The sequence below is a fragment of the Acartia tonsa genome, chromosome 2 (assembly GCF_053477335.1).
Source record: "Acartia tonsa isolate MP-2025a chromosome 2, ASM5347733v1, whole genome shotgun sequence".
NCBI classification, from domain to species: domain Eukaryota; kingdom Metazoa; phylum Arthropoda; class Copepoda; order Calanoida; family Acartiidae; genus Acartia; species Acartia tonsa.
Genome location: NC_137261.1, coordinates 17,164,459 through 17,236,547, shown reverse-complemented (window position 1 = coordinate 17,236,547; position 72,089 = coordinate 17,164,459). Strand labels below are relative to the sequence as shown.

The window sequence follows — 72,089 nt, the reverse complement described above, 5'->3', positions numbered from 1 at the left end:
GGCTTTTATCATTGCTTTCATCAATTAAATTGAAGATAAGAATGGTTAATTAGCCTAAATGTAGATTATATAACTTTAAAAGTATCTACTATAAAACTTTATAATTAGTAAAAGAATATGATTTTTTTTCATTATTTTTCATTGATGGATTGGATTATATGATTGAAATATCCAGTTAACAGTTAGATTTGCTCTTTAAACTTTGTAAACTAGCTCACTGAAACAAACAATTCATTTCATAATTCGTGTAGAAAGAAAAATTGAAACCCAGCAGCCAAGAAAATGTATTTTGAAAAAAATCATAGTAGGGAAGCTACAGCTACGATTTAAGTAAGAGTAGTTATGAACTCACAATACCTTCCTAGAACACCCCTGCTAGTTAGTTTCTTTGGCGTGCTCAGGTAAACCTGTACCTGGCTTAAGCTAGCTGTGGGTTAATGGCAGTCCGAACGCTATGGATGTTTTATACTTAATTATGATTTATATTGATGGGAATGTTATAAGAAGTTTCAGCCTTCTATCTTCTTTAAACGTTTCATTTATACATACATTCAGACGGACATATCAAATTATAGAGTAGCTTCGCTACTAAAAATAATTTGCTACAAATTTAATATTACTTATAATATATGATTATTATTCCAAATTATTTCCAATTGGAAACTTAACCCTTCTCCAGCCATCTATAATACAAAGTACAACGAAGTTTGTCTATCCAAAGCTTAAGATCTAATCTTAACCTCTGAACCGATTGGGCTCTTCTCTTCAGGGAAAAACCCAGAAAATTAAATGGTTCTATTAGAATTCAGCCCACACATGATTCAACCCATGGAATTCAGCCCAGCGGGATTCAACCCATTGGAATTCAGTCCACACCGGATTCAGCCCACACACAATTCAACCAATGGTATTCAGCTCTTACGGGATTCAACTTATGGTATTCAGTTCAAATAGGACTCAACCCACAGAGTTACAAAAAAATTCAATTTGGTTGAATCCCAGTGGGCTGAATTCCGTGGGTTGAGCCCCTTGTGTGCTTAATTCCGTGGGTTTTATAGCGTATGGGCTGAATACCATGGGTTGAATCCCGGATGGTCTTAATTCCGTTGGGTTGAATCCCGCTGGGGCTGAATTCCGTGGGTTGAATCCCATGTGGGCTGAATTCCAATGGAACCCTCTATATCTTATAAAACGATTTTATCTAGGAGAGGGGACATTCCATTACATCTTCTTACAGTTGGGGTGATAAATACCAATCCATCCTGGCGGGCACAGGATTCCAGCAAACATGGCTGGATCATCCAGGTAAAGTCAAAAATATTTTTTGTCTATACCTGGATGAAATCTTCAAGCAGGACAACTTAATATGAAATATAAATGTTTAAGTCAATATAATAAAGGATTGGACTTTCAATGATCCCCACACCCCTCGACCAATTAAAGTGCAATAAGGGTCCAACTTTTATGGGTTAACAAGAAAATAAATATAGTTGCCATTTCTGGAAAAATATTATAACACAACAAAAATTAAAGAACTTCAGCCCTAACTTTAACAAACTACAAAGTACGAAATCAAGTATATTTATTTAATGTTCTTTGTCCCTCTGTCAGGTCTAGTCATCAATCACCCACATCTAACCTTTTAATGCCTCTAGATCAAATTTTATGTAAGGACTTTAAGGAAACAAAATAATTTTTGATATGCATTTTATATACCAAATCTACTATAAACATTGATGAAATATAAAGGACTTAATCCCTATACACGAGAATTCTTTGCAAGTTTTTAAAAAATATTCTGGCAACCTTATTATGTGCTTTAGCTCTTAAAGAATAATGAGGCCTCAATTATTGAATAGTTCATTTTGAATTAGAGTAAAGGTAGGATCTACACCATGGTTTGCAAAATGAAGAAACTAGAAATATTCAGAGTAATTTTTCAAATAGTTTTGCTTTTTCTTTTTATATTTCAAATGAAGAATTCACTGTGGAAATACCTGAGCAAACCAATAGTACAACAAACTTCTAAAACATCTTTGCATGATATTGAGAGACCTATTATCTATGTTTGTCAAGAAAATCAGTTTAATTACTCAGAATCTCCAAAATATGGATACCAGTATATGACAGATTTTACCTCAGGAAACATCGGAAATGGTAATTTTTCATGGAAGAGTAAACATGGAAACTCGTCTTACAGAGAATTGCAAAAGCGCCTTTACCAATACAACTACACCAATCCAAATCTATATGTCTGGGAACATGTGAATGAAACTTGGATTGAACCAAGGAGTGAGCCAGAATTATTTTACATTCCTGCCTATGGCTTTTGCATGAAATTAACGCATGATTATGTACCTTCTGTAGCCATCGGTGGTGAAAAAGATTTCACATTTTTGATTGCAGATCCATCTACAGCAAACAGACTTAAAATATCTTATGTAGGCAATGGAATAGCGAGCTTAGTACAAAATCCTGATAAGACATATGACTATTTTACCTACCGCATGGATATAACTTTATACAATGCTTATGTTTTTGAGGGAATGGAATGCCGAGACTACAGTAAGATAGGAAGTAGTTATGGAGAATGCATTGAAAACATAATGGAAAAAAAGTTAATTGAATGGTATGGATGTATTGCACCATGGTTCCCTAAGAACACAAGTCTTGTTTGTGAAGAAGATATAGAAATGAAAATAAATGATAAAATGACTATGGTCAATGCAGTTGATCAGCTTCATATGTTGATATCAGGGCAAGATTTGAGTATTTTCTCCACATGTTTGAAACCCTGCCTGACTATGGATCTGAAATTAAGATTAGTACATAAAGTATCAAATATGGTAGATAATGGAGGGGCTGAGATATCCTTGAATGATGAGGTTGTTGTTAACACTGCTGTCATAGCTTATGATATGTTTAATCTTGTTGTGGATCTTGGGAGTGCTCTAGGCTTGTGGTTGGGTTTAAGTGCTCTTAGTATCTTTGATACTATCCTTCAAGTTCTTTGTGCTCATAGACAACGTATATTTTATTATCCTTGTCAAAGGGACTGCTAATGAAGACAAAATATGTAAAATGACACAGATCATGATTGTGTGACTATTTAGCATTAAGAGTTGCTATGTAGATAGTCAATATTAATAAAGCTAACTATTCTTTTTCAAACAAATTATGCCAAGTTGTTTTTTTGCCATTCGTGGACTGATAAGGCTTTATTTGTGTGTTTCTGTCTATAATCATATCTATTTGCATGCCTTTTTATCTTTAAACCTAAATTTTTGGGAATCTTTTGCATAAAATGTAAATAAAGTTTGTGTGAAAAATTCACTCCTTGTTTTTATCTGCGTGTCAAATTTATATTACTAACCCTTCAATGAAAAATTTTAGAACAAGGATGATAACATCTATATGTAGAAAAGCACAAAAACAGATAAAATTCGTACGAGAAGATTTAAAGAGCATTTCTTAAATAAAGATTAGATTTATTGGAGAAAAAGTCACAAAACCCCTGTCACAAATTTTACATTTTAAAATATTTTTTTGTATTATGACTGAGAGTAAAAGTAAATTACAAATTGGATGCTTAATACAGGAAATTTAATTTTGATATTGTTATCTGCCAAAACTTTCAAAAACAGACTAAAAACACCAAAGATATTGAGAAATATTTTTAAAAAAATTTAAAAGCTGTCCTTTTGTCTTTGAACAAAAAAACGGCAAATTTAATTTTGATATGTTATCAAAAAAGGGGGTGGGGGCGTAATGACATTTAAACTTAAACTGTGAGCAAAATGGTCTAAATATTGAGCTAGAAACTTGAAACTTGTACATAAGCCTAGTCCTATAGGTATTACATCTAAATGGCAAAATAATTCATTTTTTTTATTTTTAAGTTAGGTTAGGTAAGAAAAACCCTGCGAAAATAGGGTTTTTAGGCCTTTTTTGATCTATTTTGATGTAGAAACTTACCTTTAGTTGTTTTTTATTAGGTTTTTTCTCTTGAATACACTGTGTCTATACACAATTACATTATTAAAGATGATTCAGCAAGTCGGGTTACCAACCCCAGCATGCTAGGTCGGTTGCTCGCAGGAGTAAAGTACATTTTTCTGAAGTTTGTGTGTCATATATCAAATATAGGTTGTTTTGAGTTTTGGTATTAAACTTGCTGAATCATCTTTAATGATGTCCTTATAAATAGACATACAGTATTTTAGGAAAAAAACAATTAAAAGTGAGTTTTTACATCAAATTACACCAAAACAGGCCAAAAAAGGCCTATAAGTTTCCTTTCCAGAGGGTTTTCTTACCTAACATTAACCCTTACAGATCGGGCCCCAATTCCCACCTTAATAGATCGGGGGGGGGGGGGGGGGTCATATTGACCCCCCCCTCTATCTCAAACAAACTTAAAATATCTTATGTAGGCAATGGAATAGGTAGCTCAATACTAAACTCTGATAGCACATATGACTATTTTACCTACCGTATGGATATAACTTTATACAATTCCTATATTTTTGAGGGAATGGAATGCCGAGACTACAGTAAGATAGGAAGTAGTTATGGAGAATGCATTGAAAACATAATGGAAAAAAAGTTAATTGAATGGTATGGATGTATTGCACCATGGTTCCCTAAGAACACCAGTCTTGTTTGTGAAGAAGATATAGAAATGAAAATAAATGATAAGATGACTATGGTCAATGCAGTTGATCAGCTTGACAAGTTAGCAAGAGACCAAGATGTGAGTATATTTTCCACATGTTTGAAACCCTGCCTGACTATGGATCTAAGATTAAGATTAGTTCATAAAATATCAAATCTGGTAAATGTTGGAGGGGCTGAAATATCCTTAAATGATGAGGTTGTTGTTTACTCTGCTGTCATAGCTTATGATATGTTTAATCTTGTTGTGGATCTTGGGAGTGCTCTGGGCTTGTGGTTGGGTTTAAGTGCTCTTAGTATCTTCGATACATCGTTCAAGTTCTTTGTACTCATAGACAACGTATATTTTATTATCCTTGTCAAAGGGACTGCTAATGAAGAAAATATATAAGATAACACTGATCATAATTGTGTAATTATTTTTAAAAATTGCTGTGTAGATAATCCATATTATAACAGCTAACTATTCTTTTTCGAACAAATTACTGTTGTTTTTGTGCCAATATATCTCTATTTGTTTCTGTCCATAATCATGTTTATTTGCATGCCTATTTATCTTTAAAACTAACTTTTTGTGAATCTACTTTTCAACATATGCGTAAAATGTAAATAAAGTTTATGTCAAAATTCACTCCTTGTTTTTTGTCTGCTTTATGATTTTTATTAATAACCCTTCAATGAAAAATTTTAGAACAAAGATGATTACATCCATATGTAGAAAAACACAAAAAAAACATGGATCAGAATACACTGGAGAGAAACTGACTTAAAGTCAAAAGTCGAACAATACGAAATTTAATTTTAATACTATTTTCCACAAAAACTTTAAAAAGCAGACCAAGAACACCAAAGGTATGGAAAAATATAAAATGCAAAGAATTGCTAAATAGTAGTTAGACCGCCATGCAAGTGTGTTCTGAGTAAAACACTGGCTCACTTATTTGTAGAAATACTCTATGCTTTTCATAAAGCCTTTTCTTACTTACATTAGATCATACCTCCATGAGGGACACAGAATAAGTAGCACCAAACCACACAAAACAAAAACGCGCTCACTTTGGCAACTCAAAACAATCTTTTTAGGTCGTCTTTGCTTGATCAATCAATCAATCACTTGCAGTGGGATCAGGAAGAAAGGGAATAATGGCTGAGGGCCAACATAAAGCTCACTGTCTTGACAAGTATGAAACAGATTAACATCTGCGAGATTATAACCGGTTCTACGGCATACTGAAAAATTATTATGGTGTTGTATAATTTATTTTAATATCCGCAGAATAGCAAACATTGATAATATATGTGTGCAATTATTTTGCAATAGGTTCTAAAGTTAGGGTTGCTTTCAAATTATTTTTGCACATTTATTTAATCGCAAATTTCATTTGTGTGTATTACCATCTCAGAAACTATAAGAGATATCAAGACACTCTCAAAAGCATAGTTTTCATTTACAAAATTTGAATTAAAGAATTAAGTTATTTTTTTGCCGTGGAACTGTTATATATGGTTAAACTCGGCGATAACGAAAAAGTAAGAAAGTAGCATAATTTTACTACACCTCAAACAGGAATATAATGGATATATTATTACTTGGATGTTACACAAGATTTTCATGTATACCCTGATAAAGTTATACATGCAGCTAGCAAAAATAACGATACCCCCCCCCCCCACCCCACCCCAACAATCAACCCCTTTATCCCATTCTCTCTGGATGAATGAACTGACCAGTAAATGAGGTCCATGTTGGCAACCTAAATTGACGACAATTTATTCCACTGCACTGTCATAATATCCACGTATATTCTATATCCATTAACAAGATATTATGTTTAGGGAGTTTCTTGCATATTAAAAAGTTTTTTGAGGGTAGTCTAATGTAAAAAATTTGAAAATATATGGGTGGAGGGGGGTAAAAACTCCTTAAAGGGAGTGTGAACGTAAAAATTTCTCATCTGATTATCAAATCTTAACATTTACTAAGCACATTTCACTACACTGATCAACCAAAAATGTCCTATTCACAAAAATATCCAGAAATAATGCCTTGATTTTATGGTATTTTGAGAGGGAAAAAGGAAAAAACAGGGAAAATCTGAACGTTTTTGTTTCTTATAATGTTTGTAGGGATATTTAACTTGTCATATATAGTTGAAACAATTTACTTACTGTTAAGGATTTATTTTATGCTATAAAATTGCCAATTCGTTTTTTTATAACGTAGTAATTAGGTAATAAAGACATATTTTAAATTCGTATTATTGACAAAAAAATACCTCACTGTCTACAAAGGGTTGAATCTCATAGGTTATATAAAATAATAATATCCTTTTTTATTGTGTTGAACAATAAATAACCCACTTTGGAGAATTAGTTCATAGTTTACACTTTTATCAGACTGTTTATAAAGAAATATTGCGTCTTTATTATTTACAAATTTGTAATTAAAGGTGGGCGAGAGATGGGCCATTTAAAATAATTGGATACTAATAAAAAACCTGTTTCTGGCTTTGTTATTGTATTTGGTTTTCAATAAAAAAATATTGCTTATTTTATCAATTTCTAAGTAACTATACATTGCACATTGGGGCAAATCAACCAAAAAGGGGATTTAATTATTTAGTACCCTTAAAATTCATCTCACAAAAATTTCATTTTATACTTTTTTGTAGGTAATTTAACAACAAACAAATTTGCTTTTATGTTTCTTTCTGTCATTTGAAAGGAACATGGAGATAAAGGTCATTTTATGAAGGTAGATAGAAAATTACCAGATTAACCCCTCCCGAAAATAGCCCCCCCTTACCCTATCCATCTATCTATCCATCAATCTATCCATCTATCTATCCATATATATATCCATCTGTCTATCCATCTATCTATCCATCTATCTATCCATCTATCTATCTATCTATCCATCTATCTATCCATCTATCTATCCATCTATCTATCCATCTATCTATCCATCTATCTATCCATATATTTATCCATCTGTCTATCCATCTATCTATCCATCTATCTATCCATCTATCTATCCATCTATCTATCCATATATCTATCCATCTATCTATCCATCTATCTATCCATCTATCTATCCATCTATCTATCCATCTATCTATCCATCTATCTATCCCTATCCATCTATCTATCCATCTCTCTATCCATCTCTCTATCCATCTATATATCGATCCATCTATCTATCCATATATATATCCATCTGTCTATCCATCTATCTATCCATCTATCTATCCATCTATCTATCTATCTATCCATCTATCTATCCATCTATCTATCCATCTATCTATCCATCTATCTATCCATCTATCTAACCATATATTTATCCATCTGTCTATCCATCTATCTATCCATCTATCTATCCATCTATCTATCCATCTATCTATCCATATATCTATCCATCTATCTATCCATCTATCTATCCATCTATCTATCCATCTATCTATCCATCTATCTATCCATCTATCTATCCCTATCCATCTATCTATCCATCTCTCTATCCATCTCTCTATCCATCCATCTATCTATCCATCTATCTATCCATCTATCTATCTATCTATCCATCTATCTATCCATCTATCTATCCATCTATCTATCCATCTATCTATCCATCTATCTATCCATCTATCTATCCATATATTTATCCATCTGTCTATCCATCTATCTATCCATCTATCTATCCATCTATCTATCCATATATCTATCCATCTATCTATCCATCTATCTATCCATCTATCTATCCATCTATCTATCCATCTATCTATCCATCTATCTATCCCTATCCATCTATCTATCCATCTCTCTATCCATCTCTCTATCCATCTATATATCGATCCATCTATCTATACATCAACTATTCATCTCTTTATCCATCAACTATCAATTTATCCATCCATCAATCTATCCCTCTATCTATCCATCCATCTATCCATCTGTCTATCCATTTACTTATCCATCTATCTATCCATATATCTATTCATCTACCTATCCATCTATCTATCCATCTATCTATCCATCTATCTATCCATCTATCTATCCATCAACTATCTTGAATTTCGTGTTTAAAATGTCTAATTAGGGGTTTTGGTTATCAGAGCAATATGAGAATTTTTTAGTAGCGCAGCTACCCTATCACTAGCTTTTTGGGCCCTTTAAAGTGTAACTAGGTTAATTGTAGTCCGATTTTAGTGTTCAAAGTGTCAAATTTGGGGTCATGGAATTCATTTCAGTAGGAGGGGAGGGGATGGTGTAAATGGGGGTGGATGGGGATCCTTATTTTAGCAAGCTACAAGTTTCACTTTATTTTTATGTTTAATAAATCCATTATAAATGTGGGCATGATTAACATAAATTTTTATTAACAAATATCTATATTTATAATGATATTATGATTCTTGTTTACTGTTTATATGTATACTAGCGGCTAAGCCCCTAGCCTCTAGGGGATTTGCCACAAGAGGTAATTAAACAAGGATGACAACATCCATGAAAGAAGCGAAGCTCTGAAATGGAAGGACAAACGAACATTAACACTTGTGAAGTGTCAGAACTGAATATTAATGCATGTCTATACAAAATTGTAATTAAAACTGATTAAATACATGTTACTGTTTAAGGACATACTGACGTTTTTAGGACTTGATTATAGAGATGCTTCGCTAATAACAATAGACGTTATTGAAATAGGAATCAGTATTCAAAAAATCAGATGAATAGGATATTTTTAACATTCAAAACCATTATTTGTTGTCAAAAAAGTAAAAATCAGCTTGTTATAAATGGATGTACGTACTTTCTGGTAACGATTATAGAGTTGCTGTGCTTTCTAAGTCGTACCTAACTGTTGTAGAAATCAGCATGAAAAGTTTGAGATCGATAGGACAATTCTAGCCTGTTTAAGTTAAGTAAAAAAGCTAACTGTACCAGACGTACGACGGACGGACCGACCCTAATTATAGAAATATGAAAAAATTGAGGGGGATTTTTATTTTTGAAAAAGATCTTTAAACAACCACAGGACCAGTAGATATATTCCCTGAAGAGTAGAATTCAATCAGTTTAGTGGTTAGCGAGATCTTAAGGGATGGGCGGACAGACAAACAGACATCAAGCTACTTTGTATTATATATTAACACTTAGGGATCTAAGGAACAAAACAATAACCGATTAATATGTACATCCCCAATATTGATACATATTTAATAAATTATATTAAAAAATTATTTGTCTGTAGATGACAATTAGTGGTTGAAAAGTTTTGACACTCATCTTAATGAACCAACCAAAAAAATCAATTGAATTTCCTGAAGTTCGTATGCTAACAAATATATAAACGTTATTATAAAACTTTGAAGTTTGGGGACTAGTGTAATTAACAGTCCCCTCCCTTTCTAAATAAAACTGCTGACTTTAAACATGAATACCCTGTAACTACATAATTTAAAAACAAAGCATTACCAATAGACAGACAGATAGACTACTTGCTAATTCCAATTTAGAATGATTATAAGAACCTCACGTTATTTGCATATTACCTTTCCGCAGTGAGGTAGGGGACATTGGGCTGTTTATAACACTAGTCCCTAAAGTTTTACAGTTGTGTGTTCAAACGTTTTAACTACTAATTTTAATCTACACAAGGGGTAATTTTGTGTATTATCATTGGGGATGTACAACAATTTATTGACCTTTGTCTTATCCCTTTAGATCCCTGATATTTGTAATAATCTATAGAAACGATTATTTAGTTACATTAAAACATCAAACATAAAGAGGTTTAGATTTAGGTTTAGCCCCCCCCCCCCTCTCCTCCCCATATTTATTATTAACTTTAATTTTAAGTCAGAATAAATATTTTCCAATATGCCTATGTTTTTGTGTCTTTTATTTATTTGAATTATATCTTAAGTTTTGACTTTAAAAGCGCATTTAAACGCCTTTTCTTACAAGCTTTTCGTGCACCCACGTTCAGAAAACGGGCTAAAAACCCCTACGGGGGCGCGGGGGGGTAAATGAAACCAGTACTGGCGATTGAAATATGTCTTTGGGTAATCAAATAGCATTTTTTTAGCCGGCGACACCCGGCAAAAACATGTTTCCTCTTACTGTCTTCTCAAATGTTGATTAAAAAACAAACAAATAAAAACTAAAATCTTGACTTCAACTAGAACTATTTAGGACTAATTTCTTCAATTTGTGTTTTTTTCTTTTATACTGTCAAAATATATGTAATGCATGACTCATCAGAAGTTATTTTGTCTAATTACGTTAATTCTAAGAGATTTTATAATACTTTTAAAATTGTTGGTGAAACACAAAAAGTATGCCTTTTTCTGTAAGAAAATTTTTGCATTTCTTGACTTCCATGCATTAGAATGCTTACTTAAAAAGCGTATTTTTACGATTCCTTTGAAATCTGATGTACATTGGGTATGATAATACTCATAGAATGTTTAAAACTTGATTTGGGGGTGGTGAATTGTTGCCCCTTGTTGCCCCTATGTGCATTGGATTAAAGCAAGGATTATGTTAAAAGTCAGCTTAACTGTTAGGAAAAATCTAGAACTATGTGAAAAAGTTTAATTTTAGCTATAATGGGAGAAAAAAGCAATTTAATGCACATTTTATATAATACGGAAAATTTCTTCCTTTCCTCGTACCTCATAAAAATCGTCGGAAAAAGCCGTTTTTTAAGCAAACAAAAGCGCGTTTTGCTATATCTGTGAGATATTATGAATGAGATAATGTTAAGATTTGATATTAAGATGAGAAAAATTTACGTTCACAGTCCCTTTAACCTCCCACCCTTTGATGTCTATGGTGGCATTTAAATTTAGAATCTAAAGGTGAGTAAATACCCCCTTACCGCATGATACTATTAAAAGCAATGTTTTTTTGAGCCTTGATGTTTAAAGGGTGGGTGTACGTTTATTTAAATACCAATTTCATTTGAAATTATAAGTATCTTGTATATCTATTTTTTTATCATTCTTATTTTTGATAAAAGCTTATAGATTGTCGTCTTATTTAAACTTGTATCTGATAAAAAAATCAAATTCATAATTGATAAAAGTTCGGCGATGCCCCTTTCATCTCAGTTCCTATTAGAGCTAGAGGGCTAAAAAAATTTGTGCAAGTCCCCTGTTTGATAGTGAATTTCTGACCTTAAGTATGGCAAAGTCAATTTTCGCCTTTGATTTAGGTCCTTTTTCAAACGGCTGTAATTTTCTTACTTTTAAAGTTAGATGAACAATATAAATTTCAACGGCCATAGCTGTACTTGGCAGCTGCCAGCCGCCGCAGTCGGCGGTCGGCGGGAAAATGGCGGCGGCTGTTTATGAAATTTTAATACATTATGTAAACATGTAAAAAAAGCATAAGTTTAAAATTTGAAGTCTATAAGTCAAAAATTGAGGCCACAGGAGCCTATTAAAGATTTCTGGAGACCTGGAGGTTCAGGACCTGCAGGATTATACCTGGAACCTGAAATTAACTTGAACACCTTTATTTAATATTGATGGTACTACTAGTAAATAATTTAGTATTTTGGTAAGATAAAATGCTTTGTTTAAGTCAAAAAAATATTTTTGCTCTATACCTGGATGACCCTCCCAGGTTTGCTGGCATCCTGTGCTCGCCAGGATGGAGATAATCAAAAAATTCCAACTCTCGGTTATTTGTCATACCCATACTTAAAAAGTCACGAAGTTTGAGCTCTTTCTCTTTCACACTCAGAAAATCAGATAGAAAAAACCTAAGGGGATGGCCTTCAACGAATGTTAAGGGTTAATAATATACATTTAATACTTCTTTAAAAATCACGGAACCTTTGAAGAATAAAAATGTTCAAGTTGAAGAATTTTCCATTTTTTGTTGTGTTCTTTCTCTTGGATCATTTGGGTGGATTTTATAAACAAGCAAAACCTAAAATTGATTGCTTATTAAAAATTAATTTATAATATTTACACCACTACTTTACACCACTGTAGAATCCTACAGGATCAGGATCCTACCTGAAATTTCAATGCTAGAAGTTAATAGTGTACATAGTACCACTTGGCTCCAGTCCATATCTTATCACCCCTTTACACCCCCCTACTGTACACCACAGTAGATAATCCTACAGGATCAGGATCCTACCTGAAATTTCCATGCCAGAAGTAAATAGTGCACAGGTTACCGCTATGCTCCAGTCCATATCTTAACATCCTAAAAATAATTTTTTAAATTTATTTTTGTCAAATTAAATCTTAATATCTATTGCAATAATAAATGAATTTTTACAGTGTATCGATTTTTCTGTTTGCTTTGGGGCCCCAAAGGTAAATGTACAGACAACTGTAAAATACTTCAGTATCAGGACTCTATCTGAAATTTCCATGCCAGAAGTCAATAGTGCACAGGTTACTGCTATTTTTAATTTTTACAGTGTATTGATTTTTCTGTTTGCTTTGGGGCCACAATGGTACAAGTAAGTAATGTTACTGGTTTTCCATGTAGAAATTAGTGTTTAATATATTTAATGACAAACAAATACTTCTAACTAAACATTACTTGGAAACTTTTATCATTTTTTAGATAAAATAAATCTTTAGTGCCTACTAGTTCTGTGTTTATTAAATGATATTCAAAGTAGTCATACTGTTTAGGTAAGGTTTACTCTATTGATATATCATTTTAAAATTTTTAATGAATTGTACAAACTTCATTATAGATTTTGTATCTAACTAAACTATAAGAGATATTGTTGGATTTTCTTCATAGATTTGAATATGAAAGTTTAGAAAAGACTGTCCTTTTTTTAGAGTGTTTAACAATAATTAATTTTTGATTATAATATTGAAATAATTTAATAAAGAGAGCAAACATTTCTATTTGGTCTAAGCAAATTTACACTGTTTGTTATATTGCTTTTTGTAAAGGTGGAAATTTCCATTCACAAGTCTTATTTGCGACTTAAATTTACAATTATTTGCTGTCATTAAAAAATTTTCCTTTGGACAATATGAAATCCAGTACCTACCTAAGCTTCTATTACAATATAAGACAGCTTATATGACTCACAGGTTCCCACAAAAGTGGATGGCTTTTACAATTTTTTTGCCATGGAAGTAGACCCCAAAATTGGGTTTGCAGAACTGCCAGAGGAATATTTCTCTGGGGATGGCGAGTCTGAAGCTTGGAGGTCTAGTAAAGGGGTCATACAAGTAATTAAATTTCATTCAACAGAAAAAGGGAAGAAAAGTCCAAAGATAAAATAAAGCTATTAAAAAATCTATTGAAATTGAATATACTTATAAATTCAATTCTTAAGAATCTTTTTTAAATCCACAAAATTATAAACCACCTGTGTATCAACAGTTAATGTCCTAAAGCTATTTTGTCCACGATCTAAAAATATTATTCATTGTTGGGTTTAAAACAAAGGAAACTATCACAAGTGAGAGCGATCATAGCATCTAGCAGTATCGTTTTAGCTTTTTGATCCCTTCTAAATCTTAACTTTAAGGTTATTGAGGTCTCCCACCTCCCTTGGTTTTTAGTTTCTCCTTAGCTGTCTTTACTGAAAGTTACAAGATACAAGAACTGGGTATTATCCTCTTAGAATTTGTTTTTTCAATTTTGGTACCAAAATGTTTTTTTGGTTGGGGGGTGGTACCAAAATGTTCTAAGTTGAAAAAAAGAGGATAAAGCCAAAAAATCCTCTTTATAAGTAAAAACCCTGCCTTAGCTATAAAATTAAATATTTATATAAAAACAAGATGTGTTTTGTATTCATTGTCTATCTATGTACTTAACTTTTCTTTTTTGCTATCTTATTTCTAGCATCTGTACTACTCTTTAACTTTTTTGAGGGAAACCTGAATATCTAAGCTGCTGTTAAAGATAAATGATTAAAATGCATAAAGTTATTTTCTACAAACCCATGGAATTCAGCCCAGCGGGATTCAACCCATTGGAATTCAGTTCACATGGAACTCAACCCACGGAATTCAGCCCACACAGGATTCAACCCATGATATTCAGTCCAAACAGGACTCAACCGACTGAGTTATAAAAAAAAAGAAATTTATGTTTATGTCAATATTAAGGATGAAAGACTTTCAATGATTCCCTCCCCCCCCCCCCCCACACATCTTGACCAATTAGGGTGCAGAAAGGGGTCGAACCTTTTTGGGTTAACAAGAAAATAAATAAATATAGTTGCCAACGCTGGAAAAAAATTAAAGAGTTTTAGACCTAACCATAACAAACTCTAAGTACAAAATCTAGTATATCTGTCTAGTAGTTCTTTGTCCTTTTGTAATGTGTAGTCATCAACCTACATCTCCATTCTTATTCCTCTAGCTAAAATAATATGTACGGACAAATATTTTTTTTATATGCATTTTTCATTTTGTTTAATAATTCTATTTTAATCATTGATGAAAAAAGTATAGAACTTATTCCTATAACCGAGAATTCTATGCAAGTTAAAAAAATATTATGGCAACCTTATTATGTGCTGTAGCTCTGAAAGAGTAATGAGGCCTCGATTAGTGAATAGTTCATTTTGAACTAGAGAAAAGGTAGGATCTACACCATGGTTTGCAAAATGAAGAAACTAGAAATATTAAGAGTAATTTTTCAAATAGTTTTGCTATTTCTTTTTATATTTCAAATGCAGAATTCACTGTGGAAATACCTGAGCAAGCCAATTGTACAACAACATTCAAAAACATCTTTGCATGATATTGAGAGACCAATTATCTATGTTTGTCAAGAAAATCAGTTTAAATACTCAGAGTCTCCAAATTATGGATACCAGTATCAGAAACATTTTACCTCGGGAAACATTGGAAATGGTAATTTTTCATGGAAGGGTAAACATGGAAACTTGTCTTACAGAGAATTGCAAAAGCGCCTTTACCAATACAACTACACCAATCCAAATCTATATGTCTGGGAACATGTGAATGAAACTTGGATTGAACCAAGGAGTGAGCCAGAATTATTTTACATTCCTGCCTATGGCTTTTGCATGAAATTAAAGCATGATTATGTACCATCTGTAGCCATTGGTGGTGAAAAAGATTTCACATTTTTGATTGCAGATCCATCTACAGCAAACAGACTTAAAATATCTTATGTAGGCAATGGAATAGGGAGCTTAGTACAAAATCCTGATAAGACATATGACTATTTTACCTACCGCATGGATATCACTTTATACAATGCTTATGTTTTTGAGGGAATGGAATGCCGAGACTACAGTAAGATAGGAAGTAGTTATGGAGAATGCATTGAAAACATATTGGAAAAAAAGTTAATTGAATGGTATGGATGTATTGCACCATGGTTCCCTAAGAACACAAGTCTTGTTTGTGAAGAAGATATAGAAATGAAAATAAATGATAAGATGACTATGGTCAATGCAGTTGATCAGCTTCATATGTTGATATCAGGGCAAGATTTGAGTATTTTCTCCACATGTTTGAAACCCTGCCTGACTATGGATCTGAAATTAAGATTAGTACATAAAGTATCAAATATGGTAGATAATGGAGGGGCTGAGATATCCTTGAATGATGAGGTTGTTGTTAACACTGCTGTCATAGCTTATGATATGTTTAATCTTGTTGTGGATCTTGGGAGTGCTCTAGGCTTGTGGTTGGGTTTAAGTGCTCTTAGTATCTTTGATACTATCCTTCAAGTTCTTTGTGCTCATAGACAACGTATATTTTATTATCCTTGTCAAAGGGACTGCTAATGAAGACAAAATATGTAAAATGACACAGATCATGATTGTGTGACTATTTAGCATTAAGAGTTGCTATGTAGATAGTCAATATTAATAAAGCTAACTATTCTTTTTCAAACAAATTATGCCAAGTTGATTTTTTGCCATTCATGGACTGATAAGGCTTTATTTGTGTGTTTCTGTCTATAATCATATCTATTTGCATGCCTTTTTATCTTTAAACCTAAATTTTTGGGAATCTTTTGCATAAAATGTAAATAAAGTTTGTGTGAAAAATTCACTCCTTGTTTTTATCTGCGTGTCAAATTTATATTACTAACCCTTCAATGAAAAATTTTAGAACAAGGATGATAACATCTATATGTAGAAAAGCACAAAAAAAGATAAAAATACGTACGAGAAGATTTAAAGAGCATTTCTTAAATAAAGATTAGATTTATTGGAGAAAAAGTCACAAAACCTCTGTCACAAATTTTACATTTTAAAATATTTTTTTGTATTATGACTGAGAGTAAAAGTAAATTACAAATTGGATGCTTAACCCTTAACGGTCGGGGGGGGGGGGGCGTTGAACGCCCCCCCCATCCGGTTTTTTTCTATCTCATTTTCTGTGTGTGAAAGATAAAGAGCCCAAACTGCTTGACTTTTTAAGTATGGGTATGACACATAACTAAGAGTTAAAATTTTTTGAATATCTCTATCCTGGCGGGCACAGGATGCCAGCAAACCTTGCAGGGTCATCCAGGTAAAGAGCAAAAATATTTTTTTGACTCTAACAAAGCATTTTATCATACCAAAATACTAAAAAATCCTCTAGTAGTACATCCTTATAAGAAATACAGGTGTTCAAGTCACTTTAAGGTTCCAGGTATGATCCTGCAGGTCCTGATCCTCCAGGTCTCCAGAAATCTTTAAAAGGCTCCTGTGGCCGCAATTTTTGACTTAGAGACTTCAAATTTTAAACTTAAGCTTTTCTTACATGTCTACATAACGTATTAAAATTTCATGAAGATCCGCCGCCGTTTTCCTGCCGACCGCCGACTGCGGCGGCTGGCAGCTGCCAAGTATAGCTGCGTCCGCTGAAATTTATATTTTGATATTTCTAATGTAAAATTTACATAAAGATAAACATTTTCTGGAAAAAAAATTTTCTTCTAGCTTCAAAAATAAGAAAATTACAGCCGTTTGAAATTTTTTAGTAAAAAAAGACCTAAAAACAAAGGTTGTTAAATAAAAGGGTGAAGGAAGCAAAAATTGACTTAGACTTATAAAAGGTCGGAAATTTATTATCAAACAGGGGACTTGCACAAAAAAAATAGCCCTCTAGCTCTAATAGGAACTGAGATAATAAGGGGGGACGTTGAACGCCCCCCCCCCCCCCCGACCGATTAAGGTGCGGCAAGGGGCCCGACTGTAAAGGGTTAATACAGGAAATTTAATTTTGATATTGTTATCCGCCAAAACTTTCAAAAACAGACTAAAACACCAAAGATATTGAGAAATATTTTTAAAAAAATTAAAAAGCTGTCATTTTGTCTTTGAACAAAAAAACGGCAAATTTAATTTTGATATGTTATCAAAAAAGGGGGTGGGGGCGTAATGACATTTAAACTTAAACTGTGAGCAAAATGGTCTAAATATTGAGCTAGAAACTTGAAACTTGTACATAAGCCTAGTCCTATAGGTAGTACATCTAAATGGCAAAATAATTCATTTTTTTTATTTTTAAGTTAGGTTAGGTAAGAAAAACCCTGCGAAAATAGGGTTTTTAGGACTTTTTTGGTCTATTTTGATGTAGAAACTTACCTTTAGTTGTTTTTTATTAGTTTTTTTTCTCTTGAATACACTGTGTCTATACACAATTACATTTTTTAAGATGATTCAGCAAGTCGGGGACCAACCCCAGCATGCTAGGTCGGTTGCTCGCAGGAGTAAAGTACATTTTTCTGAAGTTTGTGTGTCATATATCAAATATAGGTATTTTTGAGTTTTGGTCCTAAACTTGCTGAATCATCCTTAATGAAGTCCTTATAAATAGACATACAGTATTTTAGGAAAAAACAATTAAAAGTGAGTTTTTACATCAAATTACACCAAAACAGGCCAAAAAAGGCCTAAAAGTTTCATTTCCAGAGGGTTTTCTTACCTAACCTTAAAATAAAAAATTTTAATTTTTTTTTCATTTAGATGTAGTATCTATAGGACTAGGCTTATGTACCAGGTTTCAAGTGTCTAGCTCAATATTTAGACCATTTTGCTTACGGTTTAAGTTTAAATGTCATTATGCCCCCCCCCCCACCTTATTTTAAAAATTTTCCTCAAAAAATTTTTGAAATCGGAACAAAAAGTTGTGGGGGAAAATGTGAAAATAATAAAATATACTAAAAATCGCCAAAGAGCAGTCCGACCTCCATATACGTTTGGAATTATAGAGTAGCTTCCTTACTAAAAATTATTAAGGAAGTACCCTACCCCAAAATAGTTATAAACCTTCCCGGGACCTATGAGAAGCTACCCTGTTAAGGAGAACCCGATCTGTTGATCGGTTAGCGAGATCATTCGGTACAGACAAATAGACAGACAATCAAACACACTTCCTGTTACTTTATTCATTTAAATATCCACGGAAAGCTGTCTATAATACGATGCGGTAAATAACTATTATTCGATTTGTTTTATTTTTTGAAGTAATAACATAAGCAAATATTGATCAGTTATGTGTGCACATATTTTGCAATAGGTTCTACATTTAGGGTTGATTTGAAATTATTTTTGCACATTTATTTGATCCCAAATATTATTTTTTGGTAAGCTACAATTTACAAGAGAACTGTATCGGTACAACGGTTTGCGAGATCATTCGGTACAGACACACACACAGATCCTGTTACTTTTAGATAAGGATTCAAATATTTTCATAACTATTTAAAATATTCGGGCGAAGCCTATGACACCCCATACGAATAATATATGACAAGCATCTTAAAGGGAGTTGCTTGCATATGAAGAATAGTTAATATTACATGCATTGGGCTGGGCATATGCTTTTATTTTTATGTGTTTTACATTTTAGGTAGATATATATATTAAGAGATATAAGTTTTCCGGAATTTTAATGTAGGGAGTAGATTTGAAATCTGCATCAAATTTTAAGGATTTTTTATAAAATTCGTTTTTTGTAAAATTCTTTATCTAAAAGCGGAAATACATTTTAAGTTAATTAATTTTGACCAATAGGATAGGTGGATTTTAAACTACCTGCGCTCTAATTGGTTGAATGATGTACGACATCCAATCAGAGCGCAGATTTTTTAAATCCACCAATCACGGATGCCAAAATTAATTAACTTAATTTGTATTTCCGCTTTTAGATAAAGAATTATAGAAAAAACGAATTTTATAAAAAATCCTTAAAATTTGATGCAGATTTCAAATCTACTCCCTACATTACAATTCCGGAAAACTTATATCTCTTAATATATATATATATAATATAAATAAAAAAGATTAAGAAGACGACCTAAAAATATTGAAAACTAGTACATATTTTGTTTTCGAACATTTGACTTACAAGCGCTCTGCTGTAGCTCAACATTTAAATTTTGGCTGCCAGGGCATTGTTTGGCTGCTGCAGATTTCCAAAAAATGTCAATTGCTAGCGAATTTGAAATCAGCTATGGCAGACTGCCTAAAAACGTCCATAACCTTATGTTCGCCTTGGGGTGGAGTTACTTGTTGAAATTAAAATGATTTTTTTTCTTTCTCTGATTTCATACCCCTCTGGTGAATTGCTGAGCACGCCACTGCTGCATGCATGTTCATTTTTCTACATTTGTTGTAAAATATTGTATGCGTGTTGTATTTACAGAATAGCTGCACCTCATACAAGAATATAATGGATGTATTATTACTTAGATGTTACACCAGATTTTTATGTACTATAGTGAAGTGAATCGTTAGCAGCTGGCTGAAATAACGATACCCCACCCAATCCATCCCCTTTACCCCATACCCGCCTACTGTATGAACGAAGTGACCAATAAATTTGGACCATTGTAGAAATCTAAATTGACAACCATATATCCACGTATTCTATATCCATTAAACAGAAATTATGTTTAGGGAGTTTCTTGCATATTAAAAGCAGTGGCGTGCAAGGACGTCCAAGAATGTTTTAAATGTTTGGTAGGGGTATTTTAATATTTTAAAAATGAAAAGTGAGAGGTTTCAAAGTTTGAGGGGGGTAAACACGCCTTCAACACATCTAACTAACCCCCCCTTTGACGTCTCTGGTGGCGTACGCAACAAATCAACTGGAATGTGTAAAACCATTATGAGGAGAAAAAAGGGGAAGGCATACCTTTCCAATTTTTAATTTCAAGGGGGGTTAATATCCTCTACACCCCCCTACCTCACGCTACTAATTAAGAGTAATGTTTTTTATTTAAGCCTTAATGTTTTTAAAGGGTGGGTCTATGCTTATTTACACAAATTTTATGTACTACTACATTAAATCTTGTTGTTTTTTATAATTTTTATTTTTTACAAAAACCTGATAGATTGTCGTCTTATTTGATTTTGTTTCAGATAAAAAAATCAAATTCTTAATGGATAAAACAACAATTAATTATTGAAAGAGGGATTGCCACATTTGAGTCAAGTTTAGTCTTTCAGCTAATTTTTAAAATTGTAAAAGGTGGATCCCCAACTGCGGCTGCCAAGCGAAAAAAAGATAGAGCTATCTTAATTTTCACGAATTAAACAGCTTCAAATTTTTAGTTTTGAAAAGGCTCATAAAATTAAAAATTGTAATGCCGTTTTAACAAGGGCTCGGCATCGGCAACCGTACATTATTTTAATCCCCTTTTGCCATATTTGGGTCAGGTTATTATTGTTAAAGGTCGATTTCCATGAGAATTTTAGGCGGCTGAGAGGCGGCCCTGTTTTAAATTTTAAGGTCAACAGGACACTCCAGATACATGGTTCATCAGATTGTTGGAGAGAGCAAACATCTCTTTACCTCACCCTTGGACGTCTATGGAGGAAGAGTATAATAAAGAAAAAAAAATTAAAAAAAAAAACTTTTATTAAAACAAAACATTAACATTTATAGAAAAAGATAAATTTTTTTCAAAAATATTTAACATCACAAAATTAAATTTACAACAGTTAATTTACAAATTTATTATTATGTAAAAGCTTTTTTAGATACAAATATAAAATACTAAAAGTGTTATTTTTTATTGACAATTAAACATTTAGATATTAAAAGACTAAACATATTAACAGTACTTTATTTAAAACTAGCGGCTAGGGGCATCTAGGGGCATAGACGTCCAAGGGGGGGGGGGTAATGGGGCGATTACCCCCCCAAACGATTTTGGGGGTGCCGTAGGCACCCCCAAAATTTTTTTCATTTTACCCCCCCATTTAAAATTTACCCCTACCCAACCATTTAGGAGGGGGTATTTACCCCCCCCAAAATAAAAAATCTCTAAGAAAAAAAATTTTACCCCTGGGGTAAATTTGGGGGGGGGGGGTAAAAAAAATTTGCGGCGCGCTTCGCGCGCCATTTTACCCCCACCCAAAACCCTTACCCCCCCCTTAAAAATTTTTTACCCCCCCCCAAAAAAAAAGCTTGGACGCCCCTGTCTTGGGGCATTATTATTTTTTAATTTGGGAGGTCATTTTTTTCTTTGGGCGTTTTTCATCGGAGGGTGGTGATGCCCTCCACCAAAATAAATATAAACCTTCGCAGGACCAATAATAAGAAGCTATATTGTAAATCAGCATCATATATAGGTCAAGCGGTTAGCAAGATCGTTTGGTACAGACAGATAGACATCCTATTACTTTTATATAACGAATAAAATAATACAATGTTCAGATTAAGTAATGACATAATGTGGACGTAAATATCAGATGAATTGGCCAAGAATACAATAAAGTGTGTAGCAGTTTAAACAGGGATCTTAAGGGATAAGCCAATGGACGATAATTGTAAATACATTTATAATGCTAAAAAATATACATGTAGATTAATAATATTGGTTGTAATGTTTGGACACTAATAGTTTGCAACTAACCAATTAAATCCATTATAGGTCCCCAAAGTTTTTGATTCAACAAATAGGATAACGTTTTAATAAAATTTTTGGTACCAGTGTAATTTACAGTTCAAAGTCACTTTCCTCCCTGAAAGCATTAATTCAGAGATTTGTTCCCTTTCATGAAATATCAACAAGAAATTATTAAACCGAAGCATATTTATCAGGGCTCGGCAGAGGCCCTAAAGCCGAGTGCAAGCCTCATAAAAATTGTCATATTATTACTTCAAAATTCAGCTGGATGTCTAAACCTGTTCTGAAACAGACAATTAATCATTTCAAGAACAAAATTTTTTTGGCACACAAGCGGGTTTATATATTTTTACAAGTCTTATGCGCGGCTGCCGAGCCCTGATCTTTATGAATATTTAACCGACGGCTGGTGTGAGCTCATTCTTTTCCTCCTGTTATAATGGATATATTATTACTTGAATGTTATACCACATTTTCATGTTCTCTAGTAAAGTAAAACTAGTAGCGGGCTAAAATAACTCCCCTCCTACTAAATGAAAACTGACGAATACTTTTCCCCTGTCATAATATCCAGGTATATTCTATATCCATTTTCCTGTTGTTGATCCTGTCCAGGTTGTGCCTGATCCTGCTGGTCCTTCTGGCAGGACATGGAGCCAAGTTCTATGGGCAAGCTTTCTGGGCTTCCACTCTGCAGATATCTAAAGTAATAATGAATCTATTATTTCTTGGATCTTACACCAGATTAACATGTTCACTAATAACGTAATCCTCCAGCTGGCTAAAATCACGATTCCATTTGTAGATTAAAAATATTGGGTAAAAAGTTTGGACACTACATGTCTGCAATCAATCAATCACGATTTAATAGAGTACACAAAGTTACATATAATCATAAAAATTTGGGGACTAGTGTAATTAAAAGCCATGTACCCTACCTCCCTACTGATACCTGTATCCAGCTTGAACTCTAGGGATATTCCACCAGACTATGGCTGCATTCAATTATAAAAACTTTGGGGACTAGCGTAATAAACAATGTACCCTCCCTCCCTGCTATATACCTGTATCCAGCTTGGACCCTTGGGATATTCCACCAGACTATGGCTCCATTCAATCATAAAACTTTGGGGACTCGTGTAAAATTTTGGGTACCTGTATCCAGCTTGGATTCTTGGGATATTCCACCAGACTATGGCTGCATTCAAGGCCGGAGATGCCTAAATAATAAATGATTTTACAGTATAGCTTAAAACCGGTTCTAATTCAGCAGATAATATTCCACCAGACTATGGCCGCATTCAATACTGAGGATGCCTAAAAATTAAATAAGGAAAAGTGGAATTATTTAGCCCCGACAGACCGAAGGCCCAATCTAACAAAATTTGTATTATTATTAAATTGGCTGTAATTCGATGCTAAACAAGATTTTTCAGTATGGCTAATTTTTTTATCCAGCGGAAATTATTCGGTTTCGAATCCATACCGGAAAATATCTTTCTACATTTCTAGCTGTATAAAATATAAGGCTCTAGATTAGATGTAATAAATAATATATATTGATTTGTATTTGGATAGCAATAAATCAACAACAATGGATTTATTGTTACATGGATCTTACACCAGATTATCATGTATTCTAAGAAAGTGAAACTTGTAGATGCATAAATCCACACTTTCCATCCCATATCCTCCCTTACTACTGAATGAATGAACTGACCAATAAATGATGTCCCTGTTAGCAACCTAGATTGATAAAAATTATCTCCTGTCATAATATCCACGTATATTTTAGAGAGAGAAAAAAAAGGGAGATGGGGAGAGAGAGAGAAAGAGAGATTAAGCTTCTTTAGAAAGACCACATGGATGAGACCACAATTTTCCGACAATTAAAATCTTACTACTTTATGTGATAGGTTATACCCTTGAATAAAAGTAAGAGGATGTGTGTGTTGGTGAAACACACACAAAGAAATAATGTTAACCGCTTGACCGTTATGACTATCTCTTAGAGGGAAGTTAAAAAAGGTTTTTCTTTTAACTATTTAAGGACGACAATCTACACCCTCAAAGATATCTTTCATTAAAAAAAAGAATCCAAGGTATGTATTTTCCAGAATGGCTTCGAATCTTATTAATATCCCCTGGATTAGAATCGGTTTTCAGACATTCTATAAAATCATGTACAGCATTGTATTATTGACATTATTCCCCGAATATTATAAAAAAATATAATAGTTTTTATTTTAATATCCGCGGAAATAGATTCTGTAATACGATGTGATAAATAACTTCAATTTTTGCTTTAACCTTCTAACTGTAAAAACAAAATTTAATACTTTTAGAATCAACTACCAATCAAATACTTACTTTGCAGACTAGAGGTGGTATGAGGGTGTAGTACAGGTTGAGGGAGGAGGGAGGAAACACCACAGTCCACAGAACCAGGATAGCATACGGTGTCCAGCATAACATTTGGGTTATAAACAGAATTCCACAGGCCTAGATATATAGAGAATAAGATAGGAGGAGGGGGGAAACACCACCGTCCACAGAACCAGGATAGCATACGGGGTACAGCATAACATTTGGGTTATAAACAGAATTCCACAGGCCTAGATACATAGAGAATAAGATAGTAGGGGGGGGGGGGGAGGGACACCACCGTCTACAGAACCAGGATAGCATACGGGGTCCAGCATAACATTTGGGTTATAAACAATATGCCACAGGCCTAGATATATACAGTATGACCCTCGAAAAAGTATTTTTAAGCATCTGCAGCCCTTATTTCTCAATGAATTATTAAAAAATGCATATGTCCTTGTTCTCCATAGTATTCCACGTAAGTAGATATAAAAATATTTTTTTTACCTCCATTAACACCAGAGATTTTTAGTGCTAAAGTTTTGAAAAAGTGACTGAGGAAAAAGTAACTTTTAACATGAAACGATTTTTTTAGCAAAATTAAGCAAGAAATCCTTTTATTTTTGTTACTAGAAGAAACTTTATACAAAAATGAAATAAAAAATTTAGTTTTTGAGTAAAAAGCATTTTTTTACACATATTTTTTGAGTCTTTTTAGTTTAATGATATTTTGAAAAACTTACTTATTAGGCAAAATTGTTTAAGATTAAAAAAACAAATAAATCTCTATGAATATAGCAGAAAAATTGTTTTTGTTTCACAATCCTAACTTTAATAACAAAAAAGTTATAAAGAAAATAAAAATAAAACATAATGATTTTTTAGTCTAAAAAGCTTAATTTACCCCCTATTAAATAATTGAGATGTCAGAAAAGTAGGCGGAGCAACTGTCATAATTAATCCTTTTCTATAAATAAGGGTTAATAAATAACATAAAATTTGCAAATAATCAATTCATTCAGTAGTATTTTTTGCCATTAAAAATTTATATTTTTTTGTGGAATAAAAAAGAAATATTTAGTTAACTTGTTTTTCTTTGTGTCTCATTATTCAGTTGCCAGAAAAACATAATATAACCATCCAAAAAATAAGAGAAACAAAAAAAAATTCTTTTTCTCAGTCACTTTTTCAAAACTTTAGCTCTAAAAATCTCCGGTGTTAATGGAGGTAAAAAAAATATTTTTATATCTACTTACGTGGAATACTATGGAGAACAAGGACATATGCATTTTTTAATAATTCATTGAGAAATAAGGGATGCAGATGCTTAAAAATACTTTTTCGAGGGTCATACTGTAGAGAATAAGATAGGGAGGGGGGGGGGGGGGAATACCACCGTCCACAGAACCAGAATAGCATACGGGGTCCAGCATAACATTTGGGTTATAAACAGTATGCCACAGGCCTAGATATATAGAGAATAAGATAGGGGGGGGGGGGGGGGATACCACCGTCCACAGAACCAGGATAGCATACGGGGTCCAGCATAACATTTGGGTTAAAAACAGAATTCCACAGGCCTAGATATAAAGAGAATAACAGTGATTCCTAATACATAAAGTATTAATTTTGGGAGAGGGAATATCCACCCTCCCGAGAGAAATCACCCCTTACCCCACCAATTTACTTTTTTACTTTTTCTTTTAATATGAAATTTGGGGGTGGGGGTCGAATTTCCCTCCCCCCTACCTTAGGTGCCTCTAGAGGCTTCTAGGGGGCGAATCTGCTAATAATTTCTAAATAGAACAAGGATAGCATGCTAAAGTTATTACCTATTTTACAACAAACTGAAATATAAATATAATACTTCTTAAAAATCACTAAACCTTTGAAGAATAAAAATCACGAAACCTTAGTTAGAGCTGTATGATGTTCAAGTTGAAGAATTTTCCATTTTTTGTTGTGTTCTTTCTCTTGGATCATTTGGGTGGATTTTATAAACATGTAAAACCTAAATAAAAGCTAGAAATAGGAGAAAAGCTACTGTAAACAATACGAAGAATCGCCCCATAAGGTGCGATGTTACGAAAGGGACTGTACCCCATTTATTTATTACATCGTATTATAGACAGCTTTCCGGGGAAATTAAAAGAAAAATATATAAAAATAAAACAAAACTGGCAATAATTCTATGATTTTTATTTTAATGTTTGTTGAAAATTGTCTGTAATAAGATGCTATGCATGATTTTTCAGTATCCAGCCGATATTAATCGGTTTCTGGAATAATATCTCGCCTTCTATTTAAAATACTGGCCCATCTGCGCCCCATGCATAAAGGGAAAGAAAGGCGAAATCCTAGCCTAAAACTATTCTCAGACTTAAATTTAAAAACAAGGATGACAACATCCATAAAAGCGAAGCACTGAAACGGTAGGAAAAACGGACATTAATACTTGTATAGTGTCTGAACTGAATAATCAGAATATAAAAGTATAAGATTTGAATCAAAATTGTAAGTAAATTTGTTGAAAAACTGCTTGATACAGGATAATGTTTATGGACATACTTACATCTTTAGAGCTTGATTATAGAGTTGCTTCGCTTAAAATATTGTTCTTTGTTGTCCCAGGAATCAATATACCAAATATCAGATCAAACGGATAATTAGATCATATAAAAATTTGTTGTTAAAAAAGTAGAAAAATCAACATGTTTAAAATAGACGTACGGACATTCTGGTAATGATTATAGAGTTGCTACGCTTTCTAAATCGTACCTAACTATTACAGGAATTACCATGCAAAATTTGAAATCGATAGGACAATTCTAACATGCCTAAATTAACGAAAAAAGCTAATTAAAAAAGTAAAAAAATCAACATGTTTAAAATGGACGTACGGACATTTTGGTAATGATTATAGAGTTGCTACGCTTTCTAAATCGTACCTAACTACTACAGAAATCACCATGCAAAGTTTGAAATCGATAGGACAATTCTAACATGCTTAAATTAACGAATAAAAGCTAACTATCTCGGACGGACGGACGGACGGACGGACGTACGGACGGACGGACGGACGGACGGACGGACCAACCCTAATTATAGAAAAGCTTCGCTTTTAATAAAATATTCCAAAACACCTACTAAGACCTTTAATAAAATTGAAAATTCAATCAGTGAAGTGATTATTTGAGATCTTAATAGACAAAAAAATCTTGATATCCTTATAATAAAGTAAAAAGATGTTTGTCTGTCTGTGTGTCTGTTTGTAACCGCTGAACCGATCGGATTCTTCTTAACAGGGTAGCTTCTCATAGGTCCCGGTAAGGTTTAAAACAATTTTGGGTGAGGGTTGTGGTACCGTCCTAGAAATCTCCCCTAGAAAAAAATTAACCCCCCCCAAAAAAAAAAAAAAAAAATATTTATATTTTTTTAACTAAAATTTAAAATGGGGGGAATACCCCTCCCCCTCCCCCCCAAAAAAATGGGTGCACTAAATCCAAAAACATGATCCAAAATATTCATACACATTAACGTTAGGTCTAACAACCCAAAAAACTATGTGAAGCTAGATCTCCCCTTTTCTATCCAAACTCCTGAGGTATTAGCTTTAAAAATACACCCATCAGACAACGAACTCTTTGATTGCATGACCTTTGTCTAGAAGTCGTTACTGTGGATGGTAATGAGTTGCGTCTGTTTTGGGCCAAGGCATTACCCTAACTCTAACTAATAATGTCGCGCACCTGATGCTGTGGGATAAATTTTTAACGTCTTTAGTTATGATGCGGTGTTAATTTGAAACTTGAGACTTTTTACAGAATATTGTTAGGTTTATAAAGTTGAGTGTTTGAACGCTTAAACCACTTATTTAAATCTACTTAAGGGGTAATTTTGTGTGTCATCAATAGGGACGAACATCAATTTATCAGCCATTGTCTTATCCCTTAAGGATTAAATTACTTACATGACAGAAACAGGTAGACCAAATCCAAACACAACAAGGTAAATCACGTAGGTGTTGTAATTTCTAAAATAAAAATTAATTTTAATTATTTTTTTTATTTCTTCATTTTGTTGACATAAAAACAAGGATGACAACATCCATAAAAGCGAAGCACTGAAACAGTAGGACAAACGGACATTAACACTTGTATAGTATCTGAACTGAAAAATCGGAACATAAATGTATAAATGTCGAATCAAAATTATAGGTAAATTTGTTGAAAAACTGCTTAAAAACAGGATAATGTTTATGGACATACTTACATTTTTGGACTTGATTATAGAGTTGCTTCGCTTAAAATATTGTTCTTTGTTGTCCCAGGAATCAATATACCAAAAATCAGATCAAACGGATAATTAAAACACTTAAAAATTTGTTGTTAAAAAAGTAGAAAAATCAACATGTTTAAAATGGACGTACGGACATTCTGGTAATGATTATAGAGTTGCTACGCTTTCTAAATCGTACCCAACTACTACAGGAATCATCATGCAAAGTTTGAAATCGATAGGACAATTCTAACATGCCTAAATTAACGAATAAAAGCTATCTATCTCGGACGGACGTACGGACGGACGGACGGACGGACGGACCGACCCTAATTATAGAAAAGCTTCGCTTTTAAAAAATCTTTATGTATATTTTAGAAAATTGAAAATTAAACCTTGTAAAATAAATTTTTTAGATGAAATGAAGCGAAAACAACAAAATATTCTCCTTTTTTGTCTAATTGTAATTCAAGTAGCAACTCTTGAAGTGTAGAAGAACTTGATACAACAAAAGCAGTGGCGTGCACAGTGATGTACCAGAGAGGTGTGAAACCATTAGGAGGATATTTTGATATATGGGGGAATCTATCACCCCTCTACACCCCACTACTGCACACCACTGTAGATAATCCTACAGGACCCTACCTGAAATTTCCATGCCAGAAGTCAATAGTGCACATGGTACCGCTAGGCTCCAGACCATATCTTAACACCCATCAACTACACTACACTATAGATAATCCTGTTGGATCTGGACCCTACCTGACATTTCTATGCCAGAAGTCAATAGTGCACATAGTACCGCTAGGCTCCAGCCCATATCGTAACACCGCTCTACACCTCCCTACAACACACCACTGTAGGAAATCCTACAGAATCAGGACTCTTCCTGAAATATCCATGCCAGAAGTCAATAGTACACATAGTACCGCTAGGCTCCAGACCATATCTTAACACCCCTCTACACCCCCGCCCCCCCTTACTGAACACCACTTTAGATAATCCTACAGAATCAGGACTCTACCTGAAATATCCATGCCAGAAGTCAATAGTACACATAGTACCGCTAGGCTCCAGACCATATCTTAACACCCCTCTACACCCCTTATGTACACGACTGTAGATAATTCTACAGGATGTTGACCCTACCTGAAATTTCCATGCCAGAAGTCAATTGTGCACATAGTACCACTAGGCTCCAGCCCATATCTTCCAAATACATCCATTAGTGGGGGCACTGCATAGTGTTATATGTTTCAATATTATTTTTTTTTTTTAACTTTGTTTTTAACAAAAAAATGTTTTGCATCACCCCTGGCCTCTTGGAGTCTTGACTTGTGATAAGTTTCTCTAAAAAGCCTAATAAATAGGTACAAGAATAATACCCGCGTATTAAACCAAAAACAAGAATGAGTTAAAGATTATCTTTGCATTTTAAAAACCAACTTATAACTTAACTTTAATATTAATAATAATAAATTTTTAATTGACAGTAAGAATTTCACGGAATTTAATCTTTTCTGATTATCTTGTTAAAATGAAATCATTTACTATAAATGTGCAAGAATAGATTTATTATTACTTGGAGCTTACACCAGATTATCAAGTCCTCTAACAATGTCAAATTTGTTGCTGGCTAAAATAACTATACCCCCATCCAAAACCCTTACCCCCTCCAATTATACTGTATGAACGAACTGACCAATCAACGAGTTCCATATTAGAAAGCTAAAATAGCGACAATTTCCCCCGTGGCATAATATCCACGTATTCTATATCCATTGGAAAGAAAAAGTCACAAAAGAAAAAATATTATTTGAACTGTTCCTGTAAAAAGTAGAATGACATGCCAGCAGACCAAAATCATTATTCCAACATTCTTTCTTGTCAATACTTGTCCCTTACCTAAATTAAATCTTATATAAAAGTAACAGGATTTTTTACTGTACAGAAGGATCTCGCTAACCGCTGAATCAAAATGTTTCTCCTTTACAGTGTAGCTTGTAAGGTTTATAAGTATATGGGGGTAGATCACCACTACCCTCCCAAGAGAAATACCCACAGAAAAAATGCTCCCCCACCCAAAAAAAGCAAAATCTTTACAAAATCTTAAAACTAAAATTAAAAGTGTGGAGCTCCATTGGTTGCAAAGTTTGGACTTTGCTAGTCCGAGAATCCAAAGTTTTCAGCCAACTAATGAGGAAAGTTCCAGAATGTCCATTTCATGATTTTTTGGATTCGCTACTTATGGATGTTGTCATCCTTGTTAAAAGCGAAGCTTTTCTATAATTAGGGTTGGTCCGTTGGTTGGTTCGTTAATTCAAACAGGTTAGAAAAGTCCTATCGATTGCAAACTTTGCATGCTAATTCTTATAACAGTTAGGTACTACTCTATAAACGCAGCAACTCTATAATCGTTACCAGAAAGTCCGAACGTCCATTTAAAACAAGCTGATTTTTTTCTTTTTTTGACAACAAATATGTTAAAATTATCCTATTCTTCTAATTTTTTTTAATACTGATTTTTATTACAACAAGGTATAGTGTTATAAGCGAAGCATCTCTATAATCAAATCCTAAAAACGTCAGTATGTCCTTAAACAGTAAAATAACTTTACTTATAATTTTGTATAGACATATGCATTAACATTCAGTTCAGTTTATTCAGTTCTGCTGACAATCAACAAGTGTTAATGTTCGTTTGTCCTGCTATTTCAGTGCTTCGCTGCATATGGATGTTGTCATCCTTGTTAAAATTAAACTTAAAGACTTACTTCTAATGGAAACAAATCTGTCTATGATCATGAGGCCCAGTGAAAAGATTACACCTTAAAAAGAATATGCAAAAATTTCAATAAAGAATGATAATTTTAAAAGTTTTTTATAAAGACAGATACTATATAACTTTGTTTGTACATCCGTTTGTCACTTCGTAATATTTACGCCTTATAGTGACGTAATATAACAATATTTTCTTCTTTGTTTATTGTTTGCTTTGACATATTTTTCTTAATCAACTTATAAGTCATTTCCAGTGATTTATTGACACTCACTGCTAAAAAGTTTAATGCACAGTCTATCCTTACATTAAATTGTCTTTATTTTATATTTCTATTTTGTTTGTCATAATGTAAATTACTTATTTATTTGTTATAATTTAATTAAGCTTTTTAGTGCTGCTCATGAAAAAACACAATTTTAAATTCCTACCAATTCCAATAGTAAATCCAGCCATAGCATACATCTGACATCCAAAATCTCCCCATAACCACCTGTATAATGGATTTATTATTACTTGGATATTACACCAGATTATCATGACAATTCCAATAGTAAATCCAGCCATAGCGTACATCTGACATCCAAGATCACCCCACAACCACCTGTACAATAGATTTATTTATAACTTGGATATTACACCAGATTATCATGTACTCTAACAATTCCAATAGTAAATCCAGCCATAGCGTACATCTGACATCCAAAATCTCCCCATAACCAATTGTATAAAAAATTTAATCTTTATCATATAAAAGTAACAGGATTTGTGTGTGTCTGTCTCTGTACCGAAGGATATCCCTATCGGTTGGACTGATATTGTTCTCCTTTACAATGTAGCTTTCTATAGTTCCTGGAAAGGTTTATATAACTATTTGGGTAGTTGGTACCCCTAAAAAAAGATAAACAAAAAATATTTGAAAGTTTCGCTAGATGCCTCTGGGGGCGTAGCCACTAGTAATAGATATACTTGCATGTTGCATATTTATAGGATGCTAGGTTTCGTGATGATTCGTTTTAAACAATAAAGTATTTTGGGTTTCAAACTAGGCACAACTATTAGCATCCAAAAGTATATGCAATATTTTCCTTACCTGGCGGCAAATGAGCTACTAGCAGAGAATGGGAACTGGAAGATGCACATGAACAGGTTGGCCAGCAGGAAGTTCAACAGCAGGATTCCTGAGGTAATAAATCAATTTTCAGTATGGCTTCGAAACTGATTAATATCTGCTGGATTAGAACCGGTAAGATAGTTTTTCAAGAATATTAGAATAAAATCATAAAATCTATGATATGATGCAATAAATAACTTTGCCAGTATGGCTTGGAAACCGATTACTATCCACTGGACAAGTGGTGATTCTCGGCCATACTGAAAAATCATAGCAAACTTATAAGATTAATTCCAATTTAGTCGGCTTGATAGTGCCGAAGGCCCAGCCCACAGAACTGATTTTAATGTTATGATTTTTTTTATTCGTGGAAAATGTCTATAAAAATAAATGTTCAGAGTTTCAAGGAAAAATTAAAAAGGATTAAAATATGTTTAATGTTAAATAAACTTACAACTTTAAATATAATTAAGTTTGTTAACTACATTTAATACAACAAATACATCATTTCTAAATTAAATATATTTGTAGAGATCAAAAGCAAAAATAAGCTCAACCTTTTTTAACAAGTGAATATTTTAGAAAAAGGTTTTTGCAATGAAATGATTTAGGGTTTTTATTTAAAATGTTAGATAGCATTGTTTTGTGTTTTTAGGTTTGCAGAAAATCTATGTATCCTTATAATAAAGTAAAGGATGTCTGTCTGTTTATTTGTTTGTTTGTCTCTACCGAAAGATCTCGCTAATCGCTGAACCGATCGGATTCGCCTTAACAGGGTAGCTTCTGGAAGGTTTATAACTATTTTTGAGGAGGGTACCACCACTCTCCTCAGAGAAATCGACAAAAATAAAAAAACGCTATCATCTATCGTCGAAAAAATATTTTGGTAAATAGCTGATTTTAAAATAGATTGAAAGAAACAATTTTATGTGTCCCTAGAAGCCTCTAGGGGCGTAACCGCTAGTCTATAGATAAAACAAATGTGGATGTTGTTGCAGGGGATTTTTTCTTAATTAAGGTTGCTAATATAGTCCTCAAATATTGGTCAAAAGTTCCATCATGGTTAGTGGAGGGGATGGGGTAAAGTCATTATATCAGCCAGCTGGGAGAAACATTTAATGAGGGTATGCGAGAATCTCTGATAATATCCACGTAATTTCTATCTATATTCTATAAATGCAGCATTTTAAGGTAAGGTGTACCAATTGATGTATAATAACTTGGATTTTGCACCAGATTTTCATGAAATCTAATAAAGTGATGCTGGCAACTGGCTAAAAAAACGATACCACCCATTCACTCACTTCTCCTATCTCCTTCCCTCCTGCTAGATGAACGAATTGGCCAATAAATAAGCAAGCTAAATTGATGACAAATTTTTCCCTGTCAATATATCCATGTATATACTATATCCATTACCTGACGGATCCAGGAGATATTGATGGAGCCTGAGATGCAGAGAAATCAAGGATCTGTGTGCCCCTGTCAATATATCAATTTATATCCTATATCCATTACCTGATGGATCCAGAAGATATTGATGGAGCCTGAGATGCAGTGAAATCAAGGATCTGTGTGCCACTGTCAATATATCCATGTATATACTATATCCATTACCTAATGGATCCAGAAGATATTGATGGAGCCTGAGATGCAGAGAAATCAAGGATCTGTGTGCCACTGTCAATATATCCATGTATATACTATATCCATTACCTGTTGGATCCAGGAGATATTGATGGAGCCTGAGATGCAGAGAAATCAAAGACCCGTGTGCCACTGTTCCAAGCAGACCTGTAAAAAAAACAAGGGTTATAACATGTTTTAAATGTTCGTACGTACTTTCTAGGGGAAAATTAGATACGCTTCCTAATTCATACCTGTTTACAGAAATTATCCTGTATAAATTATAATATAGTTTATAAGTGCAATTTTTTCATTGTTTCTGTACTTTAAATGTTTTTCAAAGAATATGCAAATGCACGACAAAAATCATTTTATTGAACAAATATGATAAATAATAATGCCTTTTTGCAATAGAGAATCTGCTGAAAAAAATAAAGTTCATAAACATATTTACATATTCAAATTCCTACAATATTTGAAAACAAAATTATTCATGATTTAAAGTTTTATAATTACATTACATTTATGGGATCTACTGCAGTTCATGGTAAAATATTGCTGGTAACGAATATTGCTAAAAATTTATGAATTTTAAAGGCTGCTAGCTGCCAAACGGCTGAACGTACAGATCATACCCGCACACCATTTTAAGCGGCATAAGGAGGCCTACAAATAATCTGGAATAGCAAAGATCCAATGATCCACAGGGAAAGCTTCACTGAAGAAAAACCGCGTAAAATAGGTCTTTTTCGCGCATTTCTCTGCATTGCAAGATAAATATGCATTACTGATTTATGGCTATTCCAGATTATTTGTAGGCCTTTTTATGCCGCTTAAAACTATGTGCGGGCATGATCTGTACGTTCAGCCGTTTGGCAGCTAGCAGCCTTTAAAATTCATAATTTTTTAGCAATATTCGTTACCAGCAATATTTTACCGTGAACTGCAGTAGATCCCATTTATGTAAACTTAATAAATTTTTATCAAAGTAGTCAAATTATTCGATAATGATTTAAAATCAAATTATTCTTTTTATTTCAAACATTTTAATCCCCCCCCCCCCCCTAGTTTTTATCTTGTAATTTTTCACCCATAAGCTGAGGTGGTGTATACATCCCCTAGCAAAAACTTAAGGGGGGAGGAGAAACCCTCTTCAGCCACCTTGATAGGGGTCTTGACAACCTGATAATCTACCCCCATCCCCACAAAAAAAAAACAGCAACATTTGGGGGGGGGGGGGGGTAAGAAGTTGAATAACTCCATCCTCAGAATTAAGGGGTGTGTCAATAAAAAATTAGCTATCCATTTCACAAAGCTTTGGCGTTATCATACTATAACCCCCCTCTTGCTGTCTCTTTTCAACCCCCCTCGATTTTGGTTCAAGGGGGTATCAATGTATTTAGTTGAGCTTCATCCCGCCACCCTTGGCATGACCCTGTGCACGCCCTTGGTACAAAGCTCACATCTATAGTTGGAAGCAAAGTATCTCTTAAATGGCTAGCTAAGTTTTGCTTTATAGGCAAACTTAGAATAGGATTTGGTTTTAGGCAATTATACAATAATTAAGGCACTACATGCTAGGTTGCAGCCGTTAGCTGATGCCGGATATTGAAGTAGTCAAAAAAAAATTCTTCAGAAAAATTGGCTGCCGTTTAGCCGTCGACTGCCTGCTGGCAGCTGCCAAGTACAGCTGCCGCCTCCAAAAATCATGTTTTGAAATTTTAAAAAATATAAACGTTTTAGGAAATAAATAATTTTCTACCTTCAAAAAAAAAAAATTACAGCCATTTAAAATTTAAAAAGTAGGGATTTTTGTTGTATAAAATAAAAGATTATATTGCCGTATATCCAGCCAGATTGTTTCAAAATCCGGCATCTGGCCAAACCGGATAACTGGCCCAACCCTAGTTAATAAAAAAGTGATTCTAAAGAAAAATTAGGCCATTGTTTTCTAATCAATAAGACTGTCAACAAAAGATATAAAATGATAAATTGTGGATATATTCTTATGAAAATAAAATAAGAAAGAATCCTTTACAAACTACTGACGAGTTTTACAGGGATCTAAAGGATTAAGACAATGGCTAATAAATAGATACTTTTTTAACTTCAATAGAAATAGCTGTAGCAGTAAAAAACTGGATATTGTACATCATCTTGCCCAGATCTACATTTGTGAACAGGAGAAATTTAAAAAGTTAGTATTAATTGTACCAAAATTGAGTACGATCGTACCTCTTGTTTAGCTTGTACCAATATTTTACAAGAACATGTTTTGAATCGTACGAGAAGTTGGCTGGGAAAATAAAAGTAAACTTCTTAACTTCAATAGAAATAGTTGCAGCACTGAGAAACTAAAAATAGTGCATCATCTTGCCCAGATCTATGTCTGCAAAACTAAAAATTTGGGAATTTTATTCAGACTATTCATACAAAACTATTAGGATCGAACCTCTCATATATTTAGTATTAATCTTAAAGGTACTACTAGAACTGGTTTTTAAATGTACATGTAGGTAGACAAAAACGTGTTTTGAATTGTATGAGCACGTAGCTGGGAAAATAAAAGTATATTTTTCTTAACTTCAATTGAAATAGTTGCAGCAGAGAGAAACTGAATGTAGTACATCATCTTGCCCAGATCTATGTCTGGGTACAGAGAATACCAGCTGTGGTCACTGTCACCCAACATTTTTATCTAGTCAACATTTTATATATACAATTTAGACATAGTCACATATTGCTCGAAATTCTTTTTTGAATTTCTGCTAACCTAAAAAGTTACTTAGGGTCCAAGGGGGTGTGGGGGGGGGGGGGGGGTAGAGCGATGTTTTCTCATCTAAAACTTTGATAACTCTCATTTTACCCTTTATATTGTTTGAAAATACATTAACCCCCCCCCCCCTCAAACCTTCAAAACCTCTCAATTTACCCCTCTCAAAATAAAAGTTATTTTGTGTTTCTGCGTTAAAGTGTCAACAAAGCCAATATTGTCCTGTTGTGACGTCATAAATTTTAGGATAGGAGAAAGGGAGGGGGGGAAAAAATCTTTTCAAAAAAGATGGGAGAAATGGGGTTCTCCTTTCTCGTTTCCTTTCCCTTTCTCAAAATTTATGATGTCACAACAGGATAATATGGGCTTTGTCTAAAGTGACAAGTGTGAACAGATAATTTGGCAACATCAATTATCACTTAATGATAATTTATTTATGTATTTTACTAAAAAAGACCGAAAAAATATCCAAATTTAAAGAAAATAGTATTGCTATGTATTTAACAATGCATTAAAGTAAGGAAATCAGGGCTCGGTAGCCGCGGCTAAGCCTCAAAACTACCCCTGTTGGATGCTTTACATTTTTTTTAAAAAAGGGAATGCTATATTTAGGTGAGGTTTAGACATCCAGTTGATTTTTAAAATGTAAAAGGATGATGATACATGTGGTTGTCGCACGGCTGCAGAGCCTTGAAAGAAATACTTCACAGGTTTTATTTTGCACAATTTGACACTCAGTAGCTTAAATTTAAATTATGTGAGATTGAATCGAATGGGGAAAAAGTTAATTGCAATAACCTAACTTTTCCTAACTGTTATTATAAGAAGACAAAGAAAGTCCCTCAATGACATCATAAAAATGAGGGATGAGGAGTGGGAAAGAACACCCCTAAAAAGAGATAGATAATGCCTTTTTATAGAGACTTCGCCTGTAACGTCTAGGGGATTCGCCTTAAAAGATGTATGGGGTTAATTTACATATTCAAGCTACACTGCCATGCATAAATAAAGTCCATTCACAGTTGAAAAAAGTATCAACATAATCATTTTTAAAGAGCAGAGGTGGATTCTTAAAAAAATATGCCCCACTATTCGCTTAGTGGGGCAAAATTGTTTTTGTGAAAAATCCACCAAAATCACATTAAAAATCTACAAAAATTAAACAAAATCATAGAAGGGTTATTAACATAAGATTTTATTTAATTTTTGTAGATTTTTTTATGTGATTTTAGAGGATTTTTCTCGAAAACAATTTTGCCCCACAAACCGATTAGTATCTGATTCTGATTATCTCTGAATTGTTTGTACTTTTCAGGGTAGCTTAAAAATTTTCTTTACTCTGTCCCCCTTAATAACAACCCGTTCCTAGAGGCTAGGACGGAGCATCTAATATATCCTTATAATAAAGTAAAAGGATGATTGTCTGTGTGTCTGTTTGTACCGAAGGATCTCGCTAACCGCAGAACCTATCGGGTTCTCCCTAACAGTGTAGCTTCTCATAGGTCCTGGGATGGTTTATATTTTGGGGGAGGGTAACGCCACTAAAAAAATACCCCCCCCCCCAAAAAAAAAAAAAAAATATTTGCCCCCCCCCCCCCACCAAAACAATAATTTTTAAAACTTTTTCTTTAAAAATCTAAAATAAGAAATTGGGTTATCAAATTCGACTTCCCCCTTCTCAAGTACCCCTAGATGCGGGGGCGTAACCGCTAGTATGTTTATAAATACTTTACAAACATCATATTGATCTTAATATAAATTTTTTACATCAAATTGAGACATGAATCTCAAGGAATAAGATAATGGACGATAAATTAATCTACATTCTCATTAATAATAAACAAAATAAACCCTTCATTATATACAAATTATTGGTTGAAAGTTTTTGATATTGATAGTTTCGAAGTGCCCAAAGTTTTTATTTCAAATCTTTGGGTACCAGTATGATATACAATACGCAAAGTCCTCCCCCCTCTTTCTGAGTATTTATAGAATAATATAATTTGATTATATACAAATAATTAACAACTCAATCTAATACATAAGTTAATTATCACATTGTATTATAGACAGCTTTCCTCGGATATAAAAGAAAATCTTTTAAAGATATTTGTTGAAAATTGTTTGTAATACGATGCTATACATGACTTTTTAGTATGGCCTAGAACCAGTCTTAATCTAGCGGATATTAATCGATTTCGTAGCCATACAGGAAAATATCTGCTATAATATATATATATCCTATCCTATTATATAAAGTAGTAAGCGTTTTTTGTCTGTCCCGAAGGATCTCACTAACCGCTGAACCGATATAGTTCTCCTTTACAGTGAAGCTTCTTATAGTTCATGGAAAGGTTTTAAACTATTTTTGAGGAGGGTGTCTTTACCCCCCTCCCCCCCCAAAAAAAAACTCTTTTGAAACTTAAATTTAAAATTGGATGAGGTCGACTTTTCCCCCTCCTACCTTAAGTGCCCCTAGAGGCTTCTAGGGGGCGTAGCCGCTAGTATAATATAAGAAGTTATTTAATCAAAATATTTCGTAAGTAACAAATCTTAAGAGTAAACGTAAACTAAAAGTTTGGTCGTTGCCAATGTGTCTCTGAAAGAGTCTCCGAAGTATATCCTCCTAGCCATATCTGTTCACTACTATTCCGTCCTCTTATATATATACTCATATTATGCTCAACTTCTCTCTGTCTTCTACATTTTTTTTATATTTTTACGTTGATAAAAGGATCAAAATATCTATATATAGCGAAGTATGTAAATACTAAACAATATCAAACATTATTGAAGATTAAGATTAAGATTCTCTTTCGATTTCAAGAGATCATTTAGAGAAGTTATTCAACTGACAACCAAACCTTTGATCACATGACCTTTGTCTGGAAGTCTTAACTGTGAACTAGGGTTGGGCCGGATATCTGGCCAACGCTCGATATCCGGCAAATTACCGGATAGTTTTAATATCCGGTAACCGGCCGGATATCGAAAATGGCCGGATATCCGGCCCACCCCTACTGTGAACGGTAATGAATTACGCCTTTTTATGGGCCAAGGCATTTCCCCCTACTCACACTATTAGTGTAACGTACCAGAATTAACAGAAGTAGGTATAATTTTTTATATTTTTATTATGACGCGGTGTGGAAATTTTGACTGTGTTGCTCGCACTTATAATTCTACTTATGCAACTTTGTATTAGAACACAGGTTAAAAGAAACAGATTTCACCCAGAGAAAGAAGAGAGAGAAAGAGAGAGAGAGAGAGAGAGAGAGAGAGAGAGAGAGAGAGAGAGAGAGAGAGAGAGAGAGAGAGAGAAACAGAGAGAGAGAAAGGTATTCTTTACGTATGTAATATATTCAATATAGATATGGGTAAATATCTGTTGCATTAGATATTACAGAGCTATGCTATATTTTCTATAATTCGATAAAATAAAGATGCATTCAGGGACGTCAAAGCTTTTCATTTTTAGGGGGGAAAAGTAGATTTAACTGTTTTAGTGGGTTAATCTAATGCATTTTTAAGATTTCGAGGAGAGTAAAAAGAGGGGTTTTCCATTTTAGCTACACCCTTGAATGTCTATGCCCTTAAATGAGGTTTTTCTCGCTCTCAAGTTTTTTTATAAGCTTCGAAAAACCATATGCATGCCACTGATTTGCCCTAATTGTTCGATATGTAAAGTAATAATCGATATATTTCTTGGATGTTGCGTCAAATTTTCATGTAAAGTGATTCTTGCAGCTGACTAAAATAATCCCCATCTATTGGATAATGAATTGTCCAATAAATGAGATACATATTAGCAAGCCAAATTGACGACAAATTTTCCCCTGTCAATATATCCACATATATACTATATCCACTTATACATATAATTTATATTTAATTTGAATAAAAGAATACCACTTCAATTCAAAGCATTTGATGTTAGATGAAAAATAAATGTATGTTTTTACTCTCATTTATTCTATTACAACAAATATGTATGTTAATAATACCTTCTTTATTAGTTGTTATTTCTTTTGTTAAGAGCGAAGCTTTTCTATAATTAGGTTTGCACAGTTAGTCCTCCATCGCAGTTAGCTCTTTTCATTATTTTTATATATGTTAGAATTGTCGAATAGATTTCAAACTTTGCAAGATGTTTCCTATAACAGTTAGGTACAATTTAAAAAGTGTAGCAAATCTATATCGTAAGTTTAAGAATATAAAAAAGCTAAACCTGTACCCAGTATGATAAGACCCACAGTAATATGTGTAATTCTTTCTACTTGTGCAAATATGTAGACACACACACACACACACACATACAGACACACATCCTGATACTTTTATTTAAGAATATAAAAACCCTAACCTGTTCCTTTTATGATAAGACCCACAGTAATATGTGTAATCCTTTCTACTGGTCAAATATGTAGACACACTCACACACACACACACACACACACACACACACACACATACAGACACACATCCTGATACTTTAATGCAAGGATATAAAAAAACCTAACCTGTTCCTAGTATGATAAGACCCACAGTAATATGTGTAATTCTTTCTACTGGTGCAAATATGTAGACACACACACACACACAGACACACACAGACACACACACACACATCCTGATACTTTTATTTAAGAATATAAAAACCTAACCTGTTCCTAGTATGATAAGACCCACAGTAATATGTGTAATTCTTTCTACTGGTGCAAATATGTAGACACACACACACACACAAACACAGACACAGATCCTGATACTTTTATTTGAGTATAAAAAAACCTAACCTGTTCCCAAAATGATAAGACCCACAGTAATATGTGTAATTCTCTCTACTGGTGCAAATTTGGCCACCTGATAATACAATGGATTTATTATTACTTGGATCTTACACCAGATTTTTCTGTACTCTAATAAAGTTTGGAACTTGTAGCTGGCTAAAATAACGATTCTCCCCAAAAACATTCGTCATTCGTGGATATATTGACAGGGGAAAATTTGTCGTCAATTTATATTGCTAAAATGGTCCTAATTTATTGGACAGTTAATTCATACATAAGGAAGGGAAGGGATGGGTAAAGGGGCTGGAAAATGGTTATTATATCCAAGTAATAATATATACATAGATTCTTGTTTGTTACATAATTTTAATTGCTCTCTTCGGGGTTTTACAGCAATTTTAATCTAAAGTTTGATGAAAACAATCTCATTTATTGTCCTTCATAAAAAGTAAAACATTTTTACAAATTAAACAGAGGTGGATTCTTAAAAAACTTTTTGGCTCACTGGCTCACTAAAATTAGTAAGCCTCGCTTGAAAATTGTGATTAAATCCTACAAAATCGCATAAAAAATCTAAAAAAATTAAATAAAATCATAAAAGGGTTATTAAAACAAGATTTTGTTGAATTTTGGAGGATTTTTCACCAATAAAATTTAGCGAGCCTCACTGATTTTAGTGAGCCAGTGAACCAAAAAGTTTTTTTTTCAGAATCCACCTCAGTTTACACATTTAGTTTTTTTCTAAGAAGGGGGTGCGAGCATTGACTTGTTGTTGGAATCATAGCTTTTGAATTTTCAAAAAATTCTATTTTATATTCTCATTTCATGAATCATTACTGTTCTAGCTATTCAAAAGTATTTTTATTGTAAATAGTGGTTGTGCCCCTGGCATCAAGGGGCTCTATCTAAAACGTGGAACAGAAAGATGCAGAAAAATAGCCAAAAAACTTACTTAGACTTAAATCTAAAACAAGACAGCCTAAAACCATCCCATGAACTAGGAGAAGCTTCTCTTAAAAAGAGAACTTGATCAGTTCAGTAGTTATTGAATTTTTAAGATTCAGACATATATGTACCTTAAAGAATAGGATATTCAATTGAATGATATTCTCAATACCTGTGATGGCAGCAGTGGATCATAACCCCATCTGTTCATCAGGTTTAGCATGTGATTATCTGCTGTCACCTAAAAAAATTCATACTATTTAACCATTAACTGTGTAAGGAGGTTAGGTTATATAGAGTACATCTCACACTTACCTCATCACACATGGACTGATCCCTGGCAGGACAAGAAGCTCCACACACATCATTACAGAGTTAGGTTAGGTTATATAGAGTACATCTTACACTTACCTCATCACACATGGACTGATCCCTGGCAGGACAAGAGGCTCCACACACATCTTTACAGACAGAGTTAGGTTAGGTTATATAGAGTACATCTCACACTTACCTCATCACACATGGACTGATCCCTGGCAGGACAAGAAGCTCCACACACATCATTACAGAGTTAGGTTAGGTTATATAGAGTACATCTCACACTTACCTCATCACACATGGACTGATTCCTGGCAGGACAAGTAGCTCCACACACATCTTTACAAACATAGTTAGGTTAGGTTATTTAGAGTACAACTCACACTTACCTCATCACACATGGACTGATCCCTGGCAGGACAAGAGGCTCCACAAACATCTTTACAAACATTGTCCTCTTCAAACCAATCCATTTTCAAGATATCTTTACACAATCTGAAATTACAATATTTTTTGGTGGGTGTGGGTTTAGGTTCAGTTGTCTTTACACTCCCTTCCTCAGAAAAATAGCATAAAACCTAGAAAATTTATAACTTTGAATGTACTTATGTAATACTGACTTATACAATCTATGTTACGTTTTTTAAGATATTTTTTTACAAGTTAAAAGATATTTTTGACATAATGCATACATATTTATAGCATTGTTTTGTAAACAGTTTTCTGTTGATAATAAAAACTTATAGAAAAGTTTCCTGTTTTGTTATCCTCTTGAGGGCCAAACTATTTAGGCTTAAAACCAGTTTGAATCCAGCTGAAAGTAATCAGAATCGTAGCTATTCTGAAAAATCTTACTTATTAATAAAAAATATTTAATTAAATATATATTAAGAAATTAAGTATACTTGAATGACATATTATGTAATAAGCACTAACTAAGTAAGCCTACTGAACAGTTGAGAAATAAAGAGAAAAGACAAAATCAATAAGTTTAGTATAATGGATTTATTATTACTTGGATTTTACACCAGATATTCATATGCTCTAATAAAGTGAAACTCGCAGCAGACTTTCCCTACATACACCCCCTTTACCCAATCCCTTCCCCTTCTACTAGATGAACGAACTGACCTATAAATGAGTTCTATGGTAGCAACCTAAATTGATGACAATTTTCCCTGTCATAATATCCACGTATTATATATCCATTTCAGTATGCAGGTATACAGGGATAGACAATTCAAGAAAATTAAAATCACCACCAAAAAAATTAGCTTCATATTATTGTAGAATTGTTATTTATCGCATCGAATAATAGACAGCATTCCACGGATATTAAAGTAAAAATACAAGATTAAAACCAGGCCCCAGGCTAACGAAACAGGTATTGATTTTATGATTTTTATTTTAATATTCGTGGAAAATTGTCTGTAATACGATGTTATACATGATTTTTTAGAAGGGCTTAGAACCAGTTATAATCCAGGTATTTATAATTAATCGGTTTCGAAGCCATATATACTGGACAAATGTATATATGGATTTTTGTATAACAACTTAGAAAAAGATCCTTGTAGTAGATTAAAAGAAGCTAATATAGCCAACTTATTATAACTATCAAACTATTTAATTACACGACCTTTGACTGGAAGTCTAGTAATGTACATGGTAAAAGGTTGCGCCTGTATTTGGCTAAGACATTCTCTTGTCAAACTATTGATTTTTGACACCATATAGGTAGAAATAACATTGGTATATGTTTGTTTTCTAGTCCATTGTGCCATCCCTGTAGTCCTGATAAGTTCATTATGGAATCACATCAGGGAGGGATGGGACATTGAAATGTTTATTACACTAGTCCCTTTTTATATTAATAATAACGTTTTCATACTTGATGGCTTAACAACTTTGGAGACTTTTTTTGAATTTGATTGGTTCATTAAGATGAGTGTCATAACGTTTCTACCACTAATTGTAGTCTACAGAAGAGGTAACTTTGTGTATCATTATTGGGGTTGTACATCAATTTATCGGCCATTGTCTCATCCCTGAAAAGTTTAGTATGGGATTACATTCATGTAATATCGTGATTCTTAATCTTTCATAAATTCTCAACAATCTTTCTCTGTGAAATAGAAAAAAATATGTACTTATAAGATAATGTAAATAAGATATACGTGGATATATTGACAGAAGAAAATTTGTCGTTAATTTCGCTTGTTAATATTGACCTAATTTATTGGTCAGTTCGTCCATCCAGTTGGAGGGGAGGTGATGGGGTGGATTGGGGGTATCGTTATTTTAGCCATTTAAGGGTATCACTTTATTAGAGTACATGAAAATCTGGTGCAACATCCAAGGAATTATATACATCTATTATCTTATACTAGCGGATACGCCCCTAGAGGCCTCTAGGGGCACTTGAGGAGGAGAGAGTCGAATTTGATAATTCAATTTCTTATTTTAGATTTTAAAAGAAAAAGTTAAAAAAAATTTACGTTTGATGTTTATTTTTCGTTGAACTCTCTTTCTAAAATTGGTAAATTTTTAAAAAATTTAATTTCTCTAGGGAGGGTGGTGGTACCCTCCCCCAAAATAGTTATAAACCTTCCCGGGACATATGAGAATCTACCCTGTTAAGGAGAACCCAATCGGTTCAGCGGTTAGCGAGATCCTTCGGTACACACAGACAGACACACAGACACACAGACAGACAAACATCCTGTTACTTTAGTATAAGGATAAATTCTCGAAAACCTTTCTCTGTTAAAAAGAAAAATTAATCCATATATGTATTTATAGATATTATTTATTATGATTTTTATGACTTACTTTGGTATTCTATCAAATAAATACAAGAAAAAGAGAATATATACTTAAAGAAACTGAAAATTCTTATTTAATTGGAAATATTATGTAAATTCTCTTTGTGAAACAGAAAACAATCGATAAGTATTTATTTATAGATATTAAGATATTAATATCATGATATTTAAACCGTTATATTATTACTTAAATGTTACACCATATTTTCATGTACTCTGATAAAGTGATGCTTGCAGCTGGCTATAATAATTATACCACCATCCTCCTCATAGTTTTAGAAAGTAGTTTATTTCTGAATATAAAAGTAACAGGATCTCTGTCTGTTTGTACCAAAGGATCTCGCTAACCGCTGAACAAAGTTACTTCTCATAGGTCCGGGAAGGTTAACAACTGTTTTAGGGAGAGTGCGGTGCCACCACCCCCACCCTCCTAAGAGAAATCGCCCCATGAAAAGATATACAATGAAATAGTGCTGCTAGGCGGCTCAACTTTATGACCTTCTGGTTTTATGTAACTTCCTACAATATTGCTGAAACTATTTCTTTTTAACACTACAATTGAAAAGAGGTCCTTAGAGGCCTCTAGTAATCGCTAGTGAATGTATTAAACTATGTAGAAAGTAAACTGAGCTATATATTTCCATTAACTAAAGCTGCACTTCTCTATATTCTACCTAACAAGGATTATGATTTTCGGAGAAGCGAAGCAGGACAAATTTAGTCACAAGCCATGAAATAAAATAAAATTTTACACCACAATGCATCCTTAATTAAAAGAAACAGGATCAGTATATGTCTGTCGGTACCGAAGGATCTCTTCGCTTACGGTTGTAACGATACGGTTCTCCTTTACAGTGTAGGTAATGATCTGATGTGAAGTCAGAACGATTTAGCTTTGCTTTTAAAGAAAGCTTAACTTAGGCTCAAACCTTCCCTCGTTTTTTTTATTTAAAGGGGTGTCAAAATTTGCAAAGGGGTATTAAAACCCCTTGATAAATTGATGGTTGCAGCTTAAGTTGTTGTCAAAAAAAAGTAAAAAATCAGCCATTTTAAAATGAAAGTACGGTCTTTTTGGTAACGATTACAAAGTTGCTACGCTTCCTAAATCGTTACAGGAATCATCATGCCAAGTTTGTAATCTATAGGACATTTCTAACATGCCTAAATTAACAAAAAGTGCTTACCGTTACGAACAGACGGACGGACATATCAAATTATAAAGTAGCTTCGCTACTAATAATATTATATAAAGAAGCCTTACATGTGACGAAACTAGATATATGGATAGAGTTAGATTTCCAGAGGTACATTTTTAAAAGCGAAGCGTTTCTATGGTTAGGTTTGGTCCGTCAGTTTGTTCGAAACTGACAGCATTTTTCGTTAATTTAGACATGTTAGATTTGTTCTATCGATGTCAAGAATTCCCAGATAATTCCTATAACGATTTTGGAAGCACAGCAACTCTATAATCTTCGCCTGAAAAGAGCATCGTTATTTTTAACTTTTTCAACAATAAATTTTTGTATGATATAATCATCCTATTCATCTAATTTTTGGAATAATGTTTTCTAGGACAACAAGGAACAATATTATAAGCGATACATCTCTATACTGAAAAACCATGAATAGCATCGTATTGCAGACAATTTTCCCCGAATATTAAAAAAATAATATCCGTGGAAACTGTCTTTAATATTATGCGATAAATAATTAATTTGCCTTATTGTTATTTTTTTATCAGGTTTTTATTTTCTTAGCTTCTAATGGATATAATTAAACAACTGGAGTACAGTCGGTTCAGCGATTACCGAGATCTTGAGCCTCAGACAGACGGACAGGCATCGTTTACTTTATATTATATTTATAAGAAATGATGTGTCAAGGGATCGGATAGCTTTTCACTCAGGGATCTAAAGGGATAAGACAAAGGCCGATAAATAGATGTAAATATGCCAATGATGATAAACAAAATTAGTTCTTATGCAGATAAATATCAGTGGTTGAAACGTTTGAACACCCAACTTAATGAACTAACCAAACAAAATTTACTAAAGTCCCCAAAGTTGTCAAGCCAACGAATGAGAAAACTAAGGTTATTTTAAAACTTTGGGGATAAGTGTAATAAACACTAGACTATAAAAGTTTTAAAGATTTTTAATCAATATAATAGATTTGAAATCTGCATAAAATTTTAAGGATTTTTTATAAAATTAGTTTTTTATATAATTCTTTATTTAAAGGCGCAAATACAAATTAAGTTAAATAATTTTGAGATCTGTGATTGGTGGATTGAAAACTATCTGCGCTCTGATTGGAGAATCTTAAGTGACGTACATCATTCAACCAATTAGAGCGTAGGTAGTTTCCAATCCAGCTATCCTATTGGTCAAAATTTATTAACTTAAATCGTATTTGCGCCTTTAAATAAAGAATTATATAAAAAACGAATTTTATAAAAAATCCTTAAATTTTTATGCAGATTTCAAATCTATTATATCGATTAAAAATCTTTAAAACTTTTATAGTCTAATAAACACCCAATGTCCCTCTCTCAAAAGCAAATAATTTATTCATGAATAAACTATAATTATTGATTATCAAGGAGGGAGGGGCCATTGTGCTGTTCATTACAATGGTCCCCAAAGATTTATAATTACATTTCCTATTCGTTGGATTATCAACTTTGGGAACTTTTACTGAGTTATGATTGGTTAGATCATTAAACTGAGTGTCCAAACGTTTCAACCATAAATTATAATCTACAGAAGGGGTAATTTTATGTATCATCATTGGGGATGTAAATCCAATTTATCGGCCATGTATAATCCCTTTGTCCTATTACGCTGTTCTTTATGAATCTCTGTTGATTCGCCCCTAAACTCAAGGGGCTTCGCTTAAAGAAGTAAAGTAGAAATTCTCTCCTCGTATATAGAATAGAGGCGCAGTTGTTAATGTTAATGTTAAAAAAGAAGAAAGTATTGTGTCCAGCTTTTATTTTTAATACAAATTCCTTATAAAAGTAACAGGATCTTTGTCTGTTTGTCTGTCTGTTCCCTCAAGATCCCTGTCTGTACCGGTGGGTCTCGCTAACCCTTAACCGCTATTGTTCTCCTTTACATGGTTATATGCTTCTCATAGATCCTGGGAAGGTTTATAACAATTTTGGGGTAGGGTACCACCATCCTCCCAAGAGAAATCGCCCCTAGAAAATATTACCCCCCCCCTCCTCAAGTGCCCCTAGAGACCTCTAGGAGGCGTAGCCGCTAGTCTTACATGAGTCAAATCAAATGTCATTACAAAATCGAAACTTTATCATAATAAAAAAAAACATTAATAAAGCTGAAACTTAAACAGCAAATGACAACGACATCCATAGTAAGAAGCATCAAATTTTTAAAAAAAATACACTATTCTAAGTTATATTTTCACAAAAATTCATTTTTTAAGTCCGACAGTTAAAATAATAGTTTTCTGCCAAAAGTAAGTTATAGAGTCGCTTCGCTCCAACTAAAAATGTAGCTCCTTATGATAAAAACTGGCATAAAAACTTCTGAGTGTTTCTTCATTACAGAGACAAAGACAGTTCTGCTGAGGTGGATACTTAAAACATTGTCGACGTCTTGAAGTCTTGCAGTCTTCAAGTATTTTGGCAAAAAGTAATTCTTAAAAACTTTTTCTTGAAGAGCTACTCTTTGAAGACAAGTCTTCAAGTAGGTAGTTGAAGACGTCTTCGAAGTGTTCTCAATTTACATCGAACAGTGTGTGTATGTTAGTCTGTAAAATAGGCACTTTCCTTTAGTGGGGGGGAATATATTCCTATAGGGTGACAAACAAGTATTTTCACAATTTTTTTTATTTAAATATTTATTTAATATTTCCACGGATAGTAAAATTAAATATCATAAGTTTATTATCAATTTCTATTTTCTGAGGGCCCGAAGCTTTATTTTATTATTCGGTGAGAATTGTTTATTATACAATACGAAATCCTATTATAAATGGTTTTATGCTATTTTCTACCCTTTGAATATATAGTTCCTAAATGCTAGGTGCGAAATCGCTTGTGATTTTTAGTTTGAAAAAACGTAAATAAAACTTGAGAAAAAAAGTTGTTAACTCTTATTAATGACATAATATTAGGAGGGAAAGCGAGAGGATTTTTTAACGCAAAATTACGCAAAGCTACACAAAACTTGACGTCTCTTCAAAAGTGTCTTGAAGTGTTTTTAAGAAGAGGAAAAAATTTAACCTCGAGTCTCAGAAGACTGAGTCGTCGAACGTGTCTTCAAGTGTTTTTAATGTTTTTAAGTATCCACCTCTGGAGGTAGTAAAGTGAAAGTTTTCAGTGTATTTGAGTGGAGGAAAAGCCACCTTTTAGTTTAGAGAATTCATTTTTACAACCAAGAATAGAGAGAGAGAGCGTGCGAGCAGAAAGAAAGAGAGAGAGAGAGAGAGGGGAGGGAGGGAGAAAGAGAGAGAGCGTCCTAATATGCTCTTTAGAAATGAACTTCCTCCCCTTTCAACTTGAGACCTCCCTCAAGCGGGCAAAATATTCTTTTTAAAAAAGCAAAACCAGGGGTAAAAGTTAAAAAAAATCATCGGATTTTAAGCCATTTTAAAGAAAATTAATTATCAAAAATATTTTATTTTGAAAAGTACGTTAAAATTATGAGGCTTTATCTAATTGCATGGAAATTACCGCGTTCAAAAGCTGTCGTATAACAGATTGTTTTAGCATTTTTAATATATTTTTTCATAAAATTAATTTCGCTATTATAAAAAATTATTTTACGTGAAATACGATGCTTTAAACGTTTAAATTTCTTTATTTTTATATGTAAAAAAATTTATATAAAAATGTTTAATCAATATTGTAGAACAATCTGTTTCTTGACGCTGCACAACTAGAGAGACTCCACGCGGACATTTCGTGAAGCTTGCAGTTTGGTTTAGATTTCATGCCGGTAACAGCTGGTAAAACACAACATTTGCGCATTTTTTATACGCTAAAATAAGTGATTTTTAAGCGTTAAAAGCATATATTTTGTTATATTAACATGTTAATACAAATATGGTGAAGTTAGACATAAGTTCGGATAGAATTATAGACAGGGCTAAATATTATCACGGATTGTTACAATTTTTCCAAAAAATAATTTTCAGTTAAAAAATGGTGGTGACTTTTTGAAACATGAAATTTGCCGTTGATTTTAAACAGCTTTTTTGAACATAAAACAGGTATTTAGTATATTATTTTTTATATATTAAAGTATTAAAAAATCATTTTTTTTATTATTTAATTATCAAAAGCTGCGTTAATATAATTTGAATTTATTAGCATATTTTTATTATGAAGGAATTTTTGGTGTAAATTTTTTGTTGCCATTATTTATCCCTGACCAAGGACCGATAGTTTGCTTACTCTTAGTGGCGCAGCTGGTAATAATACGCGGGGGTGGCACCAACAAATTATTTTTTTCATATTTTATTATTATTTATAAAATGTTAAAAATCGAATCTAAATCTTAATTTTGCCTTATATTTGCTTAATTTTTGAAACTTTTTTGTTTTTAATTTTTCAGGGATAAATATTATGAAAGAAATAAATTTAAATTTATTTAAATTTTGAATCATATTTGGAATTTATTGTATTATGGTTTATTGTAATTTTTTTTTGTTAAAATATGGTTTTTTATTATAATTATCCCTGTTGGGTTGATATTATACATCCTTGCGAGGGCAGACTAAAAGCTTCAGCTGTAGTATTAAATAGAGTAACTTTTACAAGAGGGGACTTTTGTTAAGTATAATTTTATTTATCTTTAAATAATATAACTTTTAATTTAATTTTGATAATCGATGTGCGTTAATGGTTATATTTTTTAAGTTTAATATTTTAAAGTTTAATTTTTTGATGGTGACCACTCTTTGACTGTTTACTCTTTGTGGACAAAGCACATTCCCCTCTTCTCCTCTCTCCACCTTTTATTGGGAGCAAAGCTACTCGGACCTTTATTCAAATTATTTTCCACAAATTATTAAATCCGATTATAAACAATAATATGACATATAAGTTTTTAATTAATTAATTTTAAAAATACCAATTTTGAAAGAATTAAAAAGAAATTAGCGATTTTTAAAAATTTATATTTTTAATTTTATGAGCGACCGATAAGAAAAAAAAAGAATTCCTTTCTTTTATTTTTTTTATCGTCAAAAATAAACTACAAAAAAATTTGGGGGTTATTTTTTATAAAACTTAAAATATAAAAGTTAGCAAATTTGAAAAATTTATAATCTTTTTTATCCCTTTAAACGTTAACGATAGTTCTGAATTTATTTGATAAGTTTGAAATTTAACGTCGACCGTATTTTATAAAATTCTAGAGCTTCGCTCCTTTGCACGGCTTGTTCTTGGTAAACTAGAATAATTCTCAGTCATTATATATTTTAAACTCCCTAAAACTTTTAATAAAAATATTTTATAAAATATAATTTTATAAATGTTTTGTTATTAAAATGTTAAGATTATTATATTTTTGTAACACCCTGTGTAGAGTAGAATTTTGTTGGTTATTTTGCACCACCCTAAACCTACAGTTGGAGATTCCCGGCTGCCCCCCACCAGTTTTATTCTAACATTATATATACAATCTTTCCTGCCACCGACCCGAGCTCCGCCGCAGTTAAACGCTTGAAAAACCGGTGTTTTCGGCGGGCCAGACGCCGTTTTGTGACGCTAAAAGTGAGTTAAACCCACGGTGAACCCCTGCGGGTGATGTAAATTGTATTAAATCCAATGACAATGCCACGCTCGAGCAATGTATCGCCTAGAAGGCGGAGCGGAAAGAAAAACGGTGGCGGAAATATTTCGTACGCCGAATCCGACGACGATTCTGACGCAGGTACGCCCTGTTCGACGCTTTTTTCCTACCGCCGCTGTACGCAGAAAATGCGTATTTTTCTTCTTTTTTGTGAACCCTTTTCTCTTTGTTTACAAATGATACCGGCAATTTTTTGGGGGTCAAATTAAACATTTGTTATTTATGTAAATTACAATATTATTTATTTAATTAATTATTTTCCTTTTTTAAATAATATATTTATTATATTATAAAAATAAATTTCGGAGCAATGCTCCTCTATATACTATTTCATTTTTTAAACACTTGAAGTACTTTTTGTTATTAAGCTATTATTTTCTCTTCTTTAAGTACTAAGTTGATATGGTTACTTTTATTTAAATCATTAAATTAGGAGCAAAGCTTCTCTTTGAAACTATTTAAAATGACGATTATAATTTAAAATTAATATATTAAGGCTCGATAATTATAGATAATCGACTGCCGAGCCCTAAATTTAAGTAAAGTCAATTGTCGCATCGTATTATAGACATATTTCCGCGGATATTAAGATAAACATTTGTAAGATCAATACTAGTTTTGTTAGCCCCGAGGGGCCGAAGGCCCGTACTAACAAAACAGGTTTTAATTTGTGATTTTTATTTTAGTATCCATGGAAAATTGTCTGAAATACGATGCTAAACACAATTTTCAGTATGGCTTAGAACTGGTTCTAATCCAGCGGATATTAATCGGTTTCTAAGCCATACTGGAAACATTTTTATTTATAATTTGGTAATATCCTCTTAGAAATCCCCCCCTTGACAGAACTATGAACTTTGGTACCCTTACCTGCCTAGCCTCAGCGCTCGGCTCCCTAGCCTAAAACCTAACCTTACCCAAAATAGTTGTTTTGTCGGGGGCGGGGGGGGGGGGGGGTATAAATATTATCAAAACTTAAAAAAAATATTTCGAAGAGGAGAACGCCTACCTACAATTTTTAATTATTATTATTATTTTAGGATCAGTGTCCGACTACCAAGAAAGTGACGACTCTCGTTGTTCCACCCCTGAGAGCCAGAAGAATACAGGAAAATTTACATTCAGTTTTGTGTCAATATAGTAAAGATTTTCAGGTGCCGTATTCACCACCAAAAATTTTTATTTTTTACTACCTATACAGTTTTATTTCTTACCCTTACTCAATAACCTACTATTGAGGGGCGGGGGGGGGGGGGGTAGAGAAACAACCCCGTTAGAAATAGATTTTGGAAATAAATTAGATCGCACCCCTCCCGCCAGCCAACCTTTGAAACCCCCTTATTTTAACCACCCACCTTACAAAATATATTTAAAATAGAAAGCTTGGACGTCCTTTTGATACTACTATAATGGTGATAATATTTTAAAAAGTGACTAATAATAATAAAATAGCAATAAGTACTAGGTAATATTTCATCTAACAGTTAATGTCAAAAACTAAAAATAAAACAATCCATAGAAAAATATAAATTAGAATGTACAATTTTAACCCCAGTTTGTTCTGTGTGCAATGTTCACGTGGCCAGCTCGGATAAAAGTCTGCAGTGCGACAAGTGCAATGAGTGGTGCCACATTAAGGTAAGAGTATTCTGCCTATTATTATTGTCCCCAAAGTTTTATATAAACTTTTTTTTATTCGTTGGTTATCAACTTTGGAGACTTAAATTCAATTTTGATTGGTTACGTTCATTCAGTCGAGTATCCAAACGTTACAACCACTATATGTAATCTAATGATGGGATAATTTTGTTTGTCATCAATGGGGATGTATATCAACTTATCAGCCCTTGATTATTGTGGCTTTTTAATCAACTTAAAAAATTGCATATTCGTCTAAATAGTCTCCAAAGAGGATGTCATATTTCAGTTTTTTTTCTAGGTTTGATTTAAATTTTTTGTGAAAGGTATCAGAGAATGTTTCTATTTTTAAAGTAGTAGAACTTATATTTGAATGAACAGTATTATTAAATACAGCTTTCCATGGATATTAATATAAAAGATTGAAACCAGTTTTGATAGCCCCAAGGGGCCGTAGACACGGGATAATAAAATATTTTATTATTGAATGGGTTGAACTTAAGTGACACCTGCCATATTATCAATTACTAAACAGGACACTAAAAAATCTAATAAATCATACTATTTTCAGTGTGGTGGTGTTACATAAAAGCTAAAAACTATATATCAATTTCAGTGTGGAGGTGTTACAAAAGAGCATTACCGTCAGATGGTAAAGCTTGATGAATCCAATATCCCAATCAATTGGTTCTGCCCCCCTTGTGATAGATTAGAGAATCCAGATAAATATAAGAATAATAGCACAACAACAACAGATAAAAACTCAACAACAGCTGTTGCAGCAACAACTCCAGTCACTAACAGCGCTACGAAAGGTAAAATATCATTAAAACTATGGCTTCGAAACCGATTAATATCCGCTGGATTAAAATCTGTTCTCAGTCATCCGAAAATTTGAATATAGCATCGTATAAGGGACAATTTTCAACGAATATTAAAGTAGAAAACCATAAAATGAATACCAGTTTTGTTAGCCGTAGTCCTCGATTCTAACAAAATTAGTTTTTAAGCTGTCTACAATACGATGCGATAAATAACTAAGGGGGGGGGGGGGGGGTTGACACATTTGCGTAAACCTGAGGTATAGGATTTATCTTTGGACTGAGAGGATAGGTTATTAAATATAAAAGCATTCTTATATTATGAAATACCCGCATTTTTAAGATTTTTTGGATAGGCCTCCAGGTTCCGGAGCTCCAGGCCTCCAGGTGGTCTCTGTATAGGCAAAAACGAAAATTGTTTTAAAAAAAGAGTTAGAGGTCAGCTTATAAAACAAAATATGCATGTTTTTCATCAAGTATGTGAATGACATTCAAAAAGATGCATATTTCGTTTTATAAGTTAACCTCTAACTCTTTAAAAAAAAAATTTATTGTTACCTGTACAGAGACCACCTGGAGGCATGGAGCTCCAGAACCTAGAGGCCTATCCAAAAAATCTTAAAGTTGCGGGTATTTTATCATATAAGAATGAATAACACCCCTCCCACCCTTATGTATTATCCCCTGCATCCCCTAATTTGACGATAGAGGAGTGCCTTGACCAATATACAAGGCTATATTAGTAACATAAAATTGTCGATAACAGTTCCCCTGGTCAATATCTACATGTTCTACATACCTTTATCCATTGTTAGTCAATATTTAATTTGAAAAAAATATTCCATTTGATTAGGTAAGGCATTAGGTATTAGGTATAATTTTGAAATTCTCACAAACTATTTAATTTTTAGAACCAAACAAAACCTCGGGAACAAAGCCTAAGCCTGTTGTCCCAAGCATACTGCCGGCCAACAAAACCGCCGCGGCCTCAAAACAGACAAACAACGCGGGCAACAAACAAACGGCGCCTGCTAGGTCCGCCCCAGTAGCCAGATCAGTCCCGGGCAGGCCGCCGACAGCTGCATCCGCTAAATTGGCGGCAGCAAACGCAAAAACAACACCAATTATCCCAAACGCCAAAATGCCAGTGAGCAACCCCAATATAACCAACACCCGGCTGGTGTTCCCGGACGCCAAGGTTCGAGACCTGCCGTTTTTCCCCATCAAGGCGATGCTGTTGCGACCCTGTCTTCTTAATCCAAAAGATGCTTCACAGGTAATTTACAGCCGTTGACGAGATCTATATGGACAGTTCATAGTTTATAAGTGATAAATAATACCTAATTAAGATTAAATTGAGAAAATGTGCAATTAAATCAAAATTATTTATTTTAGCTTCTGTAAGGTGAATTATATTGCAAATGTCAGGTGTCCTAGTTTATTTATCTTGTAAAGCCATATAAACATAACAAAAAATAGCAATTAAAGTCAGGGATGTCAATCCGTTACGGATTTATACGTGAAAATTTGGATATTTTTAGCTCGTATAATTCTGATTCAACGGATGTTGCACCAGATTTTTATCTGACAAACAAATGCTATCTGCTGGCTAAACTAACGACATCTCAATCCACCCCCTTTACCCCATCTCTTCTCTTCCTTCTGGAACGAACTGACCAATAAATGAGGTATTTTGACCAGGCTAATATTTATGTATTATAGGAAATCCAGCAACAAAACCTTGCTTTCTACCTGTCTCCTGACCAGGCTAATATTGTTAATAGTGGTAGGAAGGTGGAGGCCAATGGCATGGTGGTCTACAAAATGCATATTTTACTCAGGTATTTTTTTGGACTGGATTCGGATTCTTACAAAAATCCGCCCAAAAATGAAACGGATTAATCCGTGGATTTCGGATTCTCATTTTTTTTCCGGATTGCGGATTCTAGCAATATTTTCAAAGGCCTTTTAAAAAAAAAAATTAAGAGATTAAATTGCATGTATCAGGTACTGGAAAGAATCTAAAGCTGCGTTTTTCATATTTCACCGGTAGCTTTTATCCTTTTTCTAGACCCTACAGCGGTTATTTTCTAACCCTTACTCTCCCTAACCTAGGTAACTTTGTTAAAAATTAAAATATATATCTTGACCAAAAAAAATCCAAGACTCTAATTTTAGCCTAACAATTAAAAATCCGAATCCGCTATTAAAATAACGGATTAAGGATGAGGATTCTTGTTGTCCAAAAATTGGACGGATTCCGGATTCGAATTGCCAAACCCTAGATAATATATTATTATTTTTTGCAGGTTTACCAAGAAATCCGCGGATGGTGTACACGATGATGATTTTCCAAAGAATCTGTGTCTTAAAGTCAATAACAAGGTAAATAAACTGAAATAAACAAAATAAAAAAAGCCAAAAACCTTGCTAGAAGCAGGACGACTGCCATGAGTGTTTTCTGTTTAATTATGCTCTATAATGATGACATGTTGAAAGAAGTTCAAGCCTTCTATCTTCAGAAAATCAAGTTTCCCCACTTCTTGTTATATGGTCGGACAGACGCACGGACGGACATATGATATGACTGACAGTATAGAGTAGCTTCGCTTTAAAAACAGGGAAAAGACCCTTTAGTTTTTCAAGCAGGTTCCTTATCCCTGACAAAAATATAAAAAAAAATATTTATATTTTTTATCGACACGCATGTTTATTGAAATAAAGGAAGAATTATTATAGCTCAAAAAAGTTCTTTTTTGTTTGTGGTATAAAAACTTCCTCTAAAATATGTTAGATACATAAAAATTATTTAAGTATAATGTAGGTATTCTAATAATGCTTAGAACCCGTGAATTTGACTACAGAAACGTAAATTAAGTCCAAAGTTTATTTGTTTTATGAAAAGAAACAGAAAAATTGTAGTATATTTATATTTCTTTTTATTTCTGGCTATAAAGGTACCTAACACTTACATAATATTCTACATATAAATATTATTTACATTTTATAGATAAACAATACAATCAGATATCAATAAGGATGACAACATCTTTAAGTAGCAAGATCTTTTTAAACATAACCGACATACTGACGGACAAAATAAATTATAAACTTGATGCAAATTGATATAGGAAATCTTCACCAAACATTTCAGCCGTCTATCTTCAATAGCAGCCGTGAAAATTACATTTTCCCAAACGCGTTACTTACGGACTGACGGGCAGACAAAGTGAATTCTAGAGTAGCTTCGCTACTAAAGAAAATATTTATAAATGTAAGTTGGTATTTTATATGTAGCCTTCATTCATTCTTCTTTTCTCCAGATATTTATCCTTAAAAAAGATTATTTTTAGTCCATCCTATTATATAAAGTAAATAAGTAAGTTAAAAACCCACCAACCACTGGACCAATTGAGGTCTCAATTTGGGAGAAATCTTTATTCAAGTCTTGTACAAGTTACTCGATTTAAAGTCAAGGTAAATATATTAGGGTAATTTTATGGAAAAATATGGTTGGTCTCAAATGATTCAAAGTTGTCTTTTTTTAGCGAGTGCGGCGGTTTTTGGTTGAGTTCCTTAGTGTTATAGGTTTTGTTTCAAAAAGGGTCTCATCCACCCCTCCCCTCCAACCCCCCACACCACTCCATCCTTTCACTTACCTAACTTAATTTGGTGTTTATTATCTCGTTTAGTCCACCATTGTTGTCCAGAGGAGAAATAATCTTGTTCCTGTTTACAAACTTTTTACCTAAACCTTATTTTTAAAAGACATTGGGTAAGGTGGGGCTATTGTCCAAAAACACCCTTAACCATCCCACCCCCATTTGAAAAGTCCTTGCAGTATGTTATTAGAACAGCTACAAATTACAATCAAGAAACTTTTCCTATTATTAAAACTTAAAGTGATTACTTGGACTTGTAAAGAAACTGTTTTAGTATCTTAGGTCGAAAAAGTTGTTGTACAAGTGGCTTATTTTTGTTTAGCAACCAGAAAATTGTAAGATTTAAAAAGTTTCCTTAGCAGTGAAAATATCCCAAAAATCTGCAGGTTGTTTAGTCTTGCTCTCTTCGAATTCATAGTTATCGTTGTTATTGTCTTCTCCAGCTGTTATCTCCTCAGTAGCAAGGGTATTTATTTCAGCATTATCCTGGAGGCCTGGTATCTTGTTTTCTATATTAGTTAGATAGTTCTCTACGCTGGTTATTATGTTTTCTGTCGTCTATAATAAATGTTTTTTTATAATGGATGTAGGATATACTTGGATATTATGACTAAAGAAAATTTGTCAAATTTGCTTGCTAATATGAAACTCATTTATTGGTCAGTTAGTTCATCCAGTAGGAGGGGAGGGGATGTTGTATATGGGGTGGAAGGGGTGTGTCGTTCTTTAAACCAACTTCGAGCATTAATTTACTAGAGTACATGAAAATCTGGTGCAACATCCAAGTAATAATATATCGATTAATGAAACATTTAATTCCTGTGGATTAATGACAAGAGGTGGTATTGTCGCTAGAGTTGACGGATAGGTGAATATTTCTTGTCCATAGCTTCCTACAAATACAAATTAACTACCTAGTTGCTTTGCCCCTAGAGGAAACCATTTTATCTGGTGTTTTTACCCTTCCCAAAAAGATACAAACCTTCACAGTGAAGCTACACTGTGAAGGAGAACCATATCGGTTCCATGGTTAACGAGAACCTTTGGTACAGACAGATACACAGAGATGTTAATTTTTATAATGATATCATAAACATTTTAAAATATGAAAATATTTATACGGAATTAACATTACCATAAGCTAAATTGTCTTCTTGCGTTATCCAATGTTCCTCTAAATAAAAGAAATCATAAGATAGCAATTAGAAAACACTGCGATAGCAAATTTTGTTTCATTTTTCATTGTCTGCAATTTGATGTTTTACATTATTTTTCAGTATGGCTGAGAATCGGTTTTAATCCAGCGGATATGAATCGGTATCAAATTTTTTTTAACAACGTACCTGACGGTTTTAGAAGCAGAAGAGCCAGCGTAAACATTATAGGAACACAAACATCCAACCTAATATATCATGCAAAAATTAAATATTTTTATTCAAAACTAATTTTAAAAAAATAAATGTTGGAAGGCTAATTTTTGTTAAATAGATTATTCTTATAAAAAAAATTAATTGTTCCATCCTTAAAAATATCTGAAAAAATGTATTTTCTTTTAAAGAAAATTGATTTACAGACTAACGGACAAAATAGTATAGAAGTTGCTCATAAGCAAGCAGAATTACATTTCTCAGGCAGGGGTGTATCACTGTATGTTCTGCACAAGATTCATTTTTTCCCTCCTTATTTTTTTCCAGCAAGGAAGGGAAAAATGGAAAAATATTTTCAGAACTCTTTATTTGTTCATATTATCACCCCTCTCACATACCTATTCTTTTATTTTTTCCACCAAGGAGGGGAGAAAAAAGAAAAATATCTCATAATTTTGACATTTTTTCCCCGACCACATATTTTTTTTTATTCCCCCCCCCCCCCCACAGTCCATTAGCAGGGTCAAATTTGTAGAATATACACCTCTGTCCTAAGGATTGACGGACAGTTTAAGTAAGTTATGAATTATAGAGTAGATTTGCCTCTAAATGTAACTTGATAACCTTAGCACTCGTTTTGACATGTCTTGATCAACTAAGAAATCATTCAAAGTCTAAATAAAAAAATATAGTTTCCAGTATGGCTTTGAAACCGATTAATATCCATTGGATTAGAACCGGTTCTTAGTCATACTGAAAAATTATTTATAGAATAGTATTACAGACATTTTATGAATGATAAATTATCGGCTTCACTTAATTTTTGTAATATTGATTCCTAGGACTAATACACATAATGCTATAATCAAATTATCTTGTTAAGTTTTAAAATGTAAGTATTCTCAGTAAGGAAGGGGACATTTGGTTATTTATTACACTAGTCCCCAAAGTTTTATGATAACGGTTTTTTTTTATTCGTTGGCTTAACGTCTTTGGGGACTTGTATAGAATTATGATTGGTTGGTTCAGTAAGTTCAGTGTCAATTACTCATATAATCTACAGAAGAGATAATTTTGTGTATAATCATAGGGGATGTACAATGTACATCAATTTATTGGCCATTGTCTTATCCCTTTAGATCTCTGAAGTATTTTAAATATATTTTTGTACCTTGCTACTGCTAGCAGAGATCGCTTCATCCTGACCCAATGGAAACAAGAACAAATTCCATGCAAAGCAGGCTAATTCAACATACATTATTAGGTTTTCTAAAATAAATTTAGTCCTTAATGTTGCCTGTTATGATTTATTTATTCCGTCTTTTATCCAGTAAATAGTGGTAGGACCTCTAGGACGACAAATTCTTTGATCGAGTTTTTTTTATGGTGTTAATATTAAAAAATCCAGTATTGCATCTTATAACAGACTATTTTCTCTAAACATGAAATAAAAGGGGGGGGGGGAAGTTCTGACACTTTCGCGTAAACGGTGAGTATAGGCTTTATCTTTGGACTGAGAGGATAGGTTATTAGGGATAAAATCATTCTTATATGATGAATTTCCCCCAGATTTAAGATTTTTTGGATAGGCCTCCAGGTTCCGGAGCTCCAGGCCTCCAGGTGGTCTCTGGACAGGTAAAAAAATAAAAAATTTCTTATTTGAACAGTTAGAGGTAAGTTTATTAAACAACATAAGCTTCTTTTTATATATTATTCATATATTTGAAGAAAAAATTACAATCTGCCTCCAGGTTCAGGTGCTGCAGGCCTCCAGGGGGCCTCTGGACAGGTAAAAAATCTAAATTTCTTATTTGAACAGTTAGAGGTAAGTTTATAAAACAACATAAGCTTCTTTTTATATATTATTCATATATTTGAAGAAAAAATTACAATCGGCCTCCAGGTTCAGGTGCTGCAGGCCTCCAGGTGGCCTCTGGACAGGTAAAAAATCAAAATTTCTTATTTGAACAGTTAGAGGTAAGTTTATAAAACAACATAAGCTTCTTTATATATATTATTCATATATCTGAAGAAAAAATTACAATCGGCCTCCAGGTTCAGGTGCTGCAGGCCTCCAGGTGGCCTCTGGACAGGTAAAAAATCTAAATTTCTTATTTGAACAGTTAGAGGTAAGTTTATAAAACACCATAAGCTTCTTTTTTTATATTATTCATATATTTGAAGAATAAATTACAATCGGCCTCCAGGTTCAGGTGCTGCAGGCCTCCAGGTGGCCTCTGGACAGGTAAAAAATCAAAATTTCTTATTTGAACAGTTAGAGGTAAGTTTATAAAACAACATAAGCTTCTTTATATATATTATTCATATATTTGAAGAAAAAATTACAATCTGCCTCCAGGTTCAGGTACTGCAGGCCTCCAGGTGGCCTCTGGACAGGTAAAAAATCAAAATTTCTTATTTGAACAGTTAGAGGTAAGTTTATAAAACAACATAAGCTTCTTTATATATATTATTCATATATCTGAAGAAAAAATTACAATCGGCCTCCAGGTTCAGGTGCTGCAGGCCTCCAGGTGGCCTCTTGACAGGTAAAAAATCAAAATTTCTTATTTGAACAGTTAGAGGTAAGTTTATAAAACACCATAAGCTTCTTTTTTTATATTATTCATATATTTGAAGAAAAAATTACAATCGGCCTCCAGGTTCAGGTGCTGCAGGCCTCCAGGTTGTCTCTGGATAGGTAAAAAATCAAAATTTCTTATTTGAACAGTTAGAGGTAAGTTTATAAAACAACATAAGCTTCTTTTTATATATTATTTACATATTTAAAGAAAAACTTACTATCAGTCTCCAGGTTTGGGTGCTGCAGGCCTCCAGGTTGTCTCTGGACATGTAAAAAATCAATATTTCTTATTTGAACAGATAGAGGTATACTTGTAAAACAAAGTAAGCATATTTTCAAATGTTATTTATGTATTCCAGGTATAAACTTAAAAATATTTACCTTAATAATTGAAAATAAACTCATATTTTTATTATATTACCTACTTACCTCATTGAAACCAAAAATTTAAACTACCATCCATATTTTATTGTAATGACCATTGGGAAATTTTGAGTACAATAGAACCTGGCCGCGGCTCTCGGCCTTCTGGCCTGCCTAGCCACGGGTACTCAGCCCCCTAGCCTATAATCTAACCAAACCTAATTGTAAAAAAGTGCCGCTGCCAGGTTTTATAGTTTAGTTGGGGGATAGCAAAATTTTCAAAATTGAAAAAAAAATTAAGAGGATAACGCCAACATATAATATTATTAGGTCCTACACATTGAGACTTCAAAGGTTTAAATTGTAGAAGTTAATGATATTTTCTTTTTTTTATTTTTACCTGTTCAAAGCCCAAAGCTCCTGAGCCTGGAGGCCAATTGTAATTTAAAATTGTACTTATTATAATATTATTTTAAAGGCCATTTGTAATATTGTCTTCAAATATATAAATAACATAAAAGCTAATTTTTTTATAAGTTTACCGCCATCTGTTGAAATAAGAAATATTGATATTTTACCTGTCCAGAGTACACCTGGAGGCCTGCATCACCTAAACCTGGAGGCTAATTGTAAATTATTCTTCAAATATCTTTAAAGCATCTAAAAATAAGCTCATTTTGTTTTTTAAGTAAACTTGACCTCTAACTGTTCAAATAAGATTTTTACAAATTTTTTTTAGCTGTCCAGAGGCCACCTGGAGGCCTGCAGCACCTGAACCTGGAGGCCAATTGTAATTTTTTCTTTAGATATGTAAAAATATATAAAAAGAAGCTTATGTTGTTTTATAAACTTACATCTAACTGTTCAAATAAGAAATTTTGATTTTTTACCTGTCCAGAGGCCACCTGGAGGCCTGCAGCACCTGAACCTGGTGGCCGATTGTAATTTTTTCTTCAAATATATGAAAAATATATATAAAGAAGCTTATGTTGTTTTATAAACTTACCTCTAACTGTTCAAATAAGAAATTTTGATTTTTTACCTGTCCAGAGACAACCTGGAGGCCTGCAGCACCTGAACCTGGAGGCCGATTGTAATTTTTTCTTTAGATATATGAATAATATATATAAAGAAGCTTATGTTGTTTTATAAACTTACCTCTAACTGTTCAAATAAGAAATTTTCATTTTTTACCTGTCCAGAGGCCACCTGGAGGCCTGCAGCACCTGAACCTGGAGGCCGATTGTAATTTTTTCTTCAAATATATGAATAATATATATAAAGAAGCTTATGTTGTTTTATAAACTTACCTCTAACTGTTCAAATAAGAAATTTTGATTTTTTACCTGTCCAGAGGCCACCTGGAGGCCTGCAGCACCTGAACCTGGAGGCCGATTGTAATTTTTTCTTCAGATATATGAATAATATATAAAAAGAAGCTTATGTTGTTTTATAAACTTACCTCTAACTGTTCAAATAAGAAATTTAGATTTTTTACCTGTCCAGAGGCCACCTGGAGGCCTGCATCACCTGAACCTGGAGGCCGATTGTAATTTTTTCTTCAGATATATGAATAATATATATAAAGAAGCTTATGTTGTTTTATAAACTTACATATAACTGTTCAAATAAGAAATTTTGATTTTTTACCTGTCCAGAGGCCACCTGGAGGCCTGCAGCACCTGAACCTGAAGGCCGATTGTAATTTTTTCTTCAAATATATGAATAATATATATAAAGAAGCTTATGTTGTTTTATAAACTTACCTCTAACTGTTCAAATAAGAAATTTTGATTTTTTACCTGTCCAGAAGCCACCTGGAGGCCTGCAGCACCTGAACCTGGAGGCCGACTGTAATTTTTTCTTCAAATATATGAATAATATATAAAAAGAAGCTTATGTTGTTTTATAACCTTACCTCTAACTGTTCAAATAAGAAATTTAGATTTTTTACCTGTCCAGAGGCCCCCTGGAGGCCTGCAGCACCTGAACCTGGTGGCCGATTGTAATTTTTTCTTCAAATATATGAATAATATATAAAAAGAAGCTTATGTTGTTTAATAAACTTACCTCTAACTGTACAAATAAGGAATTTTTTATTTTTTTACCTGTCCAGAGACCACCTGGAGGCCTGGAGCTCCGGAACCTGGAGGCCTATCCAAAAAATCTTAAATCTGGGGGAAATTCATCATATAAGAATGATTTTATCCCTAATAACCTATCCTCTCAGTCCAAAGATAAAGCCTATACTCACCGTTTACGCGAAAGTGTCAGAACTTCCCCCCCCCTTAATAAAGTTGATACCAGTTTTGCTAGCCCGGGCACTCGGTCTCTCGGGCTTACTGGTTTTAATCTTATATTTTTTATATCAATATCCGCGGAAAGCTGTCTCTAATAGGATACGAAAATAACTTTTCTTATGAACAAATAAATTAGATGTTTGTATAATCACTGTCTAGAAGTTACTATTACAACTTTATTTGATTAAAACAATGTGAAGCACTGTTATAAAATGATTTTATCTAAGATAATATTGTTCCATAGATTAAACACAAAAGAGAACAATTATGTGGTGTGCCCTCAGTTTCATATAAAATTACAATTGCATCGCAAATATTTTACACATTCGTATGAATTACTCAAGTCCTGATTTAGTCAAATTGTTCATTTTGGTAGGTTATTTGAAAATCATTTCAGACTGAATCAATATTTTTCAAAACAATTTTCAGATCTGTAATCAGCATTTCAATGCGGTAATTTTGATATGCAACATGCCTGTGTTTATGCACATTTTATACCCCTCGCGCGCCCGTTGTTTTTGGATTAAAAACCTCTTTCAAGTTTCACAGGGTTTTATATTGGCCCAGTAACTCTTGCCAATGTCTACTAATGTGAAATTCCAAATTCGACCCACCCTACTATATAAAATAATTATATTATTTAAACAATCTTTTGTAATCCATGTTGGTAAATGTGCGGGTTTGTTGTAAAAGGTCCGTAAAAGTGTGAGATTTAAGGCTTAAAAACAGCAGTAGAACGGTAATATTCACTAAATATGTGTATTCCGTATTGAATAGAACCATATACAAAAAAATTAGGAATTCTACTACTGTTTTAAATTCTTAAACTCACACCTTCACGGAATTTTAGCACAACCTACCTTCCCCTTATACAATAATACTATAAACTGGTACCCAAAGTTTTATAAACAAATATTCTCATTTGTTGGCTTAAAAACCATGGTCCTTTTTTCTTAAATCTTAAGTGTTCAAACTTTTCAACTATTAAATTAATTTACATGAGGGATAATTTTTGTAATCCCAATTGTGGATGTATATTGCATATTGGACTGACACATGGACGTTTATAGTGAAATATAAAGTAGCTTCGCTACTAAAAATGTATTGATCTGACCAAAAAGTCTAATTGAAGGCGAAGCTTAAGGAAGTGTGAACCGTTTAAGATTTTTATCATTTCTCAAACACAATGTAATAAAAGAATTACATATTACATTTCAGTTTAAGTTACCTATATAATATTTTTAGAAAAAATACTTTAGATTTAGACTGCTTTTTTTTATTTCCTATTTATTGCCATTCATTGGTCAGTTCGTTCAACCAGTAGCAAAGGAGAGGATGGGGTAGAGTACGTGAAAATCTGATGTAAGATCCAATTAATAATAAATCCATTTTTTTTGTTTAGGTATGTCCGCTACCGAACCCGAAGCCAGTGCCGGCCAACCGGCCCAACATGGAGGCGAAGCGGCCGCCCAAGCCGCTGATCATCACGTCGCTGTGTAAGCTGAACACAAAGTCGTGCCTGAACCAGATGAGCATCAGCTGGACAGCTGTTCCGGATACTGTGCACGCAGTTTCTGTTTATTTAGGTAAAACTCAGCAGGGAGGGAGGGGACATTGGGTTGTTAATTACACAAGTCCCCAAAGTTATATTTTAAGGTTTTCTTATTCGTTGGCTTAACAATCTTGGGATCTTTAATTGAATTTTCAACCACACTAATTGTAATCTACAGAAGGGTAATTTTGTGTATCATCATTTGTGAAATACATCTATTTGTCTGTTATTGTCTTATCCCTTTAGATTTATGAGTAAGACGTTTTTATCATTAGCGAAGCTACTCTATTTATTAACTAGCGGCTACGTCCTAGAGGCCTCTAGGGGCACTTAAGGATGAGATAGTCGAATTTAATAATTCAATTTCTTATTTTAGATTTTTTTGGGGGGGTTGCCCCCCCCCTCATTTTTGATTTTGGTTAAAAAATTAGTAAAAAAATTTTTTTTTGGGGGGGGGGATTTTTCATTTTTTGGGGGGGTTGGGGGGTACTTAAATTTTCAAAATTAAAAAAAAAAATTTAAGAGGATAATACCGAAATTCTTTCAAACATATGATATGTCATATAGATGTAGTTTATACCAATGACCAGGAAAAAATATGCGGTTCACTAAATTCAGTTCAAATGCATTTTGTGCAACTACCCCTTTCAAAAAGTTTTGACGTCCAAACTTTTTCTTTGATTAAAATAAAATTATTTTTTAGTTGAGAAGTTATCGCCCGGGGATTTACTGATCCTGTTGAAGTCTCGTGGGCAGAGAGATCCCAAGATCACGGAGGCCCTGATCAAATCTAAACTGGAGGATCAGGACCAGGATGAAATTGCGACCACGTCTTGTAAGGTAAGAAAATTTTGAATGTTTTTGGGTTATGGATTTTTACGTTTTTGAAGAGACTAGTGGCTACGCCCCAAGAGGCATCTAGGGGTACTTGAAGGAAGGGGAGGTGACCCTCCACCGCTAACGTAGATTTTAAATAGATGAAAATTGGGAAGGGGGGGGGGTGAAATTTTTTTTATAAAGAACTCTGTTAAAAAATCATTTGCCCAATACCTATGTATTGTTTTAATGGTTATAGGATAATACGTGAAAATATTGACAGGAGAAAATTTGACGTCAATTTAGCTTGCAAGTATGGACTTCTTTTATTCGTCAGTTCGTTCATCTAGTTGAATGTGAAGGGATGTAATTGTAGGTATCATTATTTTAGCCAGCTGCGAATGTCACTATTTTGCTGAAAAATTGGTGCAACATCCAAGTAATAATATAACGATTATTATGTTCAGGTGTCCATGGCGTGTCCACTTGGCATGGCCAAGATGACGTATCCTGCCAGATCCTCCACCTGTGATCATCTCCAGTGTTTCGATGGAGACACTTACCTCAGGTAAATATTATTCATTGCTTGTTTGTGTTGGTTAAGATCTCGAAAACTTTTAAAGGGATAAGACAATGGCCCACAAATTGATGTACATCCCTATTGATGATACACAAGATTACCCCCAACTGTAAATTATACTTAGTGGTTGAGACGTTTGGACACTGAACTTATGAATCAATCAAAATTTGATAATAGCCCACAAAGTTGGAAAGCTAATGAATAAGAAAACTTTGGGGACTAGTGTAATAAACATCCCCAGAATAATTCTCAACAATAACAAAATTTTGCAAAGATAATATTTACCTAAATATTTTAGTTTTTTAAATAAAGTATAATTACATACCTACTACATAGTCAATTTAAAATGATATAGGATGAACGAGAAGAAGCCAAAATGGTTGTGTCCGGTGTGTAACAAGCATGCATACTTTGAGAACCTCTTCTTGGACGGATTCTACATCTCACTACTCCAGTCACACAAGTTTAGGTCGTGTGGCACCAATGACATTGTCCTGAATCAGGTACATAATTTTATTCTGTAAAAAATAGCCTAAAACCACCGCATGACCAGTAGTTATAATTTCCCTGAAGAGTAGAGCCCAATCGGTTCAGCAGCTACCGAGATCTTAAGCTTCACTCGCATAGATAGACAGACATTGAATTATAAAGGCAAAAACATGGTTGATATATCCATAAAAGCGAAGCCCTGCAATCAAACGGTATAACTAACGAACATGAACACTTATATAGTGTCAAAACTGAATAAGCAGATTTTTAATTTACTTTTTAAAACTTGTTAAAAATTGCATAAATTCTGTTTAAGAACATGCTTACATTTTTAGGACCCGATTATTGAGAACTCCACAAATATTGTTGTCTTTAAAGTTAGGAATTACGTGTTTTTAATGAACTAAGAACTTTTATATAACGATTTTAGACTTGCAAAGCTATCTAAATCGTACCTAACTATTACAGTTCTCGTCTTTTTACTAGTCCTAAAGTGGTGGTCTACAAAAAGCTGACAAAACGATCATTTTTATATTAATTTAGGACGCCACCTGGGAACCTGTGATAACCGAGGGCCATGGGGTCAGCGATGACGATAGCGAGGACGACGGAGATCCTCTCGCCATCAAGGACCCGCTGTCCGTGGCCGCCGTCCTGCCCGACTCTGACCCCGTCAGCCAGCTGGCCAAGCTGCCCATAGCACCGGCCGCTCTCGTACCAAAGTCTATCGTCAACGGCATGGTTTTGCCCGGCACTACACCGCTACCAGGCAGCAAGGCAGCCGCTGCTGCTAACAATGTTCAAGCGACAGCTGCCGGGGCGGCTTCGTCCTCGGCGGCCAACACGCCGGTTAACGATGACTTCCTGGACGACATCGCGCTGGCGCCTGAGGACAACTACACAGACTGGAACTACTCAATCAAGTTTTTCACATTTTTCCGCGGGGTGCCGGATAAGAATACTAAAATCTCTAGTCATGAGCCTGTGCCGGTGAGCAACAAATCCCCTATAGTGCTCCCGCAACAGCTGACTAAAGAACCCACCCCCATACGTATTCATCCCAACCACGCTAAAATGGCAACAACAGCTGCTCCAGCCAAAGTTGCTGCAGAACCACCCCAGAAGACTGTCAACCCTGCGGCCAATCGTGGCCGTGGGGGCGCTCGCGGAACTGCGACCACAGCTCGCGGCGGACGCGGCAGTAGGGGAGGTGGTCGTGGTGGTGGCACCAAACGCGCTAAACCTGCTGATGACGAGGAGGATTCCGCGGACGACGCATCTTCGGCTGACAGTGAGGATCGCGCGCCGCGCAAGAAACCGCGTGGCGGCGGTGGTCGGGGACGTGGGCGCGGACGGGGAGCACCGCGAGGCGCTGCGGCCCGCGGTGGAGCCGCCAAAACCAGCGGTGGCGGATCTGCTCAAAAGAACAAGTCTCGTTACAGAGACAGTAGCGAGGAGGAGGAGAGTAGTGAGAGTGAGGGAGAGGTGATGTCGAGGCCGGTGGTGACAAAGTCTGGCCGCCCGAGTAGAAATTGTCGGCAGAGCACTAATTATGCCGAGATTGAGGGTGCCAGCGACGTGCTTGACTATCTTCTAGAGCATCGTTGATCATCAAAGGTTGTTGTACCAATTAAAAGACCTGAACTATAGAGTAGCTGCGCTACTAAATAAAGAATTATAGACAATTAAGTTTGAAAAATATTATCAGTGATCAAAGTGATTGTACAAAAATCTTCATTAAAAGATATACATGACATATTAACTTTAAAGACAACTTAGGAAATTTTTACTGATCTCCTAGACAAAGAAAAAATATCATTAGGAAAATTCATGGTGAAAAAGTAAACGAAGTAAAATAATCTATTTATTTTTTTGATTATTTGATTGTATAAATTATATATGAAACAGGAATATAATAGACACACAAAAAAGTATTGGAGTGAAAAAAAATTAATGTAACGTTAAAAAAAATACTGAATGTTGTTTAATATGTAACTTTACTTATGTTTATTGTTTAGTAATAAAAAGCACTGGTTAGTTTTTTTTCTATGTTCCCTTTTTCAGCCCTATAAGTTCAAAATAATATAGAAAAAAATGATTTTTTTTTCAACTTTCAATGAAAGTATGTATAGCTATTTTATTTCTAAATCAAGGGGACTATGCACGAACGAGAGCAAGTAATTCTAAGCACCTTCCAGCAGTGATTCAAATTTTTTTTGATGAATATACTAGGGTTATGTTTGATGTAGTTATACCAACTAAAAAGATTAAGTTTCACCATGGTTTTTCTATGAATAATACGTGAAATGTTTGGCATTTTTTGATGAAATATCATCAAATGATTTGTTGAGTTCAAACGATAATTTAAATAACACGCCAGAACTGCTGTAAATTACGAAATTACACTAATAAAACTGATTACAAGTTATTATCCCTTTTTCTAAATTAACATTTTCATTGAAAAAGTTTACTTTTGTGTTACAGCAGCTTGAACTCAACAAATCATATGATGATAAATAGTTAAAAATGCCTTACATTTCAAAGTTTTTTTTCATATGAAACCATGGTGAAACTTATTTTTTCAAGTTGATATAACGATATTAAACATAACTCTAGTGTACATTCGCCAAAATAACATTTAGAATTACTGCTGGAAGGTGCGTAGAATCCCTTGCTCTCGTTCGTGCATACTCCTCTTTTGTACGACTAGTGCATTTAATAAATAGATTCTCATCATTTGAAAATTAATTAACAAAATTAATTTTAAAT

At 33.6% G+C, this 72,089-nt stretch overlaps 2 protein-coding genes and 1 long non-coding RNA gene across 5 annotated transcripts; 1 reads left to right on the top strand and 2 right to left on the bottom strand.

The window, feature by feature from the left end:
• Positions 1–22,086: 22,086 nt before the first annotated feature.
• LOC145312728 (opsin-5-like) lies at positions 22,087–43,990 on the bottom strand. Its single transcript, XM_080151982.1, has 15 exons — positions 43,889–43,990; positions 43,354–43,422; positions 42,243–42,309; positions 34,764–34,841; positions 33,027–33,114; positions 32,365–32,426; positions 31,929–31,982; positions 30,985–31,059; positions 30,304–30,394; positions 28,847–28,909; positions 26,788–26,887; positions 24,880–25,011; positions 23,665–23,729; positions 23,110–23,210; positions 22,087–22,945 (listed from the first exon to the last, which is right to left on the bottom strand). The coding sequence occupies exons 1-15, from the start codon at positions 43,970–43,972 to the stop codon at positions 22,905–22,907; spliced, it is 1,170 nt and encodes a 389-aa protein (XP_080008108.1). The 5' UTR covers positions 43,973–43,990; the 3' UTR covers positions 22,087–22,904.
• A 7,418-nt stretch (positions 43,991–51,408) lies between these two features.
• On the top strand, positions 51,409–71,057 carry LOC145305786 (uncharacterized). 3 transcript variants are annotated; one of them, XM_080147606.1, is made up of 12 exons: positions 51,409–51,562; positions 54,189–54,257; positions 54,704–54,786; positions 55,403–55,601; positions 56,519–56,883; positions 57,330–57,448; positions 57,917–57,992; positions 67,286–67,469; positions 68,139–68,275; positions 68,719–68,819; positions 69,187–69,334; positions 69,864–71,057. In XM_080147606.1, the coding sequence occupies exons 4-12, from the start codon at positions 55,436–55,438 to the stop codon at positions 70,926–70,928; spliced, it is 2,361 nt and encodes a 786-aa protein (XP_080003732.1). In that variant the 5' UTR covers positions 51,409–51,562; positions 54,189–54,257; positions 54,704–54,786; positions 55,403–55,435; the 3' UTR covers positions 70,929–71,057. The 3 variants fall into 3 exon arrangements, with proteins under 3 accessions (XP_080003732.1, XP_080003722.1, XP_080003739.1); XM_080147596.1 differs by lacking the exon at positions 51,409–51,562 and adding an exon at positions 52,350–53,229; XM_080147613.1 differs by lacking the exon at positions 51,409–51,562 and adding an exon at positions 52,921–53,069.
• Positions 58,597–61,306, bottom strand: LOC145312727 (uncharacterized). Its single transcript, XR_013877093.1, has 5 exons — positions 61,261–61,306; positions 60,613–60,671; positions 60,405–60,443; positions 59,267–60,162; positions 58,597–58,939 (listed from the first exon to the last, which is right to left on the bottom strand). It is a non-coding gene; the product is annotated as an uncharacterized LOC145312727 (long non-coding RNA).
• Positions 71,058–72,089: the final 1,032 nt, after the last annotated feature.

What these genes read in the sequence shown, in the direction of transcription:
- LOC145312728 (XM_080151982.1), bottom strand. Translation starts at nt 43,972, where the DNA reads ATGGATTGGTTTGAAGAGGACAATGTTTGTAAAGATGTTTGTGGAGCC. An exon ending in TCTTATCATTTTGGGAACAG is followed by an intron (nt 34,842 to 42,242) that starts GTTAGGTTTTTT and finishes TTTTTTTTACAG; the next exon opens with GTCTGCTTGGAACAGTGGCA. An exon ending in AGTAGCTCATTTGCCGCCAG is followed by an intron (nt 32,427 to 33,026) that starts GTAAGGAAAATA and finishes TCCATTATACAG; the next exon opens with GTGGTTATGGGGAGATTTTG.
- LOC145305786 (XM_080147596.1), top strand. Translation starts at nt 53,124, where the DNA reads ATGACAATGCCACGCTCGAGCAATGTATCGCCTAGAAGGCGGAGCGGA. An exon ending in TTGCGACCACGTCTTGTAAG is followed by an intron (nt 68,276 to 68,718) that starts GTAAGAAAATTT and finishes TATTATGTTCAG; the next exon opens with GTGTCCATGGCGTGTCCACT. An exon ending in ATGACATTGTCCTGAATCAG is followed by an intron (nt 69,335 to 69,863) that starts GTACATAATTTT and finishes ATATTAATTTAG; the next exon opens with GACGCCACCTGGGAACCTGT.